Source organism: Culex quinquefasciatus, chromosome 1, assembly GCF_015732765.1.
Source record: "Culex quinquefasciatus strain JHB chromosome 1, VPISU_Cqui_1.0_pri_paternal, whole genome shotgun sequence".
Classification (NCBI taxonomy): domain Eukaryota; kingdom Metazoa; phylum Arthropoda; class Insecta; order Diptera; family Culicidae; genus Culex; species Culex quinquefasciatus.
Genome location: NC_051861.1, coordinates 61,852,568 through 61,924,656, shown reverse-complemented (window position 1 = coordinate 61,924,656; position 72,089 = coordinate 61,852,568). Strand labels below are relative to the sequence as shown.

At 39.9% G+C, this 72,089-nt stretch overlaps 3 long non-coding RNA genes and 1 pseudogene across 3 annotated transcripts; 2 read left to right on the top strand and 2 right to left on the bottom strand.

Annotated features, from left to right (window-relative positions):
* Window positions 1–7,217: 7,217 nt before the first annotated feature.
* LOC119765210 lies at window positions 7,218–8,056 on the bottom strand. The gene is made up of 3 exons (XR_005276570.1): window positions 7,637–8,056; window positions 7,496–7,567; window positions 7,218–7,435 (listed from the first exon to the last, which is right to left on the bottom strand). It is a non-coding gene; the product is annotated as an uncharacterized LOC119765210 (long non-coding RNA).
* Window positions 8,057–13,832: 5,776 nt separating this feature from the next.
* LOC119765209 lies at window positions 13,833–14,497 on the bottom strand. The gene is made up of 3 exons (XR_005276569.1): window positions 14,252–14,497; window positions 14,111–14,182; window positions 13,833–14,050 (listed from the first exon to the last, which is right to left on the bottom strand). It is a non-coding gene; the product is annotated as an uncharacterized LOC119765209 (long non-coding RNA).
* Window positions 14,498–44,789: 30,292 nt separating this feature from the next.
* On the top strand, window positions 44,790–45,536 carry LOC119765081. The gene is made up of 3 exons (XR_005276488.1): window positions 44,790–44,985; window positions 45,048–45,117; window positions 45,178–45,536. It is a non-coding gene; the product is annotated as an uncharacterized LOC119765081 (long non-coding RNA).
* Window positions 45,537–48,136: 2,600 nt separating this feature from the next.
* LOC119769925 lies at window positions 48,137–50,719 on the top strand (annotated as a pseudogene).
* The last annotated feature ends 21,370 nt before the right edge of the window (window positions 50,720–72,089 follow it).

Genomic DNA, 72,089 nt, shown 5'->3' with positions numbered 1-72,089 from the left:
AAATATTTTCTATGTCACAGATATCGAAAAGGGACCCCCTTAGCTACCTTTCCACGAAAAAGCATTTTAGGTACATTCAACGGGTCCGGTGGTTCAGTGGTTAACGTGGTAGCCTCTAAACCCCAGTATGGCCTGGGTTCAATCCCAGACGGACCCGGTGGCATTTTTCGAGACAAGATTTGCCTGACCACGCCTTCTATCGGATGGGGAAGTAAAAAGTCGGTCCATTTGCGTAAAAGAGGTTTTGGGTGACTCACCACACATAACCTTCGGACGCCTAGAAATGAGCAGAAACTTGCAACAGAGACCACAAAAGACCCGGGGGTCGTTAAAGTGGATTACTTTGCTTTTTTTTCAACTTCAATAATAATTGCCTTCCGCCATGGCTAGCGACGTGCCTCAACCGGATCAAGCAACTTTTGTACGTGAGCTCCCAGCCGGCATCATCAAAATCTGGCATCGGTAGCCACTTTTTTGACCGCAACCTGGTCGGCGATTCAATCGTTGTTTAACATTTGCCCAGGTGGAGGGCCGCCTGTTTTGTTTCTCGTGATCCTGAAGATCCTTCAACGACTGGATGTGGTTCGGATCGTCTGTTTGGCTGTTGAGGTTTTCTGTAAGAATAAAAAATATCGGTTATTTTTCGATTTTTTGAGCAACTTCATCCTTCAATTTCCTTCGGAATCTTCCAGGAGATGATCGTCACCTTCGGGGAATACCCGACGGTTTACTCAAAGACCAATCGACCAGTTTGACTTGGCGCGTTTCCGGCTCACTTTGCACCATCTGCCGGTTCCGGATCGGGCTAGACTTGGGCGAGTTGATCGTTCCCGAGCAGTCGCCATCACAACCGATTCCGAGTTGTTCGTCGTGCCGTTGAACGGCCCGAGCGGTTTAGGTTTTCAGGATTTTTGTGATATTTACTTGCAGAGTCAAAACAGATCAGTAAACTTCACTTATTTGTATATTACACTTTTTAAAGATTACATTTTTGCGGTAACACTCTCAACTTTTACGCGCACGATCACATCACTTTGCATTAAGATCTTCGTCGAACCAGTTCTCTACGGTGAAGCCAGACTTGTCCTCCAGACCTCTGCGCCGAGCCATGCCAGACCCCGAACTCCTAAGTCCCGGGTGGACTCTTCTCTGCGGCTAAGTCCCGACGGACTCTTCATGGCGGCTAAGTCCCGGCGGACTTCTCAATCGTCTAAGTCTCGGCTGACTTCTCAAACGGCTAAGTCCCGGGTGGACTCTTCACTGCGGCTAAGTCCCGACGGACTGCGGCCTCCACCGCTAAGTCCAACTGGACTGGGGCCTCTGCTACTGGTGGCTGCTGGCGGGTCTGGCTGGTCTGGGGCGTCTTCTGGAACTGGAACTGGACTGGAACAAGAACTGGAACTAACTGCCCTCCTCAAGAATTTTGGAGTTTTTATAGTCAGTCCCCGAAAACTCTACTAAATTTTGTTCTACTAAAAGTGGTCCGTTTCGATGAGAAGCATCGATGAACCTCATGAATTAAATTATGCAGACTCTGCATAGGAAAGAAAAGACTTTCCGTATGGTGTAGTGAGTACACCTCAAAATCGGAAGTCATGGGTTCGAACCATTGTCGTGAAACTTTAAATTATGTTATTGGAATATCAAAATTATGTTCCCAAAACATTCTCAAAAATGTTGGTCAATAATGAGAGTTGAGACAGTTGAATTGAATTGTTTATTAACCCATCGGACCTAAATGGTCTACATGGTTTGGTATTGCTCGATGCGTTTACAAATAAAATACAATTACAGGTAGCACAATACAAACATAATTTACAACGCGTTAAAAAATTGTCACTTTAGTTTCTACTTAAACGAATTCGTGTCCTCTCCTGGAACTCAGCGCGCAGCTTTTCGCGGAACTTGCTCACGGGTTCGTGGAATTCGAAAAACCTGTAGGCGTCGTTAAAAGCGTCAGAAATGGACCTCACGGGAGAGTTGCGCTGATAGTCTGTCCTTGCGAACGAGCGTGCGAGAAGCCCCTGGTCAGCTCGAGGACGCAGATTTCTGGAAGAAATATTTGTATTTAGTAGGGATAAAAGATGTGGGCAATCAATTTCAGCGGTCAGGATCTTAGCAGCGAAGACAGCTTTCGCAATGGTTCGTCGCGTCTCCAGTGTTTCGATGCCAAGCAGGTTGCAGCGTGCTTCGTAGCTCGGCAGTCGTGTAGGGTCGTTCCAGGGCATTTTTCTGCAGGCGTACCACACGAACTTCTTCTGGATTCTCTCGATACGGTCAATCCAGTTTTGATGGTAAGGAGACCAGATAACGGACGAATATTCCAGATGGGACCTGACCAAGGCAAAGTACAACGACCGAAGGCAGAGCGGGTCATCGAATTCACGCGCCATTCTGAACAGAAACCCGAGCTGTCTATAAGCCTTGTCCACTATTGCTGATAGATGCTGCCGGAAGGTAAGCTTTTCGTCAAGTAGGACCCCAAGGTCTTTAACGACTTCGAGCCGGTCAAGCACGTGCCCACCTAGGGAGTAATCAAACGAAAACACCTCGCGCCTTGTTTTCCGGTGAAAGGAAATAGTTGTGCACTTCTGCACGCTGAGTTCCAAACGGTTCACGTCACACCAGTTAGAGAACTTGTCGAGGCGAGACTGAAGACCGTAGCAATCAGCGAGGTTGTCGATGGCCAGGAAAATTTTGAAGTCGTCAGCATACAAGAGCTTGCATTTGTCGACAAAAAGGGTGTTGGAGTCGTTGAAGAACACAGTGAACACAAGTGGACCAAGGTTGCTTCGACGACACGACAAGCCACTTGCCTCCAAAAAGTGGGCACCAAATCGGCTTACCCCTCCGGTTCCTTTGGAACTGGAAACGTCAAACCGAATAACTCGAAAAAATTGATTGAATTTGGCAACCCTTCTGCTTTTGACGTTTAGAAATGTCATTTCTTAAATCAGATTAAATTTTGTGTAAATGTAAATCGTCGACGGCACCAGATGACTTCTGGAATACGGATCACTCCGTTCTTCTCCCCCAGCGCACCAAGAAACTTCTATGGGCGACAGGGTGTCCTTGTCGCCGATCCACCACAAGCAGACTGGCAAGCACAACCCCCACCAGGACTGGGAAAGTCGCGAGCGAAAACCGTGTGGTGTGCGCGACAACGGTGGTGTGGAACAGCGAAGGAAGAATCACGCTGCCGGTATTGACGCCCCTGAACCTATTCCTTTCTTTACAGTCTCAATCCCACGCGGAAGCTTCGACACGTCATTCAATTGCCGGAATTCACGCACTCCACGGCTCCGGCTTCCTTCTTGGTCAGAAACCCGGTTCCGGAATTTGCCAACGAAGCTCTCTCTGGCACCGCCGTATTCGACAGCGTGCCACGAGCCGCGGTCGTCTCCGGAAGACTTGGACCACCTCCCCTTCTCAGGCCTGTCCTTCGTTGCGTTGCGGATTGGGAAGCAGCGGAGGATGCGCCTGTGCAGTTATCAAGCTGGAATGGGTTCGGTCCGGATGCCAGCGTGGTTTGTGTTCTGTTTCATCCACTTGCCAACGAGCAGTGCAGTGCAGACGGCCCAATAGGTCCATGGGTCGATCGGGACCCGCCACTGGGCGGGCTCGGAGCGGCTGGTGGAAAGTTCGTTCCCGCAGTTTGAACGGATGACTCAAAATAAAAAGATTGGTTCCGGCGGGATGGGTCATCGTTATGGCCAGAAAGGGTCCCGAGCTTTTTAATGTTTACGAACCTTGGCGAGTCCTTCTAGCTATCGTTTCGCTCGAGCATGTCCGCTTCCCCAACCGCAATCATCAGGGATTGTGCCCGCGTAATGGACACATTCAGTCGCATAACGTTGCCGGAACGCTCCGTCGAGATGAACATGATGGCCTCTTCGCGGCTCGGTGGAGCCGATCCCGGTGTCATCGCGGTCACGTGGTTTGAGCTGGTCTTAGAGGTAACGAACCTGACAAGCATATGGGGAAACGATGCATATCGAGTTTTGGATGATTTTCTTGCCATTGATTCCGTTCAGATAATGTTCTCGAGGCGACGCGTTAGGCTTCCTGCATTTGGCCATTCTGGTGGAACTCTTGTCGCGATGACATCACCGGAGACGGAGTGAATTATCAAGGGAAAGAGGTATTTCGATAAACGACGCCAACGATCTGGTCGAAGCATCCGGTGAGTTTGTCATTGCGATCGTGATCAATTAGGCGTTCCAGCAGCGAAATTCCGTCAAGGAAACCCCACTGGATCACCGGTCCAAGCCGTTTCGGATCGCCAGAAAAAATGATGTTTTTTCGTTTCTCCACTTTCCCGGCCGCAATGCTTTCGAGGGGGAACATGTAGTAAAACTATTTTTTGCACTGCCACACTCGACGATGAAAATTTTAATGAAATGACCTGCTCAAACCTAGAACTTGACCAATCGAGTGGCCGCGTTGGAAGTGGCCATGGCGAGTATTTTCGAGTCTGGTATAAGCTTGCAGAATTTCCCTGTGGTTTCAACATTGCGTTAAATGGCTGAAATTACTCAAAACTTGTTTATCGGGTCCTCTCTTTTCCCCAGAACCTTCTTGAGTAGCCATCCATGAGCAGTTTCAACATAATAAAATCCAACCAAAGAACGACTTGAAATTAACTCGACCTTGTGTACCATCATTTCTAGAAACTTGTCTCTCTTTGTGTTCTGGCAATATCAACTCCAAATCCAACTAAACTTCCACAAATCTTCCCATCATACTCTCGTTCGTTCTGCTGCGCTCAATAGGGCAGTATTTCTGGGAATTATCTACGGCTTCTGTCAGCTGAACCCGGTATCACCGGTAGCACGCACCACAATCGTTCCCCATCTTCCAAGCAGCCGCAGCCGGTTCCGCCAGCCCCAACGGAACCGATCCGTTGTTGTGAGGTTCTAGTTCACGACAGCAGTTCGTTCACTTCCTAGTTCCACCATCCTAGAGACAATAATTGCTAGCGCTTCTGACCGGTTCCGGAACTTCGTAAAACCTGAGCTGCTTTGGATCCTTGGCATCCGGCATTACCAAGGATCTCCTCCTCGCTGGCCAAATGACGGCTGTTGAAAACGGGAATGTTCCGGAAAGGCCGTCATAGTCAACTTTGGGATGCTTCTTGCGCTGGGCTGTTATTTGCCCACAACAAAATTTCCGTATTGGGTGTCTTGGCCAGGAGACCGGCCACTGCCCAGACGAAAAGAACGATTTCAGCAATGTGTCCAAATTCCGGCGGTAAAGAAATTTAAACCTGTGAATTATCGAAAAAAAATATGATGACGGATTTCGACTAATGTAAATATTTACAATCAAGCAGTGTTGCGAGTTAATTTAAATTTAAGCGAAACACGAGGGGTCTCTCAATTCACCGTGACTTTTGTCAATCACGGTGATTTCACGGGATTCACGGTGGGACCATTTTTTAATCAGATTTTTGCACCGAGTGTCTTGTCGTGTCGTCGGTTGCTTCCTTGTGCGACACCCGATCCGTTAGAAAACTCGGCTGACAGCGATGTACCAATCTTTACTTGGATTATCCGTTCTTTGAGGAAAGATTCCAGCCAGCGACACATGCGAGATGAGAAGCCGAGCTTAGCAAGTTTCTGGAGCACGATGGTATGGTCCAAGCGGTCAAAAGCTGCCTTCAAATCAGTGTAAACTGCATCAACTTGTCGACCCGCCGCAATATTCTCGATGCAGAAGTTTGTAAATTCCATCAGGTTTGAAGTGACAGATCTTCCTGGCATAAACCCGTGTTGCTCGGGACAGGTGAAGCTGCGGCAACTGAAAGAGATGACTTCACCAACAACAATTTCTAAGAGCTTCGATCCAGCGCAGAGAGAAGTGATTCCTCTGTAATTCCCAATCAATCGTTTTGCGCCCTTTTTAAACACCATCACTGATTTCTTCCATTCAGTTGGAAACTTGGATTGTTGCAAGGACAGGTTCACAATTTTCAAAAGCGGCTCCGACAGTTGTTCGAAACAGCGCTTGAGCACTACCGATGGGATACCGTCAGGTCCCGGCGCGTTCGACGACTTTAGTTTCAGCGATGCACGTTTTAACATGTCCTTGGAAGCGACGAAAACATCGATGTCTACTACGTCGCGCGGTACCAGTTTGTAACCGACCTAAACGTACGATGAAAGTTTTGTTTGATTAAACGCAGTGGCTTATGCGCCACTCTTGCTGTTAACAAGAGACCACCCGTCGTGTTGTGATTTTGCCCGACTTTGCTCTCAGGGTCGATGGTCGGAGTCGAAACTTGGTGCTTAATACAAATGGCTTTAACGTGTCAGAAAGTTGGTTTGGTAAATGTATCTAAATAACTAAACTTTTCGAATAAAGTGGCTTTCGAACAGTTGGCTTTTTGGAACGGAAATTAACGGAAAAGGTAAATAAGGTAATAAAAAGAGAACTAGGTAAAACGTAAGGAAAAACGGTGATTTATTCAAGGCATTTCAATGGGAAATTTAATTTATCTTTAATACCAAAGAGGAATGGGTGAATTCATTTCACAGTGTATTTACATTATGCTAAAGAAAAGTCTCGTTCGGTTAAGCGGGGTGGCATAGGGGGAAAACTCGTATTGTACATGGCCATGACTAATACTAGCATACCTGCGCAGGGTTTATGATGCGTTGCGTACGTTGGTGGTGGTGACCGCGGCAACCACAGCAGCGGTGAAGGCGGCGGCGATGGCTGCGTCCTGGTAATGCTGGCAGCTTCGGCGAGGGGTTCTTCGATTCGCCGCGATGTTTATCCTCGGCGCGATGAGTTTGTTAAGGTGGAGCGGGACTCCAGGGCTGAACTTGGGCGACAGCCGGTGTGCTCGTGCGCGTATGGCCGTACTTAAAGTTGCGGAGGGAGGCTCGGCTGGACGGAAGACTTCCGATTTCTTCGGGTTGTTACTCGAGAGCTTTACACGAGCTAAGCTCGGCGCGTTCGGCACGGAGTGCCGCGCGGCGCGTTCGACACGAGGTCGGCGCAGGTCCGGACAGTGTCGTCGTCAAGTAAGAGCAAACGAACACCCCACCATTGGAGGCTTTAAGTTAAAACTCAAACGAATCCAGACACTTTATTGTACGCATTTGTCGGCGTACGCTCTCGGCGGATCCACGAGGGGGGTTGTAGCGGGTTGGGATCCTAACTTCCAATCGGCAATTGGCGACCGATGGGTATCTCGCAAACGATAGCTTTAGCGAATTACCTCGACCTCCGTTTGACTGCCCCGAAAGGCGGGCCTTAGCAGCACGCACGAGTGGAGCAGGGGACACGAGGGGTGCCCGGTTGCAGGATCGGTTCCGAATTGGAGGTTAGGTTTCGCAAAACCACGTGGAGAGTTCCACCGTCGGGATCGTTTCCGCAGAAACGGGTATGAGAAAAAACCAGCCTATACCAAGCGCCCGTTGAACGAGCGCTGTCCAACGCGAACGTAAATTAGTTTCACTATAGTTATTTAATTCAAAAAAAACCTTACCTTCTTGGTATGTAAAGAAAGGTCACACAGAAAGGTGACTCGATGAAAAAGAACGGTTCGCAAACCGTAGAACTATACACAAAAAATGCCAAAAGGGTTAATAAATTCACTACGTTTCGTTCTCTTTATATATCTTTTTACCTTAAATAGGTTTGAAGGAAAAAGTTAAATGAAAAGGAACTTGTCCAAAGAACTAAAGGAAAAAGTTCACACGCGAGCCACTACACTTCTGGATACCAGCCGAATCGTTTGCGAAATGGCCGAGTCGACGGAATTTCGTCACCTCGAAACCTCAAAAACTCCAAATTTACCTTATCATCATATCTGACATTTTACCATACCAACTTAAAGACCTTAAAGTTTATAAATCATTACCGCCATCTTTTATCCAATCCTAAAATGATTTCCTACAGATATTAATAACTGGCAACCCGGCATCTACGTATCTCAAGCGCGACAAATTATAGCTAAGTATATTATAGTAAACTAAATATGTAGGGTTGAATCTTTAAATACAAAATTTGAATTGGAAACGAACCTGGTCTTCCGAGAATGTTGTATGTGTATGATGAACACATTCGAAGGGGATAAGTAATAGGGTTTTGTCCTGAAGATTCTTTTCCATTTTTATTTACAACAAAATTAAAATTACCGAACAACGTTACATCACACCACCTCGTTTTATGAAAATTTGTTCAATTGAAAAATTGAACAAATTTTCATAACTTCAAAATAAACTGTACACGTGAAAAAAAATTATTCAGAGAAAAAAAAAAATAGTTAGTTCATCTCTCTCAGTTTCTTTTACTGCCTTCCTCTAATATTTTTTTCAATGCTGTCAGGTGATCGACCAAAGCTTCTCTCAAAAATAATGTGAAAGGACATATTTCAACATCATTCATACTGGCCTAAATTTTTTTCCCAATGGATTTAGTGTCCACTCGCAGGAAAATAATCGTCTAAATCCAAACAAACGTAAAGATTGAATGATCGTCTTTCATCGACTAATTCGTCGACACCAAATAACAATCAACCAGTCCCAAAACACGAACATAATCACCACAACTTGCTCACAAGTTCGAATGGTAATTATTGTTCTACTTCAATGTAAAACTCCAAACAAAAATTGCCATAAAATATTCTAATCATCAAACAAGTGTTTGACAGAAACATAGAATTATCTCGCTTAAAATTGTGACAGACAAAAGTCATCGAAAACTGACAGCATATCCTAACCAAATCCTAACCCAGCCCTGCATCGGAATGACACCGTCAAATCAGCTGTCAAAACAAACAAGGAAGCAGAGAAAACGTGTGCTGCAACTTTACCTACAGAAACCTTCGAAAATTCAAGAAAAATTTCACTAAGATCGTGAAAACTGGAGAGTATTCGGTACTAAGAATATTTTATCGTTAAACTAATTAGATTTTTATTTATTTACAGGTAAATTATCCTACTAAAACAACATCAATAATGCATGGTGTGCCAGAGGGACGTTCTACAGATTTCACCATTTCGGATGAACCAGAGAGACCAATTTTTGTAGCAGTGTGAAAACAGCTCAAAAACTGTAAATATATTTTTCAAATTAATTACTGTTTACATTTCCTTCAATCTCCATACTCACTTAAATAGTCTTCCTCTTTCCTACAAATCACGACTCCTTCCTCTCCTCATTCCTCCTTATCCTTCACCTTTCCGTTCACCTTTTCCTATATTTTTGTGTATTTTATTAATATTTGTTTGTGTTTCTTTTCAGGTAAACTTACAGGTTATCACCGCGGTACGATTTAGCACCAACTGACGGTACGGTAGTGGCGCAGTTTCCCGGACGTCTTTCGCAGCTGAGTAAGTATTTGAAGTTAATTTCACAATCAATCGCACTAAATTTCAACTTCTTCTTTACTTACAGGTGCGCCTGATGTGAGCAAGTTCAATAAAACTCAACTTCTACAGCGTCTACACAATTTTTCCCCTACTTATCCGAAAAGCTAAACTAAGCAAAAGTTCTTACTTTTCCTAATAATTCGCGATGGTGACTTGCCCAGCATGGTTTCTTGTGACTGGGTGTCACACACGCACTTTGTTTTTGTTTTCTCTCTTCTTCGCGCGCACGTTGACAGTTGAGGTGGAGTCGGGCGGTTACACCGCCAGCGCTGCACCGTTCGGCAGTGTGGCCATCTCAGCGGTCGTAACACCCCAGCCCGTAACATCCGTCGGGCCATCTGGTGCGTCGGATTTACCAAAAACTTCCAAACCGCTAAGTCAACTGCTCCTCGTTCATCCAGGTTCGTCGCTTTCCCGACGTTTCCAGCCGTCGTTTTCTGCGCGCCGTTCAGCACCTGCAGGTTCTCCTCGGAGATCGCGCAGACTTGATTCGCCCGGCCATGCGTTGCGTCCACGTGCGCATCCACATCGCCAGCATCGACGCTCGTTGGCCGATGCACCATCTTTTTCGCTAGAATCCTTGGAATCCACAGCGGGGTGCTGTTGCTTTGGGGCAGCTTGTTTCCTTTGCTGCCTATGTAGCGACCACCGTTCATCAGAACATGGTCCTTTGCTTCGTCCATCAAATCGCGTGCCATTTCCGCTTTCGTGTAGTCTCGGTCGACTTCTTGAAGCACCGCATCTGGTTCACTTCCGTGTTCTAATCCGCCGGCCATCGTCTCGGAGATCCAGGGTTCGCTCGTGCCACCAGCGATCAACTCCGCGTAAGTTCCCGCCGGCCGGTTCCTTCGGCCGATCATATCTTCCAGCCGACTGTCCTTAGCCGCAGCACGGCTGCTGTACAGCGCCGACAGTTCCTCAGCTTGCAACTTGTAGTGGCTCATCCACAGTTCCAGATGTTCCGTAGACAGAAACCAATTGTTGCCACCAGTTGAGCTCACCGTAGAAATCCACACTTGCATCCGCGTGAATCGTGGCCACGCGCGTCTTACCTCAGCCTTCTGCTGCAGGCCGTTTTTACCTTCTGCGTCTCGGAGTCTCGGTCGAAAAGCTGTCACGCCTACAACCAACGGGACGGTCGCCGCATTGTTCGCGTTCGTCGAAATTCCTCCATACCGCTGACCCGGACCCGTTCCAAATATGATCGCATAGACGTATCCCTCGGGCGCGCTGACGCTGACCGCGCTTACGACCGGAAGAGCTTCCGGAATGTGAAGCTTCCCGCGAACATTGCTTTGGCAGCGATACTCCAGCCGATCCTTCACGCCGTCACCGATCTCCCATCTTGCGACGATCTTGAAGTGCTCGTCGTCGAACAGCTTTCCGATTTCTCTGCAGAACCGCAACTGGTGATCGTAGCACTTTTGTTGTTGCGTGTTGGCCCTACTCGAACTCGAGCTGCCCTTCTTTCGACAGTAGAGTGTTGCTTCTTCTAACTGTCTTCTTCTTCTTCTTGTCCCGGCTTTTGTGTCCGGATTGATTCTTGACGGAAGGTTCGTTGCTTCCGTCTTCTTCTTTGCCCAGTGCCGTTCCTCCCCGTCCGGGAGTACGCTAGCTGGGTCTTCGTTCGCGAGCGGATTCACCAGAGTGAGATCCTTCGCCTCCATGTGCTCGCACAGTATGTTCCCTGCGTTCTCGAGCGATGTGAGCTTCGCAAGCCCGTCCGCTTTTGGATGTTGTAGCTCGTGCGCTCTCTCTGGGTGGCTTACTGGCAGCAGTTCCGGGCATTCCAACGTTGGCTGGAGCTTCTCGAAGACTGGCTCAGACCAATGATTCGGACAGTGTCCAGTATCCTGCGCCGCACCTTCAATCCCGTGGCGAAGCCCCACAAGGTTTCGTGCGTCCGTCATTCCATGGGCTTTCGAGGATCCTTCTCGCGTTCCAAGAGACTCTGGCCACTGTTCTGGGTCGTTCGGGTAACAAGGAGACTGTCTTGTGAGCCTCCCGCCCGCGGCCAGTTGTGCCTTATCAAGTCCGGAACACTGCTGCCCCAGCCCGTTTGGACCTTGGCTGACAAATTCTTGCGTTTTCAGCTTCGCCCCGTTCTCGTCGGCGTCTTTAGTGCGCCTTTCCAGACTTCCACCGCTCTCTGTCTCCGGCAAGTCGTCTTCGCGTTCGTTCTTCTTGCCGGTTTTTGCCGTCTCCTCCATCGCTGAATCAATGATATGACTGGATGGCAGGGGCTTCTCGCAGTTGAACTTGATCTGCTCCAGCTGCTTGTCGATCAGTGACGACCTTCTCTGGAACGATCTTTCTAGCTCTGCCATTCGCCTCTCGTGATCCGCCTTCTTCTTTAGGCCGACCTCCAAGGCAACTTCTTGCCGCCGCATTGCCTTCTGGAATGCTTCGGCCATCCTTTCTTCTCTCTTCCGCAGCTCGCGATCGATCTGCGCCTGCCGTGCTGCCAGCTCCATCTCGATCTCGAACTGCTTCTCCCGAATCCAAAGCTCAGCATCGAATTCTTCCGCGTGTTGTTCCAGCGCTGCTCGTGTGATCTCCGACATGTTCGCTTCGGCCACGACAGCTGGCTGTCCGCTTGCTTCTTGCGCTGAACTTGCTGAATCGGATCTGTCTTTGGCTCGGGCGTTTTCCACGTTCCGCTGCAAACAACCTTCCGGACAGTACCACTTTGTGTCCGCCGCCGTACTGTACACGCAGCAGGAGTGGTACATCTCGTTGCAATTACCGCAGGTGGTCCTCTCCTCCGCATCGGTGAGAATGCGCCCGCATGCGCCGCAGACTATCGTTGAATCGCTCATTGTGGTGAGGTTTCCGAACCCGTATTTAATTTTTGAGTTTGTTCGGATGAACCAGAGAGACCAATTTTTGTAGCAGTGTGAAAACAGCTCAAAAACTGTAAATATATTTTTCAAATTAATTACTGTTTACATTTCCTTCAATCTCCATACTCACTTAAATAGTCTTCCTCTTTCCTACAAATCACGACTCCTTCCTCTCCTCATTCCTCCTTATCCTTCACCTTTCCGTTCACCTTTTCCTATATTTTTGTGTATTTTATTAATATTTGTTTGTGTTTCTTTTCAGGTAAACTTACAGGTTATCACCGCGGTACGATTTAGCACCAACTGACGGTACGGTAGTGGCGCAGTTTCCCGGACGTCTTTCGCAGCTGAGTAAGTATTTGAAGTTAATTTCACAATCAATCGCACTAAATTTCAACTTCTTCTTTACTTACAGGTGCGCCTGATGTGAGCAAGTTCAATAAAAACTCAACTTCTACAGCGTCTACACAATTTTTCCCCTACTTATCCGAAAAGCTAAACTAAGCAAAAAGTTCTTACTTTTCCTAATAATTCGCGATGGTGACTTGCCCAGCATGGTTTCTTGTGACTGGGTGTCACACACGCACTTTGTTTTTGTTTTCTCTCTTCTTCGCGCGCACGTTGACAGTTGAGGTGGAGTCGGGCGGTTACACCGCCAGCGCTGCACCGTTCGGCAGTGTGGCCATCTCAGCGGTCGTAACAGTGTCAGAAAGTTGGTTTGGTAAATGTATCTAAATAACTAAACTTTTCGAATAAAGTGGCTTTCGAACAGTTGGCTTTTTGGAACGGAAATTAACGGAAAAGGTAAATAAGGTAATAAAAAGAGAACTAGGTAAAACGTAAGGAAAAACGGTGATTTATTCAAGGCATTTCAATGGGAAATTTAATTTATCTTTAATACCAAAGAGGAATGGGTGAATTCATTTCACAGTGTATTTACATTATGCTAAAGAAAAGTCTCGTTCGGTTAAGCGGGGTGGCATAGGGGGAAAACTCGTATTGTACATGGCCATGACTAATACTAGCATACCTGCGCAGGGTTTATGATGCGTTGCGTACGTTGGTGGTGGTGACCGCGGCAACCACAGCAGCGGTGACGGCGGCGGCGATGGCTGCGTCCTGGTAATGCTGGCAGCTTCGGCGAGGGTTCTTCGATTCGCCGCGATGTTTATCCTCGGCGCGATGAGTTTGTTAAGGTGGAGCGGGACTCCAGGGCTGAACTTGGGCGACAGCCGGTGTGCTCGTGCGCGTATGGCCGTACTTAAAGTTGCGGAGGAGGCTCGGCTGGACGGAAGACTTCCGATTTCTTCGGGTTGTTACTCGAGAGCTTTACACGAGCTAAGCTCGGCGCGTTCGGCACGGAGTGCCGCGCGGCGCGTTCGACACGAGGTCGGCGCAGGTCCGGACAGTGTCGTCGTCAAGTAAGAGCAAACGAACACCCCACCATTGGAGGCTTTAAGTTAAAACTCAAACGAATCCAGACACTTTATTGTACGCATTTGTCGGCGTACGCTCTCGGATCCACGAGGGGGTTGTAGCGGGTTGGGATCCTAACTTCCAATCGGCAATTGGCGACCGATGGGTATCTCGCAAACGATAGCTTTAGCGAATTACCTCGACCTCCGTTTGACTGCCCCGAAAGGCGGGCCTTAGCAGCACGCACGAGTGGAGCAGGGGACACGAGGGGTGCCCGGTTGCAGGATCGGTTCCGAATTGGAGGTTAGGTTTCGCAAAACCACGTGGAGAGTTCCACCGTCGGGATCGTTTCCGCAGAAACGGGTATGAGAAAAAACCAGCCTATACCAAGCGCCCGTTGAACGAGCGCTGTCCAACGCGAACGTAAATTAGTTTCACTATAGTTATTTAATTCAAAAAAAACCTTACCTTCTTGGTATGTAAAGAAAGGTCACACAGAAAGGTGACTCGATGAAAAAGAACGGTTCGCAAACCGTAGAACTATACACAAAAAATGCCAAAAGGGTTAATAAATTCACTACGTTTCGTTCTCTTTATATATCTTTTTACCTTAAATAGGTTTGAAGGAAAAAGTTAAATGAAAAGGAACTTGTCCAAAGAACTAAAGGAAAAAGTTCACACGCGAGCCACTACACTTCTGGATACCAGCCGAATCGTTTGCGAAATGGCCGAGTCGACGGAATTTCGTCACCTCGAAACCTCAAAAACTCCAAATTTACCTTATCATCATATCTGACATTTTACCATACCAACTTAAAGACCTTAAAGTTTATAAATCATTACCGCCATCTTTTATCCAATCCTTAAATGATTTCCTACAGATATTAATAACTGGCAACCCGGCATCTACGTATCTCAAGCGCGACAAATTATAGCTAAGTATATTATAGTAAACTAAATATGTAGGGTTGAATCTTTAAATACAAAATTTGAATTGGAAACGAACCTGGTCTTCCGAGAATGTTGTATGTGTATGACGAACACATTCGAAGGGGATAAGTAATAGGGTTTTGTCCTGAAGATTCTTTTCCATTTTTATTTACAACAAAATTAAAATTACCGAACAACGTTACAAGTTCCAGATGCTGTTCAGAGGCAGGTGCTGGACCAGGTTGTTGAAAAACAGATGCAAAGTGTTGGGCTAAAAGGGTGCACTTTTCGGCGTTCGTTTTGGCTACAGTCTCTCCTAAAACCATAGTAGAGGGCAGTCCATTTTCTTGATATTTAGATTTTGCAAAGGACCAGAACTGCGACGGGTTGCGACGAAGATTTTCTTGTGATTTTCGGATGTAGCTTTTGTAGCAGCGCTTGTTGTAGGATTTGTATCGGGAGCTGGCAGCTTTAAACACACCTTGTGTAATCGGTCCGCGGTGCTGGGTGTATCGCTCGAGGGCAGCAGCTCGTTGCTTTTTGAGTTTGCGCAAACTCGCGTTGCTCCAAGCCGGTTTTCGAGGAGGTCGCCGGCAGGGGGTGTGCCTCGCGAGAAGTACTCGTACGACAGATCCGAAGATATCAACTGCAGCATCAACATCTGAAGATCCCAAAACACTTGTCCAGTCAGTGTTTTCCAAGCTCCGAATCAGCTCGCTGAAGTCTGTTTTCCGGAAGTTCAGATCGAGGGGGTCGTGAATGTCTTCGAATCCTGCGTCCAAAACAGCAGAGAGATCGAAAACCAGAGCAGGGTGATACCTATCTAGAGGAACTAGAGAGTCGTTCGCTTCAGACACTGCAGTGCGTTCAGCGCCATCACTGATGAAGATAAGGTCAAGGATTCTGTTCTGATGATTGGGTACGAGATTGCATTGATGCAAGCTGTTTCTAGCGACACCATCGATTAGCACTTCATGTGTTGTTTTTTCCATCCGACAGCGCGTGTGCGTGTGCAGAGGGTCGGCGAACGAGCGATTGCCGGATAGCGCCTTCCAAACCAGATTGGACTGATTGTAATCTCCGGCGACGACAATGTAATCGCTTGGATCAGTGAGTCCAGCAACGGATTCAATGCAGGTTATGTGATCCTCTACCAATTGATGTTCGTAGCGTTTTTCAGAAGGTAGATAGAAACAGCCGGCAAAAACCTTCTGCGTCTTCAGCTGAATTTTGACGAAGATTTGTTCAAGATTTACAGCAGCAGCTTCAGCGCATACAGTCGAATCCAAGGACTTCCGGACAGCTATGAGTACACCGCCACCCACGGTACGACGGCTGTTTCCGGCGTTGCGATGAGTAGAAAACACTTCAAAAGCATTTCCAAACAGCTGCACAGCATTTATTGAGTCGTCCAGCCAGGTTTCGGTCAGCATAATGACGTCGTAGTCGCAATCAAGGCAATCCAGGAAAAACTCGTCCACTTTACTTTTTAATCCTCGTACGTTCTGGTAGTAGAACCGGATCTGCAGACACGCTCCACTAACATTGGTGTCTGTTGACGAAGGCGGGATGGGAGCCTGCGATTCCGTGAAAGGCTCACGCGCAGCTCGGTCATGCTGGTGACTTGTACTCGGCCGAGAACTGAAAGCTGAAGAATTTTCAGAGCAAGAAGTCACTTGATTTGAACGGTACTCGCCTGTGGGGGTGGCTTGGAAGACCCCCTCTCGATCTCCGAACACAGGACCGGGACGGCTGTGCTGGCCGCTGGCTGGGAACTCGACTGTGACGGAGTGATCGGGGGCTTCCATAGTGCCGTATACCGTGCGTCCCGGTGGTGGTCGTATCGTCAGGTGGCTGTCTTGGTTTGGGTCACGACCTGGTTCAGGACTTTGGCTGGAATCCGAGAAAATGTCAAGGTCGAAACAGTCATTCGAGCTGGTGATTGGATACTGGCCTGTGGAAGTAGGTTGGAAGACCCCCTCACGACATCTGAACGCAGGTCCGGGACGGCTGTGCTGGTCGCTGGCTGGGAACGCGACTGCGTCAGAGCGTTTGGGGTCTTCCTTACGACCATATAACATGCGTCCCGGTGATGACAAGGCAGCAATATGAGAAGTCGTTCCGTGTAAGGCAAAACAGTGGCATGGCTGCACGCTGGAAGTCGAAGGACTGTTAGGGCACGATAAATCTGATAACGGATGGTACTCGCCTGTGAATGTGGTCTGGAAGACCCCCTCTCGACACCCGAACACAGGCCCGGGACGGCTGTGCTGGTCGCTGGCTTGGAACTCGACTGTGACGGGGTGATTGGGGGCTTCCATAGGTCTTTCTAATAGGCGTCCCGGTGATGGCAGAGCGGCAAATGATGGCTGACTACGACGCACCATGGGGTATTTCCATATAAGCGAGCGGCCAAAAATATTTTTTTGCTTTTTTGTGACTTTTTTGTGTTGTTTGTACTTAGTATAATGAAAACAAATGAATTTTGATATTTTTCCAAAAAAAAAGTTTAATTTTCGATTTTTTCATATATTTGAGGCCACATGCATTAATGTGGTGAATTTTAATATTCTTGCTCTGTCTATTTGATGCACGGAATGGCGGTTTATGCTATGTTAAAGTTTCTGATTTACGTTCAATCTCCCTCCCCTTCTTCTTGAGTTAAAATCCACCTCTCTTTGAATGAATTTCTAATTTTAATAAACGTACCTAAGTACCGACAAAGTCATGAATATCAAATCAATTTCAAAACATGCATAGTAGGTACATTATTTCTTCCTCTGCAGGTAAAATAATATGCTTTTAACCAAGCGTATACGCGAAATCATTAATTTTCCTGCATGAATCAAAATATTCAAAATGGCATAACTCAAAAAGTGCACATAAGTGCACTTTAAAATTTAGAGACAAGTTAGGACATGGTTCAAATTTTAGGCTGCAAAATTTTCAGATCGCACAAATGCACACAAAAAAAGTACTCCATTAACAAAGTTGAAAAAAACTAAATTTTGAATAATAATCCATCTTTTTTGATTTTTATTATTTTTTTAGCGTGTAAAAGTGTGTTTTGAAAAATGTTATTGAAAAGTTGAATCAATTACCTTTCTGAATATATATAATGATGCAGGAAAAATACATAAACAGCTACACAGTACAACTATGAAAAATAATCATTTTTTGTCAAAAACATGTTTTTTCTTACCATTTTCGCCTTTGAAGGTCTGCAATTCAGTGAATTTTGATCCTACAACTTTCAAACTCCGGATTTTTCTTAGTTAGAATGTTTATTTTCGAAAAAAAATACCAAAAAAATAATTAGAGTATGTCGGTTTTTCGATTTATGGCCGCCTGAAACCCCATAGTGCGACGTTGCGAGATTATTCCAGGCGGCGCCTCGAAAACCCCGATGGCAAAACGGTAGGCGCTGGTCTACGGTCGATGTCCACGAACTCCCGGAAAGACAGTCCTTCCGGCCAGTTGGCTGCATCCATGGACGATTCACGGTAGTCCCGGCCGAGTTGAGCGTACAGGGCCTTCTTCAGCGGGCTGGTTGGACTGGGAGTCGTCGATTCATCGGCTGGAACGGTCGCCGGGTTGATCACCACTGGTTAGTGAGCTCCGTTGAGCGTTGCTAGCAAGTAGAGCCGGATGCGTTTCCGGTTGGCCTTGTCTGCGCTGTGCTTGAGTAGCCTGAGAGTTGCTTTTCACGTGTGAAACGAAACGAGAAACCCAATTAAAACCAATCCCGCTATTACACTCAACCCCCGGTGGTTAGTCACTTTTTCGTTTGACACTTTTTTAGTTTGTACCCCGTTGGTTGGTCAAAGTCAAACTAAATAGTGACGAACTGTCACTTTTTACACGGCGCTCACGCACACTATCAAAACAAACGTTTGGTAGTGCGCGTGAACTCCATATAAAAGGGGTGTCAAACTAAAAAGTGACCCCGTTCGTTTGACAACAGTTGGTGTCAAACCATCGGGGTTTGAGTGTACCTCATTCCCATCCCAAATACTAACTCGATAGGCTCCCGCTCCTTCTTGTTGATCTGCATGATGACCTGGCTCAGATGCAGGTAGATCGTGTTGGTTTTCTCCAGCTTCCGCTCGTAGATCATCCGGATGTCCTGTACGTACTTTCACTCATCCTCACGCTTCCGAATCAGCTCCTTTTCGTATTTTTTAATGCTCATCCCGTTGCTCGTTAGCTTTTGCATGTGGCCCGGATCTTCTCCCGTCACGTCTTTTGCGCCTCATGAAAGCCCTGCTTTTCGGCCCACGCCTGCAGCAGCGTCTGGCCGGCAATCTTCAGGTGCGTACTGCGTAGATGTATGGCACTTCACCAGTCAACAGTTCCCACAGGACCACCCGACCTTATCGTTGCATGGCTCGTTCCGGAATACCTCCAAGGCCATCCAGGCCACCGTTCCGGCGAAGCTCATCTTTGTACTGATCTCATTCCGCTTGCGTGACGTCCCAAAGTCGCAGATCTTGATCACCTCCTTGTCGTCGCAGCAACAACAGTTCGCACCGTAGCCGTCCGGAGCTGGAGCAAGTTATCTACCGAAGATCCTTGAATGAGTATGGAAACTTCGCGACTTGGAGTTCTCGGTCCGCTTCCTTAATCCGGATCCCCGTCGTTCCGGTCCAGAAACTGTAAATAAAATAACGGTAGGAATTAATTGCCAACTTAACCTAGCTTTATAAAACAAAAATCCCACATTCACACGTCCCGTTCCGTACCGCGGGACTCCACATTCCAAGGCAAGATTAGCCAGCCTTTCCAGCACAACTCATTTCAATCGCAAAGATTTTTTTTTACTTTCATGCTCCGTTGTCCGTCGAGGTCTGGCTCTGGCGAATCCAACCGAACTGTCCATGCAAAAAAGTGGGATTAACAACTTCCAAATAAGCCACCCAGATCGAAAGTCCGTAAACCCACGATGTTTTGTAAGGCAACGATGTTTTTCGAAAAATTCGATGAACTGTATGCTGCGCGTTAGAGTGAAAGAGAAAGCATGCTTTGTGTTTTCATCGAAGTTTCGCTAAGCATGCTATCTCGCTCATTCATGTTTGCGAATTTTTCGGCAGTTCTGTCAAACGAAAAAAAAACAACATGGCGAGCAACTTTGCTCCATCGCAAAAATTTGGTTGTCTGCTTTTCCGGGTTTGTTCCGGGTTGTAGGTGGAATCGGCAGGCCAAGTAACACCCGCAGATTCTCCCCTGGTTAGTAGGGAGTTGATTTTAAAGGTAATTTATAGTTTGTTTTTATTTGTTTGCTGTAAACTTTTACTCTACTTTTTTCAATTTCAGGGAAAAGGTATCAGCAAAAAGGTAAAGTCCACTGCCGGTCGCGAACCTCCGGCTATTCCGTTTTCCGGTTCATAAACCTGGACGTGCGCGAGAACATGACCGCCAGACGATGGACCACTGGCACGTTTGCAAGAAAAGTGCGTAAGTTCGGAAAAAACGGTAAGGTGCTCGAGTAGGTAGAATGTTCTGGAAATTTGATAGATTTCTTTTTCAGACCCCCGTTCCGGAAGCTGCCATCAGCGGTTCCGACCGTACATTCCTCACTAGTAAGCCGTGTCCTCTGACTTCTTAGCTGCACGGAGGACCGTGCCGTACCGATACACTGTACTGAAATTGTCCATCAACAAGAATCTGCCTGCTGCGAATTGTCCCAGTATGGCCAACCTGCAGAGTACGGCACAGATTCGTTTCGGGCGGTCACTGGGTCCAGGACCGAGAACGATGATTGGATTCGACGGCGGAGCAACAACGAACCGGGCACTATCGTGCGAATGACTTGGAGGTGGCACAGCCCAGGAGCAGTCGCTGGCGGCGGAAACGTTGCCGTTGAAGGAAATCAGTAGCGGCAACGACACCAACCGAGTGTTTACCGATGGCTGCTTGGGTGTGTACGGCGAGTTCGAGGGGAGTGCATTCGGTGCAACGTTTTAATTAACTTAAATCCGTCCACGAAGATAAAGCTGCTGCAGGAATTACAACACCTGACGCTGTTCAAATCGACGGTAGTCTATCGGAATGCGAATAGTTCAGTCATGGCCACGAACAACAATTCCAACCGGTGATTTGGTTTTTAAAGCAAAACATTACAATAGCTGATCTCAGTGTAATAATTTCTTTTTTTTTCTCTCTTTTTAGCCTTTTTAGCTGATACCGTCCGGAAATGGCACGCGGGACGATCAAGGCCCTGCAAATTCCATCAGAACGTCGCTGTACGGATCAGTCCCGACGGACGTTCGCCACCCTGCAAGTGCCCTTGGAAAAACGCTTTTCGGAACAGGTTCGAAGGACAGTTTCGGCACGGGTGAATTACTCGATCCTCGCACTTGTCCATAACAAACGTTCCAACACGGATCTTTCGCTAAACATCAGAACCACTTCAATGGAAACGACGGTTGAACCGACCTCCCGGAGAGTCTCCAACATGGTTCAGCTGCAGATTTTCAACCGGAAAATGCCGTGCTGTGTGCCATCTCTTTGAACGAGGAGAATGTGAAATGTTGTTGCCAAACGCCGCGGTGTCGTGTCACGCAGGATACTTTGTTTCGCCCAAGACGAAACCAGCCGCCACCCGGCATATTACTCGTCGTTACAAAGTAGCTTCTGATAATGGTTCCGTGACAGCAATCATCACATCAACTGAATCCCGACTTAACGTAAGTGAGGTACCGTCCGCGATAGTGACAAGATGGACATAAGCATTGCGTCAGCCGGAAAAATTCCGGAAGTTAATCTGGCTGACGTCGACATTCGCAAGCAGCACAATCGTTCTATGCGGCCGACTCCAGTGGCGTCCCACGAAAGCAGCAAATCTGTCGAGATAAGTCTAAACAAGCAGGCTGCGGCCAATACGAGCTAGCAGTAGCCAAGCGAGTCAGTGTCCGGTATGAAACAAACAACAATCAAACAAGGCCCGGGCCCAAACAGCAGCAAGCTTCGTTACCGCCGCTGTTACGTGCGCAGATGCCACCGTTTATGTATTGTGGCAGCGGAGGCCCAAGTGGAAGTTTCGGATCGCCACCGCCTCCTTCGAACGGTCCACCTCCGTCGGGACCGATGAACGACAACCGGGACAATCGTGGAGTACGTAACAACAGTGTTAGCGGAGGCAGATACAACAGTATGCTACCGAATGTCTCGGGCGGCAGCGACAACAGCACGAATCATCATCGATCACATGGACCAAACTATTCGCCGACGCAGTCGTGTGGTGAATATCGTGACGAGGCTGTCGCGGACATCGCGGACAAATGAGGCCACACGGCAGCAACGAGACCAGCACCAGGATCATGACGATCATCGGCAAGACTTTTCGTCGGCGGCGGCTTCTTTCATGGACCGCGGCCAGGAAGCTGCTGGAGTTGGAGCAGCAGCTGAACAGTAAGAAGGGTGAAGACGGAGGCCCGGGGTCTTCAAGGGTCTAGGACTGCAACTGCACAATCAGCATCCATCGGCAAGAACGACGCTACTCGGATACAGACTCGAAGGAAGGCCACGTCCTTGCGAGTACCCTCGGAAGGACGGCTGCACTATCACTCCCAAAAAAAAAGACCAAGCGGAACCGGTCCAGGTTCCTTGAACTTTGTCCCAGCTGATATCCGGAAATGCCACTCGGGACAGCCATGATCTTGCAAATGACGAAGAAAGCAACACTGCATAAACTTGCCCGGTCATGACCCTGAAATTGTCTTCGGAACAACGCTGCCCTTGGCACGGCTGGTAAAATGTTGCACGTTCCAGATTAGCCGGAATCGGTCCCGAATTGCCTGAGCATTTCTTATTTTCTTTACCGTTTAATTTAAACTGAGACGTGCTTAGACTGCCGGTACTCCAGAGCTGTGGATTCGAAGCCGGAGTCGGATCTTTTTAGCCTCACAACTGTTCCTCTTGGAGATGGCCCAGCTGGTGGCAGAGGACCCCTTTTGTGGGAATTTAGGTAACAAAAAAAGGTGCAGGTGGTTATGTTCTACATGACCAATATGACAAAGAACTTTGTACAAAACTCTAAAAAGTAAATCCATTTTTATTTATATTTTTAAATTCTTCGCCAATTTATTTAATCTTTAATAATTAATTCTAATTTAATATATTCAATAATTGGCACCTCTGTGGGAACAAATAGCCAAAAAACGAAAATATTGCAAAAACAAGCATGTTTCGGAAAACTCGGGAGAACCTTCCCTCAGGGCAATGGCCACTCCGGGTGTGGCCAATCCTGTCAAATGGCCATTTTCATTACCAGCAGGGGCGCCGACTCTGGGGGGCACGGTACTTTTTGCCCCCCTTAAAATTGGGCAGGGGGGGCAGACCATACATTGTGCCCCCCCCAGAAATTTTAGAAAAAAAATATTCTTATTTTAAATATTACAAAAAAAAAATCACAGAAATAATTGAAAATAATATTTGAAACTGAATTGGAATTGGATAGAATTCTTGTAAGCGAATCTGTAAAATAGCTCAAAAAATTTTTTTTTTAAATCGACAACGTTTCATCTATACTACTGCGCTCTCTTATGCTAACTAGGTAGGAAAACCAGCAAGCTTAGTATACAAGAGCAAACTTACGCAAACTTTGTCAAAACAATCATCAAGTTTTCAGACGCAACATTCTGCGATTTGCCATTGTAGATCAGGATTTAGCGAAAATGAACTGAAACACTTTTCAAAATGGTTATTTGATGACAGCTTTACATTTAAAAAAATGCTGATAAATTCGATATTTTTTTGAGTAATTTTAGGTATTTTTTTTTCTTGATATCTTTTTAAAAAATTGCAAATTTTTGGTCGTATCAAGTTGTCATAATGCTTTTTTGATTTTATTAAAAACCGTTTGTGTATCTTTTTGGTTATTCTTAAATTCTGAAATTCTTAAATTCTTAAATTCTTAAATTCTTAAATTCTTAAATTCTTAAATTCTTAAATTCTTAAATTCTTAAATTCTTAAATTCTTAAATTCTTAAATTCTTAAATTCTTAAATTCTTAAATTCTTAAATTCTTAAATTCTTAAATTCTTAAATTCTTAAATTCTTAAATTCTTAAATTCTTAAATTCTTAAATTCTTAAATTCTTAAATTCTTAAATTCTTAAATTCTTAAATTCTTAAATTCTTAAATTCTTAAATTCTTAAATTCTTAAATTCTTAAATTCTTAAATTCTTAAATTCTTAAATTCTTAAATTCTTAAATTCTTAAATTCTTAAATTCTTAAATTCTTAAATTCTTAAATTCTTAAATTCTTAAATTCTTAAATTCTTAAATTCTTAAATTCTTAAATTCTTAAATTCTTAAATTCTTAAATTCTTAAATTCTTAAATTCTTAAATTCTTAAATTCTTAAATTCTTAAATTCTTAAATTCTTAAATTCTTAAATTCTTAAATTCTTAAATTCTTAAATTCTTAAATTCTTAAATTCTTAAATTCTTAAATTCTTAAATTCTTAAATTCTTAAATTCTTAAATTCTTAAATTCTTAAATTCTTAAATTCTTAAATTCTTAAATTCTTAAATTCTTAAATTCTTAAATTCTTAAATTCTTAAATTCTTAAATTCTTAAATTCTTAAATTCTTAAATTCTTAAATTCTTAAATTCTTAAATTCTTAAATTCTTAAATTCTTAAATTCTTAAATTCTTAAATTCTTAAATTCTTAAATTCTTAAATTCTTAAATTCTTAAATTCTTAAATTCTTAAATTCTTAAATTCTTAAATTCTTAAATTCTTAAATTCTTAAATTCTTAAATTCTTAAATTCTTAAATTCTTAAATTCTTAAATTCTTAAATTCTTAAATTCTTAAATTCTTAAATTCTGAAATTCTGAAATTCTGAAATTCTGAAATTCTGAAATTCTGAAATTCTGAAATTCTGAAATTCTGAAATTCTGAAATTCTGAAATTCTTAAATTCTTAAATTCTTAAATTCTTAAATTCTTAAATTCTTAAATTCTTAAATTCTTAAATTCTTAAATTCTTAAATTCTTAAATTCTTAAATTCTTAAATTCTTAAATTCTTAAATTCTTAAATTCTTAAATTCTTAAATTCTTAAATTCTTAAATTCTTAAATTCTTAAATTCTTAAATTCTTAAATTCTTAAATTAAATTCTTAAATTCTTAAATTCTTAAATTCTTAAATTCTTAAATTCTTAAATTCTTAAATTCTTAAATTCTTAAATTCTTAAATTCTTAAATTCTTAAATTCTTAAATTCTTAAATTCTTAAATTCTTAAATTCTTAAATTCTTAAATTCTTAAATTCTTAAATTCTTAAATTCTTAAATTCTTAAATTCTTAAATTCTTAAATTCTTAAATTCTTAAATTCTTAAATTCTTAAATTCTTAAATTCTTAAATTCTTAAATTCTTAAATTCTTAAATTCTTAAATTCTTAAATTCTTAAATTCTTAAATTCTTAAATTCTTAAATTCTTAAATTCTTAAATTCTTAAATTCTTAAATTCTTAAATTCTTAAATTCTTAAATTCTTAAATTCTTAAATTCTTAAATTCTTAAATTCTTAAATTCTTAAATTCTTAAATTCTTAAATTCTTAAATTCTTAAATTCTTAAATTCTTAAATTCTTAAATTCTTAAATTCTTAAATTCTTAAATTCTTAAATTCTTAAATTCTTAAATTCTTAAATTCTTAAATTCTTAAATTCTTAAATTCTTAAATTCTTAAATTCTTAAATTCTTAAATTCTTAAATTCTTAAATTCTTAAATTCTTAAATTCTTAAATTCTTAAATTCTTAAATTCTTAAATTCTTAAATTCTTAAATTCTTAAATTCTTAAATTCTTAAATTCTTAAATTCTTAAATTCTTAAATTCTTAAATTCTTAAATTCTTAAATTCTTAAATTCTTAAATTCTTAAATTCTTAAATTCTTAAATTCTTAAATTCTTAAATTCTTAAATTCTTAAATTCTGAATTTCTTAAATTCTGAACAAATAAATTGATGTTAAATTTTCGATTTTTTTAAACATAGTTTTTTTTTGTAATTTCCAAATTTCTGATTTTTTAAATTTCTGAATTTCAACTTTTGATTTCTTAACATTTTTAAGCCATGAGTTTTTTTAACCTAGGGTTTTTAAACTTTTTAAATTTTGGAATATTTATTTTTTTTCTGTTATTTTTTTAAAATTGCAGATTTGAAAAAAATGTTGTTTTTTAATGTTTATTTTCCAATTTCTAAAGTTCTAAATTTTTGCTTTTTACTTTTGTTTTCATTTTTAGAATATTTGTGTTGTTGAATTTTAAATACCTGATAATTTTTATTATTGACTGTTACTTCTGGAAAATAAGTGAGAATATGCCAATTAGGAGGAATTCGCCTTCCAAACATATAAAAAAATCCCCCAATAAACATTCTCAATCACGTTTTAATAAATTATCTTTTTCAAAAAAAAAAAATGGATTCCGGATGAAAAAAACTTTTATCACATCGTAATATTCAAATTGGTAAAATTCGTGATATACAATAAACTTAAACATCAAATCGCCACTCTCACCTAACGATTTCGGAAAACAACCGTGCCCCCCCCCCCAACATTTTGGACTAGTCGGCGCCTCTGTACCAGTATCAAAAACCATGAATTTTGATACCCATATTGCCCAAATCTGTATGGTTCCGTAAATGTCCTTCCGGGAGAACCTTCCCTCAGAGCAATGGCCACTCCGGGTGTGGCCAATCCTGTCAAAATGGCCATTTTCATTACCAGTATCAAAAACCATGAATTTTGATACCCATATTGCCCAAATCTGTATGGTTCCGTAAATGTCCTCCCGGGAGAACCTTCCCTTAGGGCAATGGCCACTCCGGGTGTGGCCAATCCTGTCAAAATGGCCATTTTCATTACCAGTATAAAAAAACCATAAATTTTGATACCCATATTGCCCAAATCTGTATGGTTCCGTAAATGTCCTTCCGGGAGAACCTTCCCTCAGAGCAATGGCCACTCCGGGTGTGGCCAATCCTGTCAAAATGGCCATTTTCATTACCAGTATCAAAAACCATGAATTTTGATACCCATATTGCCCAAATCTGTATGGTTCCGTAAATGTCCTCCCGGGAGAACCTTCCCTCAGGGCAACGGCCACTCCGGGTGTGGCCAATCCTGTCAAAATGGCCATTTTCATTACCAGTATCAAAAACCATAAATTTTGATACCCATATTGCCCAAATCTGTATGGTTCCGTAAATTTCCTTCCGGGAGAACCTTTCCTCAGGGCAATGGCCACTCCGGGTGTGGCCAATCCTGTCAAAATGGCCATTTTCATTACCAGTATCAAAAACCATGAATTTTGATACCCATATTGCCCAAATCTGTATGGTTCCGTAAATGTCCTCCCGGGAGAACCTTCCCTCAGGGCAATGGCCACTTCGGGTGTGGCCAATCCTGTCAAAATGGCCATTTTCATTACCAGTATCAAAAACCATGAATTTTGATACCCATATTGCCCAAATCTGTATGGTTCCGTAAATGTCCTCCCGGGAGAACCTTCCCTCAGGGCAATGGCCACTTCGGGTGTGGCCAATCCTGTCAAAATGGCCATTTTCATTACCAGTATCAAAAACCATAAATTTTGATACCCATATTGCCCAAATCTGTATGGTTCCGTAAATGTCCCTTCCGGGAGAACCTTCCCTCAGGGCAATGGCCACTCCGGGTGTGGCCAATCCTGTCAAAATGATCATTTTCATTACCAGTTTAAAAAACCATGCATTTTGATACCCATATTGCCCAAATCTGTATGGTTCCGTAAAAGTCCTCCCGGGAGAACCTTCCCTCAGGCAATGGCCACTCCGGGTGTGGCCAATCCTGTCAAAATGGCCATTTTCATTACCAGTATCAAAAACCATAAATTTTGATACCCATATTGCCCAAATCTGTATGGTTCCGTAAAAGTCCTCCCGGGAGAACCTTCCCTCAGGGCCATGGCCACTCCGGGTGTGGCCAATATCCTAAAAGTTTAGTCCCAACACCATTGCCCCAAACCATTCTGGTTTCGGGTGACCGTTCTATCTTCATTAGAACAGAATTCCTCCCAAGTTGGTGCACAACCTGTGTCTATCAATGTGTGGATGTGTGTGTCTGAGCAATAAAATTACCACCGTGATTCGTCTTTGACGAAACCTCGTAAGGTACTGAAATTGGTCAGAGGCTATCTGTTAGCTTAAATAGTTCGCATGAAATGTGGCAACCATGGTGCAACATTCCCGCGTGACAGTTCCACGAAAGCAAGAGACAAGGCAAAATTTGCACCATGTTGCCACATTTCATGCGAACTATTTAAGCCTCAGAAAATTTCAGTACCTTACGAGGTTTCGTCAAAGACGGATCCACGGTGGTTATTTTATTGCTCAGACACACACATCCACACATTGATAGACACAGGTTGTGCACCAACTTGGGAGGAATTTTGTTCTAATGAAGATAAAACGGTCACCCGAAAACCAGAATGATTTGGGGCAATGGTGTTGGGACTAAACTTTTAGGATATTGGCCACACCCGGAGTGGCCATGGCCCAGGGAGGACTTTTAGGACCATACAAATTTGGGCAATATGGGTATCAAAATTCATGGTTTTTTATACTGGTAATGAAAATGGCCATTTTGGCATGATTGGCAACACCCGAAGTGGCCAGTGCCCTGGGAAAGGTTTTCCCGGGAGGACATTTATGGAACCATACAAATTGGGGCAATATGGGTATCAAAATTCATGGTTTTTGATACTGATAATGAAAATGGCCATTTTGGCATGATTGGCAACACCCGGAGTGGCCAGTGCCCTGGGAAAGGTTTTCCCGGGAGGACATTTATGGAACCATACAAATTGGGGCATTATGGGTATCAAAATTCATGGTTTTTGATACTGCTAATGAAAATGTTCATTTTGACACGATTAACCACCTACGAACCGAGGAATAAACATGTGTCTTTGGTGAGGTCACCGGATTAACACTTCTTCAATTGAAATGGCCAGATTCACCGCCTTCGGTAGAAGCAGTTGAAGTTCCACGAGCCGCAGTTGATGTTCCACATTTTCCGCAGGTGAAGAATCCAACCTGAGCGGTCCCAACAAATAGAATTCAACCTCGCTTATCTACCCGACAGCGACGAAAACAAGAAGCACTACATGGACGTTTGGCTTGGCGAGGATTTCAACGACTTGGCCAGGGCCACTGAAGACGAAGAGGCCGACGACCGGGTGTTGAACATCGTAGGGGGTTAGCCGGAGAAAACAAGCCAGCACTGCAATTCGATTACGCTGCCCTTGAGCTGAAACCTGAGCCACCACTGGGAGATTCACCAATGTCGCCAGTCGACGGTTAACACCGACAATCCCCCTAGTCTCCGTTACCGGATGAGGAATTCAGCAACGATACATCCATCTCTCTGCCATTGGAGATTCGTGTACTGCCTGGAACTGATGCAGATACCGGTGGAGAATTCGTTGGTCTACACGTCCCAGGAGTGCACCAATACGCCGATCAAGATTGCGCGGTATGGACGGTGGAGAATGAGCATCGGAAGCGGTGGCCCTGAAAAGGCAGCCCAACTTGCAGGTCGTGTCCTACTTCATGCAAACGTTCGGCAGCATTGTCCGGCTCGCGACCCTCATTCCCGTGGTTCCCCAGCTACGAAGTGAGCGACGAATACTTTGATCATTGAAGGATGACCTGTGTGAGCTGGGCCATTTAATCGGCTTTAAATTTAGCCAGCGTTCAATCTCTTGTATTAAAATGAAATGAAATAGCAACTTAATTTAGTTTTATGTTATAATTAAAATGTTATGAATTTGATGCCATTTGCAAAATGTCATGTCAGTATCAAAAACCATGAATTTTGATACCCATATTGCCTCAAGTCAAATGGTTCGTTAAAGTGGAACCTTCCCCAGTGTACTGGCCGCTCCAGGCTGTGGCAAATATACTTCCAGTATGGTCCCAACTCCATTGCCCCAAATCATTCTGGTTTCTCGGTGACCGTCCTAACAATCTTCATTTTAACAGAATTCCTCCCAAGTTGGTGCAAAACCTGTGACTTTCAATGTGTGGATGTGTGTGTCTGAGCAATACAATTACCACCGTGGATCCGTCTTTGAAGAAACCTCGGTAGGCACTGAAATTGGTCAGAGGCTATCTGTTAGCTTATATAGTTCGCATGAAATGCGGCAACATGGCGCAAATTTTGCCTCGTCTCCTGCTTTCATGAAACAGTCACGAGAGAATGTTGCACCACTGTTGCCACATTTCATGCAAACTATATAAGTTAACAGATAGTCTCTGACCAATTTCAGTGCCTATCGAGGTTTCGTCAAGACGGATCCACGGTAATTTTTGCTCAAAACACACATCCACAAAATGATAGACACAGGTTGTGCACCAACTTGGCAGGAATTCTGTTCTGATGAAGATTGTTAGGACAACCCCAGAATGATTTGGGGCAATGGAGTTTGGACCAAATTGTTAGGATATTGGCCACACCCGGAGTGGCCATGGCCCTGGGAAGGTTCTACCGAGACATTTATCGAACCAAACAAATTGGGGCAGTATGGGTATCAAAATTCATGGTTTTGATACTGGTAATGAAAATGGCCATTTCTGTCAGGCCACACCCGGAGTGGCCATTGCCCTGAGGAAGGTTCTCTCGGGAGGACATTTACGGAACCATACAAATTGAGGCAATATGGGCATCAAAATTCATGGTTTTGAAACAGGAATGAAATTTTGAAAATGGCCATTTTGACAGAATTGGCCACACCCAGAGTGGCCATTGCCCTGGGGGAAGGTTCTGAAGTAGTTCCTACCGTACAATCACTTCAGGTGTGGGCAATCCTGTCAAAATGGCCATTTTCATTACCAGTATCAAAACCCATGAATTTTGATACTTATATTGCCCAAATCTGTATGGTTCCGTAAATGTCCTTCCGGGAGAACCTTCCCTGGGGGTAATGGCCACTCCGGTTGTGGCCAATCCTGTCAAAATGGCCATTTTCATTACCAGTATCAAAAACCATGAATTTTGATACCGATATTGCCCAAATCTGTATGGTTCCGTAAATTTCCTCCCGGGAGAACCTTCCCTTAGGGCAATGGCCACTCCGGGTGTGGCCAATCCTGTCAAAATGGCCGTTTTCATTACCAGTATCAAAAACCATGAATTTTGATACCCATATTGCCCAAACCTTTTTGTTTCTGTAAATGTCCTTCCGGGAGAACCTTCCCTCAGGGCAATGGCCACTCCGGGTGTGGCCAATCCTGTCAAAATGGCCATTTTCATTACCAGTATCAAAAACCATGAATTTTGATACCCATATTACCCAAATCTGTATGGTTCCGTAAATTTCCTCTCGGGAGAACCTTCCATCAGGGCAATGGCCACTCCGGGTGTGGCCAATCCTGTCAAAATGGCCATTTTCATTACCAGTATCAAAAACCATGAATTTTGATACCCATATTGCCCAAATCTGTATGGTTCCGTAAATTTCCTCCCGGGAGAACTTTCCCTCATGGCAATGGCCACTCCGGGTGTGGCCAATCCTGTCAAAATGGCCATTTTCATTACCAGTATCAAAAACCATGAATTTTGATACCCATATTGCCCAAATCTGTATGGTTCCGTAAATGTCCTTCCGGGAGAACCTTCCCTCAGGGTAATGGCCAATCCGGTTGTGGCCAATCCTGTCAAAATGGCCATTTTCATTACCAGTATCAAAAACCATGAATTTTGATACCCATATTGCCCAAATCTGTATGGTTCCGTAAATGTCTTCCCGGGAGAACCTTCCCTCAGGGCAATGGCCACTTCGGGTGTGGCCAATCCTGTCAAAATGGCCATTTTCTTTACCAGTATCAAAAACCATGAATTTTGATACCCATATTGCCCAAATCTGTATGGTTCCGTAAATGTCTTCCCGGGAGAATCTTCCCTCAGGGCAATGGCCACTTCGGGTGTGGCCAATCCTGTCCCTGATACCCATATTGCTCAAATCTGTATGGTTCCGTAAATTTCCTCCCGGGAGAACCTTCCCTTAGGGCAATGGCCACTCCGGGTGTGGCCAATCCTGTCAAAATGGCCATTTTCATTACCAGTATCAAAAACCATAAATTTTGATACCCATATTGCCCAAATCTGTATGGTTCCGTAAATGTCCTCCCGGGAGAACCTTCCCTCAGGGCACTGGCCACTCCGGGTGTGGCCAATCCTGTCAAAATGGCCATTTTCATTACCAGTATCAAAAACCATGAATTTTGATACCCATATTGCCCAAATCTGTATGGTTCCGTAAATGTCCTCCCGGGAGAACCTTCCTTCAGGGCAATGGCCACTCCGGGTGTGGCCAATCCTGTCAAAATGGCCATTTTCATTACCAGTATCAAAAACCATGAATTTTGATACCCATATTGCCCAAATCTGTATGGTTCCGTAAATGTCCTCCCGGGAGAACCTTCCCTCAGGGCACTGGCCACTCCGGGTGTGGCCGATACTCTACCAATTTGTTCCCAATCATTTCGGTATTCCGGTGACCGCTCTGGCAACCGTCAATAACTTTTTGGACCTCCTCTCAAGTTCGTTCACCACCTGTTTCTTTCAACGTGTGCGTGTGTGTGTGAGCAATAAAAATCCCAACGTAAGGTCTGTCTTAGATGAAAGTCTGATGGACACTAAATCCTCCAGAGGCTAACTTTTAGCTTAAATAGTTGGCACGGCATCCACGCAACAGAAACAGAATGTCACGCCGAGGGCATGCGACGGTAACGCTACATTTTCGAAAAATTTTGCATTGACACCGCAGATAGAGCTTTAAGACAAAGTCCTTTGTCAAAATATCCTTTACATTTCTCAATCCGAACTAACTTTTTTTTTCTTTCAGGTCAAATAATTTTGAGCCACCTCCAGAAAGTGGGTTCTGGAGTTGCACCAGAATAAAAAAAACTATCTCCATCAGCTGAACAATTATCACCTTCCGATAAGGGCTTAAATCCGTCCCCGAAGATAAATCTGCTGCAGGAATGGCAACACATGGCGCTGTTCAAATCGCTGGTTTTCAACCGAAACGCGGCGGCAACGCTGACAACGCCACCGGACTGAACGGGCCAAACAGCATCAACAGCAACAAGCTCCATTACCGCTGCTGTTCCGTGCGCTGATGGTACCGTTTCTGCCACCGTCGGACGGCCCGTGTTTGTGGGACCGATGAACGACGACCGAGACAATCGTGGTGTTGGAATGCGAAACAACAGTGGCGGCAGAGGCGGATACAACAGTACAGCGTCTCGGGCGATAGCGGAAGCGGTACGAAAAATCATCACTCTCATGGATCAAACTATTCGCCAACGCAGCACTATGGGGTATTTCCATATAAGCGAGCGGCCAAAAATATTTTTTTGCTTTTTTGTGACTTTTTTGTGTTGTTTGTACTTAGTATAATGAAAACAAATAAATTTTGATATTTTTCCAAAAAAAAAGTTTAATTTTCGATTTTTTCATATATTTGAGGCCACATGCATTAAAGTGGTGAACTTTAATATTCTTGCTCTGTCTATTTAATGCACGGAATGGCGGTTTATGCTATGTTAAAGTTTCTGATTTACGTTCAATCTCCCTCCCCTTTTTCTTGAGTTAAAATCCATGGATTTTACCTCTCTTTGAAGACCCTCCCCCTTCCTCTCCAATTAAAATTTGATTTTTGCGGTATTTTAGAATTTTAGACGGTTTATTTTATGGAACATTGTATGGATTCTCGTCCACGTTTTTGGTTGATCCACTTGCAAAATTCACGTTTTCCACGATAAATTCTTCTGAATCAAAATCACTACGTAAGCGATTGTCGTTAGATTACTTAAAATATGAACTTCTGCAATGTTGTAATTCTTACAAATATACTCGAAAGCAGTTCTCACGTTTTCAGAATAGTGCTTCGTTATATCGTACAGGGACACTACGGTATTATTATCCATACTTTCAAAAGAACACAACAACGAACTGATATGAATATTCGACGAATCGTTACTGTAAAATACTTTGAATAGAAATTTCTAATTTTATTAAACGTACCTAAGTACCAACAAAGTCATGAATATCAAATCAATTTCAAAACATACATAGCAGGTACGTCATTTCTGCCTCCGCAGGTAAATAATGCGATTTTAACCAAGCGTATACGCGAAATCATTACTTTTCTTGCAAGAATCAAAATGTTCAAAATGGCATAACTCAAAAGTGCACATAAGTGCACTTTAAAATTGGAGACAAGTTAGGACATGGTTCAAATTTTAAGCTGCAAAATTTTCAGATCGCACAAATGCACACAAAAAAAGTACTCCATTAACAAAGTTGAAAAAAACTAAATTTTGAATAAAAATCCAACTTTTTTGATTTTTATTATTTTTTTTAGCCTGTAAAAGTGTGTTTTGTAAAATGTTATTGAAAAGTTGAATCAATTACCTTTCTGAATATATATACACGCAAAAAAATCAGGCCTGCTTGAATCAAAAAATATTTTTGTTGTTTTAACTTTATGATTTTTTGTTGGAATAACCCTAAAAAACAATTGAAACAACTCAAAATTTTGCGTTGAATCGACTCGTTGTTTTTTGTCAAACACTGTATGAATGAACAACAAAATTATTGCGTTGATTCTACAAATAACGGCATTGAATCGACTAAGCAGTGCTTTTGATTTAAGTTAAAGTAATTGTTGTTTGCACGTGCCTCCCACCTGTCAAAAAATATGTTTCGTTAGTTTGCCAGCCTTACTTTCCCGTAAAAAAAGTCTGTTTTTCGCGTTTTACGTCCGTTCTGATTGTGTGGTCTATCTGATCTATGGTTCGTCCGCTAGTCGATGGCAAAATTTCGGCAAATCAGAAGCGAATGCAGCAAGCGCCAGGAGTTACACTTGCACCGCCTGTTTCACCCGCGGTGGAGAATCATCCCGGTTTTGTCCCAACTCTCGACGAAAAAGGCTTGGTAAGAATCTTTGTACTCTATCTTAAATTGCGTAATTTCTAAACGCATTTCCGTACTCTTGTAGATCTCTGAGAAAAACAAACTTCAACAAATCCTGGACTCCAGTGGCAACATATTCCACTCAACCCGCGGCTACAGCCCATTGATACCATCCGGGGGCGGTGACGGCACCGGCACCAGGTGCGATACGAGGGCAGCCAAAATGCACACGAACTGATCGAGGCGCAGGTTGAGTTTTTTGTAAATAAATATAATTATAAATAAACAAATAAATTGCTAATTTTCAGCAAAAACGAGCATTATTCAATTCAATGTTTTTTTGATTCAAATAAATTACTGATTTTAATTTGAAAAAATTACTGTGTTGTTTCGACAAAAACTTTACGTTGTTTCAACAAAAATCCGATTTGAACGCACTTTCTGTCAAATTTTAATCAACAAAAATTAGGTTAGGTTGAACGAAAAACTGCTTTGAATTAACAAAATGACTTGATTTAAAACAACAAAACTTGAGTGTTGATTCAACGCAAAAATTTTGTTGATTATATTCAACAAAATATTTTGTTGATTCAACCCTCGTACAGGCTGATTCTACAAAATATTTTTCTGCGTGTAATGATGCAGGAAAAAATACAATAACAGCTACACAGTACAACTATGAAAAATAATCATTTTTTTGTCAAAAAACATGTTTTTTCTTACCATTTTTGCCTTTGAAGGTCTGCAATTCAGTGAATTTTGAACCTACAACTTTCAAACTCCGGATTTTTCTTAGTTAGAATGTTTATTTTCGAAAAAAAATACCAAAAAAATAATTAGAGTATGTCGGTTTTTCGATTTATGGCCGCCTGAAACCCCATAGTGCGCAGTCGGGTGGTAGAAATTGTGACTCGTACGGAGGAGGCGGAAGAGTAGGCGATCGCGGACTTCGCGGAATCTAGGCGATTCGCCAGCTTCATAAAACCAAAGACACCGGGTATTAGCACGCCAACCATCGTTAACCAAACGGAGGAACTCACCAAGAAGGAAGGTGCCTTCAAGGACAAGTCTGCCTAAACTGGCCAATCGAGCAGCAAAAAAGCGAATAGTGACCCATCCCGGCGAGGCGAGGGAACCTGTAGACAGCTTTTGTGTGGTGAGTTAACATCTCTTTATCTAAAACATAAATAAACTTGGTTATTCTCCACAGCGCATCAACACCGCCCGGCTTCCTGGCATCCCCGGCTGGGATCTCCCTAGCAGTCCAGCAGGTAGCACGGCGGAACCCCCGGCAGCCAAAGGACGGAAAACAAGCCAACCATCCTTGATCCGGTCTCTAACAGTCATGCCGTCACAGCCACAGTTAACGTCCTGTCCAAAATCACGCAGATTGGAACCGGCGGAAAAGAGGGCCAACCCCTCTGAGCAACCAGACACTCCAGAACATCAAGCACGACTACCGGGAGGAACCAGCTAGCCTCCAGAGTTTGCAAAGAACCATGGCACAAAGTCACTGCAGTTTAAGGTCCACCAAATCAATGTAAATTGGAGAAAAACGAAAAAAATTAATAAAAACATAAACAACAGCAACAAACTTTCAATCCGAACAAATAAAACAGATGACAGATGTGAGAAAAAGAAGAAGAAGAACCTAAAAAGAGAGGTTGATGCGCGTCCGATTTTCCACCTTTACGTCGTTCTTACATCGGCCCCGCATGTAGGCCTCTCGCGATGTTCGAACAACCTTGACAGGTTGACGTTTCGGGTGCAAAATACCTTGATTCGGGTCTGATGCGTGTCTCAAAATCAGACCCGCATCGGCCCCTGTAGGTCTGATCGTCGCTCTAACGATCAGACCCGATCGGCTCCGTATTTCTTACTGCACGCAAAAAAATCAGGACTGTTTGAATCAACAAAATATTTTTTTTGATTTAACTTATCGATTTTTTGTTGAAACAGATCTCAAATCCAATTGAAACAACTCAGAATTCAGCGTTGAATTAACACCCTCGATTTTGTCAACACTGTTTTGGAAAAACAACAGAATTTTTGGGTTGATTCTACACACGAATCAATTAAATCAACTCTACCATGTTTTTTGATTCAATTAAAAGTAATTGTTGATAACACGTGCTCTTTTTCTGTCAAAATAATCTGGTTTCGATAGTCGGCTAGTTGCAAATTCATTGGTTTCATCTTTAGGGTCCATTTGCTTCGGTCCATGCCTCGGTCCCGTTGACCGTCCACATGATTTGACCAATCTGTCTGCCAGCCGTGGAAGAAAGTTTGCGTAGTTCGAGAAGTTTGTGTTCAAGAATCGGGACCAACTCTCAAGCAACCCAAACTAGAAATGTACATCGAGGACGGGAGAAGCAGAAGCTCGATCCGGCTGTCTTCAACTTATTTTCAAACGGTGCCAGCAACAAGAAGGATCAACCTCCAACACCGTAGTATCAGATTCGTCCAAGTTCCGGCACATGAAATGTGGTAAGTAACTTGGTATTGGCGATACCTCAAGTGATCTTATTTAATTTTTTTTTAACTTTCAGGCGACCACTGTGGAACATGGCCGATTCAATGCGCGGTGGCAGCTTATCCAACTCGTTGTTGATGTCCTCATTGGGAAGCAGCGGCACACCAGGTGCCGTTCAAGGAAAGTGAAACTCTACAAGGGCACACACTGTAATGCAAAACCTGAAGAAGCTGTGTGAAATTATGTCTGTTTCATAAGTAACTCATCAAAAAATCTAATTTCAATAAATAATAAAAATAATTATTTCAATATATTTGTTTTTGCTGTTTCAACTAGATCTCTTGTCTTAAATTGAATAAAATCTGAATTATTTCAACAAAAAATCAAGGTTGTTTCTACAAAAATTGGGTTTGAACGCACTTTCTGTCAAAATTTAATCAACAATAATGAGGGTAGATTCAACAAAAATACCGCTTTAATACAACAAAATGTACCGATTTGAACCAACAAAATTCCAGGGTTGAATCAATTCATTTTTTTTGTTGATTATATTCAACAAAATATTTTGTTGAAACAACCCTTGTACAGGCTGATTCTACAAAACATTTTTCTGCGTGTGGGCATCGTCTTCTGCGGGGTCACAAGCGATTTAGTAATGTTCGCCGCCAGTGTACCTTAAATGGCCAACGTAATCGTCGACTCCCAGCAGGATTCTCTGTCCAATAACCGGTTCCCTACTTCTATGTTTTTCCTGAAGGGTACCTCATTTAATTCTAGAAGTTTTATTTCTGTTCTTTCATGAACTCGTCAACAACGACAGAAACGTGAAAAAATCCGGTCCTACGTCCTGGCGAAGACTTGAGGCTGTCTCTATGGTACAGGGACAACAATCCGAGGCGCAAACGGCGCCGCGCAGGGGAACCACACGGAGAAACCGGCCGGGGCATATCTAAGAAAATATTGGTTAATTTAACTAAAAGTATGGGTTAATTTTTTACACAGCTTTTTTTCAGCAATCGATTGTTGATTTTGTTAACCCAAAATTGCTGACCACCGCACTGCATAAAATTGTGTAAAAATCTTGGTAAAAATTGAAGCTTTAAAATTGAATGTTTAAAAAAGGAAGGTTGAAAATTACATCTGTTTTAGAAGATTTGTAACCGAAAATTGAGCCTGACACATTTTACCGGGGGGATGGCAACCCTATTCCGACCAAAGCAAACTGACAACAGTCGACATTAGCACGGTTGTCAAATGAGAGCCCACAACAAAAGCACTAGCTGTCAAATGGTAGCCCATAACAAATCATTGTTTGGGTTTTGATTTTAAAATTCCCGCAATTCAAACGATAAATACCTGAAAAACAGGTGAATTGTGTTGCTGATGCCAAATTCTATCATATCCTTGGAGATTCCATCCCAATATTGGCTGAAAATTCATATCGAAAAAGTGATTTTTCTGTTTACCTTTTTGCTTTTTTTTTGGTCGATCAAAGTAGCGCCCGTACACTCTGAATCGGCATTACCCATTTTTCAGTTTGGTTTTACACATTTGCATGGGACTTTTGAGTTTAACCAGGATAACACACTTCGTGTTACCAAAGTAATATGAATAATACTGATTCTGAGTGTTTGTTATCTGAACTTCCAAGATGGCGGCTTCTTCGCTACCCCCTGCATTTTACTCTACACGGAGAGACTGGCCGGGGCAAATCTAAGAAAATCTTGGTTAATTTAACTAAAAGTATGGGTAAATTTTTTACACAGCTTATTTTCAACAATCGATTGTTGATTTTGTTCACCCGAAATTGCTGACCACCAGTAACTAAAATTAACTAAAAAAAATAGTTGGAATTGCCATTTTTGTTGGTTAAATGGCCGAAAAAAATTCTAGCAGTCGACTGCTAGAATATTTTTTTCAGAAAATTAACTAAAATTTTATTGTTTTCAGCTGAAATATTGTGGAATATTCTGTTAAAAACTGGCTGGGACATATTTTTCAACTATTTTCCAACAATTTTTTTTCGTTGTATCAACCGAAATATTTTTGCATGCAGCAAATTATTAGTGGTTTATAACAAAACATTTCTTAATTAGACATAATTTATGTAAGTGTTGATATATATTTTCTTTAATTATCTAACGATATAGGCTGGGCCGAATTTCCAGCTATATTTTAACTAATGTCTTACTTGAATTCGGAAAAATATTCGTACATGTAGTCAATAATAAGCTGTTGTTAGCAATATTTTTATTGAGTTTGCAGTAAATTTTGCAATAATGCCTCACAAATTAATGCTGAGTGTTTTTATTTTCGCGTTTATTCTGCCTAAAAATTTAAAGTTTTGTACTAATTTGATTTTTTTTTGCAATAAGTTGTTAAAATACTGTTAAAAAGCATCAAAACAAAACTTTTTTTAACTGTTGTTATAAAACATGTAAAGTTTGACCAATGTTTTAAAAATTGCATTAATCTAAAAAAATAATAAAAAAAGCATATTTCAAATTTCTCGTGAATTCCTTAAAAATAGAAACCGAGCAAAATTTTCACCAAGAGTTAAGCTTATATTTTTATTATGTTGTAAAAAATTAAGTGTTGTATTCACTTACCATCACTATGAAATCATCCGATAAGTCATCATCATCTACAACAATCTCAGGTTTCGATATTTTTCTTGTGGTTGGGGCACAGAATTTTCACCAAAGTGAACTTTTGGCTGCAAATAGACATGTGAAATTTATTAGTAATTTACACGCAGAAAAATCCGATTGTAAACCTAGCAAAATGTTGGGTGTACTCCACAAACATGATAGTCATCTCAGGGCCTGCAAACACGTTTGTCCAAATCAAACCAACATTTTTTGTCGATCCAACAAACATGTTTGTTATGGACCAAAATGACATTTTCAATCTATCAACTACAGTCATCCCACATATTCGGAACACCCACAAATTCGGAACACTTTTGTGGTAATTTGTCAACAACATGCAAAATGCAGCTTTTCTGTCGACCCTCCTATTTTTAGGACCTTCATTTGGACATTCTCTTGCTATTTCAAGGGTAAAAGTAGCACTTTTTGAATAAAAAACTTCTTTTCAAGACTATTTTATCCAGAGCAGCAAAATACTGCCTCCAAATTGCTTGTTTCATAATTGTGGAATGTTATTGTGCCTTCCACAATTGTGGAACACCTGATTTTCACTGATATTTTTACAAATAAAGTTATCAGACCATTCATAAAACATAACTAAGCATGAGTTTCGTTCGTGTTAGTGCCTGAAGTCATTATTTTGTAAAAATTATGTACTCATGGAGAGAAGCAAAGTTTGTTTACATCCGTAAGAAAAAAGTGTTCCGAATTTGTGGATTTCAAGGGTCAAAGTTTTTCTTTGAAAACTTGGTATAAAAGTTAAAATTTGCAGTTGTTCGATACAGCATTCGAAAGATCGCAAGAAAAGCTTTCAAATGAAGGTAAAAGCGAATCATTAAGTTCAATCATTGATTTACTATGATTTTTTGAACATTGGCCGATCTGTAAACTGTTCCGAATATGAGGGATGGCTGTATCCAGTGTTGGTATTATCGCGCTCTCGCGAGAAAATTTTCTCTCTCTCGAGTTCTCGCCGCGAGTCTCGAGCTGCCGAGAGAAACTCACCGCTTGCCCGTGCTCTCCTCCGCTCGCGAACGGGCTTTCTCGCGAGCCAGAATTGCCCGTTCGCGAGAAGTTGAACGTGTTAGAAACGAACAAAAACAACACAGCGATTGAAGTTACACCTCTATACCATCGCCTGGTTCGTATTCATAAGCCTGATAAACAAATTGCTAGCTTGGGGCGAACGGCTAGCACGAGGCGCTCGCGAGCGCTCGCGGCGAGCGAGAACGCGAACGAAAATGCGAGCGCGAGCGAGAAGAGAAAAGTACTACAAGTTCTCTCCCTCATTCGCGAGCGAGAAATGCTTTCCTTCTTCTCGCTCGAATTCCAACAATGGCTGTATCATGAGGGATGGTTCAACAAACATGTTTATCGAATGAATAAACTATTTTATCAAACTGATAATCTGGTTTAACACGTTTTTCTTCTTCATGTCTTGTTCTTTATTTTAAAAACAGTGTTGTTTGTTTATGTTCTATTTATTTATTTTTCACAGTAAGCATTTTACGTTAAAATTTAACTAAAATAATCACTCAATATTCCACTAATAACACTATTGTCCAGCAACTGCAGCCAAGAAAATCCTCCACTGAAGTCATGGAGTGACGTCATCTAATGTGGAAAAATAATGAAAAAATATGCAAATATTTTAGAAAAAACATCCTTGAGCATAGTTCAATGTGGCATTATTTGATCAAAGTAACATTTTGTCAAAATAAAAAAGACCTCTAACCTGATAACAACAGGAAACCAGGAACCTTCGCCGGAACTGGACCAGTAATCCTTTATTTGATTCGTGACAATCACAAATTGGTTAAAGAAAAAAAACACATTAATTATCAATATTCAATTATCTACGTGCGCATGTATTGCGTGTACGTACACGAAAAAAAGTGAGGTTAAATTTTGTACCGAACAGCAAATCAAATGGTGTGCTAGTGTGCGTGAGAGCGGGCTTAGATAACTCTATGCTGAAGATGATAATTACTTACGACCTTCCCACATTCTTCGGCATTATTTTTTTAAAAGCCGTAGGGGAGATGGGGGTAAGACGGCCACCCTAAGGGAGAAGTCTAATAAAATTTACACAACAGATTATTTTGATCTCAAATTACGTACATATTGTTCTACTACTAGTCCATTATAGAAATGACATAAATTAGTTAGTCTAAAAACCAATTTTCAATACTTTTCAGGAATTTTAAAAATAATTGAAGTCGTATATATATGAAATACGCGGGGTAAGACGGCCACCCATGTGGGGTAAGACGGCCAGTGCTATAAATTAACTTAATAACTTTGCTAAATCCACCCAAATTCCTACAAGGTTGGTTGAACAGACTTCTCTGAACATCATAACTATTTTGGTTGAAAAATCAGGTTTCAAATGTGAAGAAAAATGCTGTTTAAAAATTTTCATATTTTGGCTCAGTGAATTTCATATTATTGCGACCACATTTTATGAAAAACTGTGAATTTTACTACAAAACAAACACAATTTGATGCAAAATAATTAGTTTGTGTATTTTGATTAGAATAAGTAAATCAAAATTATGTAAACAATATTAAATTAGCGATTTTTATGAAAAGTTTGATAGGATTTCATACTATTCAATGAGTTTTGCTATATCACAGTAAAGAATGTTGTCGAAACGGTAGTTAACAGCATTTTGATTAAAAATGGATAGTTTTATTGAAAATGCTTTTCCTTATCTACAAATATGTCATAATAGTCAAAACCGTCAAAAATATAACTTATATCAATCAAAATCTACAAATTACGGGTGGCCGTCTTACCCCGGAGGAGGTGGCCGTCTTGCCCCAAATAAATTATTTTTTAAACAATTTTTGTAAATAGCTCATCGCATTTTCTAAACTTTTTCGAGGGACATAATCTAGGGAAAACTTCAATTTAACATGAAAAAATATTTGAAGACAGGAAAACATATTGTTATCTAACAAAATGCCTAAGTTGTAATTCATGAAAATTACATCCAGTTTCAAGTTCAAAAATTATTTGTTTATTTTGAGCTATTTTTATACTATTTCAAACAATATTTTTGGCAAAGGTGACTCCATATGCATTATTTAGCATGAGGAACAGTATTGCTAAACATTTTAGTAATATTCATTAGTATACTTAGTAAAACAGTGGGGTGGCCGTCTTACCCCGCCTGGCCGTCTTACTCCCAGCTCCCCTACAAAGAAAACATTTCGTGTCCTTTTCACTTCGGCCATCTTATTGCCGTTCAAGAGCCAAACGACATGCGACACCTAGTGTTGAGTAGCAGAACAGAGCGAAGAATGTCGATTGAAATTTCCGCCCTTTGAGGTTATGTACGCGAATTCTGTTTTGTTAAATTCCAGCGTTCAAAACAACTTTTGAGCAAAAATTCGAGCTGATACTTTGTTAACTTTTGATGCTCTATCATTTTAAACAATTTTATTTTTTCAAAATTATTTTTTTTCAAAATTATTTTTATTGCGTTAATTGATAGAGGGCAAAAAGTTTACACTCGTACTGCTTGAATTTTTTCTCAAAAGTTGTTCTAAGAGCTGTAAAATCAATTTTAAGTTTGCATTCCTATGTAACCGAACAGCGAAAATTTGAATCGTCATTCTTCGATGCTTTGCGCTATCTGTCGGAATTTTTGAGCTTTTAATCGCGAATAATTCAGTGATGGCCTATCTACAATCACTTAGCTTAGAATAGTTAAGTAAAGTAAAACTTAGAAAATGTACACAACTTACGGCCGTCATCCACAATCAACTTAGAAAATTTGCTGGGCTGATATAGGTTGCTATGCAGTTGTTTGTTTACCTTTGATATGGAAACGTCAACTTACCGTAGATTTTGAAATTTTCCAAACCGTACGTCAAGTTTCTAATTTTATTCCTATTCATTGTAGAAGATCAGATTCATTTCCATTGATTCAAACTCCTAAGCTAAGTGAAATTTTCTAAGTTAAGTGATTGTAGATAGGCCATGAGGGTGAAAAATATACACTCAAAATTTTTAGTACACGTTGAGAAAAATCAAATCAAAGGCAACAAACATGTTTGCCAAACTGACAAAATGTTTGTGGAATCAATAATATGCGATTGTTAAATTGATTAAATTGGTTTGTTGTTTTCATAAACCAAGATATTTATTTCTAACAAACAGGTTTGTTGATTCAAAATAACATAATTTCCGTGCGTGTAATACAAAATTCTTAATTTTGGCTATAAACTGAAAAAAAGGAACGTAAATAAATGTAATTATAATGAGAATAGAAGAAATATCAATAATGCTACTTACCAAGCTTGCATTAATTTAACAATTACTGCATTTGATTCAATTTATTCAACGTACCTACTCCGATTCCTGAAAAAAATATTTTGAGTTTAACTTACCAGTTTATTGAGCAGTCGTGTTGCAAAAAAACTTTCATGATAATAATTAACTCCTTAAAAATATTTTTTTTATATTTTACTTCATCTCTATTTTTTATGTTGTCATTCATGTGTACGCACTTCTATGTATTTTATAATTGATGATTCTGAAAAAATAAAGGTTCATTAAGATTTTATCCGTCGTAAGCACGAGGCTTTATAATGATTCAGTTTTCTAATAAGAATCACATAACATAAATTATTGTGCAAAAATAAACCCATACTTACTTGCATTAACCAACATTTTGTTAAATTTGCCCGGGCTGCTTTATCCGTTTAAAGGTGGCCCCCATCTCCCTTTTACTGCCCTCTCTTTCCATCAAACATTCTTATAACGTGTTCAACTCACTCGCATTAGAGGTCCTCATGGCCTGACCTCAAATGACAGACGTAAACAAACCCAAGTTCATCTTTTAAATATTCAACCAACAAAATTTTTGATTTTCCTAAAACCAAAGCTAACAGTCGAGCACGTTCATTCGAGTTCGGGAAATCTGTTAGCTTTTTGCCTTTAGCATTTTCAGCAAACAGGTTATTAAATTAATACTGAATTTTGGTTAATTTAACTGAAAATTGGCAGTGACAAGTACGTTTTTTGTTAGAATTTACGAAAGTAAAATCAACAATTTCAATTGTTAAAATTTCTGGGCACAGTCTCTCCGTGTGCGTCGCAAAAGATTCTGATTGGTTGATTCAAGGTCAACTAGGTACAATTATCACGGCTCGAGGAACTCTATAAAGCTGAGTCGAAAAACCGACGCTTCACTTTAGTTGGAGTGCTTTTACGAAACGGTTTTGCCTTTTTCGAACAGTTTAATTTCGGTGAAAAGTTTAAAGTGGAATTAGTTCTGGTGATTGTGATACTTTTTCTGGAAAAGCAGTAAGTGCACAGGGCAACGGTTTTGTAAAGCTTCGCAAATTACAAAAGCACTTACTTTCTAGCGATCAAAGCTTTGAAGAATAGTTTCCCCCAGAACAAGCAAAGGTTATGCGAACCCTTTGCACGTGTCAGGTAAGATCTAACTACAGATCGTGAGATTAGGCAGAAATGCAACTTTTGGCCACGTTATAGGTTGCCCATTAACGTGGGTGCAAGTCTCGGGGCAGAAAAGCCGTACATTTCGTCGTTCGACGCTGGGAAAGCTTCGTTGGTCAGACTGGTGGATGAAAACCACGACGGGGTCGTGACGAACCGTTTCAACCGCCTTAGTCAACTCCAACGACTCGGAGACGCATCTACTCCGCCCACCCAGTTGACCCCACACGTCCTTTTCGAAGCAATCCCAGAGCTTGGAGGAAGTTCCGAGCTTTCGAGCACGCCAAAAGCTCGCCGGCTGCCCAGCCGATTCTAACCTCGCTTGCCCGACCGAAGGAAGTGCGAGGAACGAGACAAAAGCCTGACAGCAGCAGTACCATCCGTCTCCACGGATTCGAAACGACTTTGGAACGTCGCCGTGCGACGGCCACGTGTAAACATTGGTTCCGCTAGACGCCGCTTGGGGGCTGGAAGCCCAAAGCGCGGCGAAGAACGTGTCGACGCCGATCGCTGTGCCACGTGTCCACGGCGGAGTACTGCTAGCCACCGCTAGAGAGCGGTAGGGTTGTGTGAACGCACCGGAGCTGTTTGATCGCTGATCGTCGCAGTAGGTCCGGACCTAGGAGAATCTTCACGCCGTTCAAGAACACCTGCAAGCAGTTGCTGGTACCAGATTAGTAGGGTAAAGTACAGTGTACGACAATAGGGAATAGTTTTTGCTAGATTTAAGATCTAAACCCCCCCTTAGTATTAGTTTGAGCTCATTTACAACCACAAATAAAAACCCCGGGTCTTTTTCGGATTTTGCGTTGCAAAAACGAGGATTAATTCTGCACGCGTTTAACTTAAATATACCTTCTTTCGTTTCGTAATGAACTTTGTTTTTCTTAATAAATTTTGGATTAGAATGCACTCTAACTAATGCGTTCGTTTGTTTTAAAGACTGAGATGAAAGAGTTCGTAAATGTTGTTGACCTTGAGTAAATTTTTGGGATCTTTTGGTTCGACTTTTCGGTTTAGATTACACTAAAACTCGCCTTGAGATCAAGAGCTTCAGGTCGGGCTTCCCTGATTAAAATCCCCAAACAACCTCCAACTTTTGGAGTGGTGCTAAAGTTGTTTGCAGGCTAAGCATAAAAAGGTGTTTCCTAGGGGTTGGACAGAGTCGATAGTTTTATTATTCGTTAATCTATTGACGGCGGGTTTGATATTTTCGTCAATAGATCGACGAATAGTTGAGCTAGCGTTCCCACCGTGTATTATTAATCTCGGTTAAATTTGACATCTTTTAAACATCATCACAACATCATTTTCAAAAAAGTTTGCGCAAAACGTAGTTTAACACGGTTCATATCCAGAATCGACGATTCCTTCGTATGACCCTTCTGTCTGAGCCGCCCGACGAAGAACAACGGGGACGGAGACTTGGTGAAACCATCCGGAACGGTGTGGTGCCCGAGGACGTTCACGGAAATGTGCACGGAAGCCAAAAACCACTTTCTAGCTAGCTAGCATTCAGATGGTTTGTGTCCGTTTGCTCCTCTGAAGGAGGCCATCATTTGCCTTTGGAGCACAGGGTGTTTTTTCAGCATCTCAGGACTTATGCTGTGGCTTCTGCGGAACCGTCTACAGCACGCCGGTTGCACAGAACAACACATAAAAAAGGCTCACAATCTGTAGAAGGCCATCCCTCCTAAGTCAACAATTGAGAAGAATACCATCAAGAAGATCGTTTTAGAAAACAAAAACCCCGGGAGTTCATCCATCACGACTTCTTGCGTGACTACGGTGGACGAATTGAGGCCCTTCGTCGTAAGGGTGTCCAGGGCCTGCTACAGGACGAAACGAAACCCTCCTCTCCCTTTTTCGGTGGTTTATAAATAAAAAGCGGAAACACAACTATATTTCAAACAAAAAAATAGCAGATTAAAGAATTATACAAAAAAATTAAAACAGAGAGTTTGATTTCTTCGTCGGCATGTATCCCGTGAGGTTGAAGTTTGTAGAAGTGCAGCAACTGGGACGAAATGGATTTACCACCTCCGCGTTCCGCAACCACCGTACACGTGCCGCAAGAATGTAAATCTTGTTGTTGGTTCCCGGAATCTTCCAACCGCCGCCGCCCGTGGCTTCGTTGGTATTGAATCTGGTACTAGCGATCGTAGCGGATGCGCTTGAACGAGCGAAGCTCGCCGAGGTTGTTTAGAACCGGAAAGAATCTGAGGAGGAAGTCGATTGAATTTTTGATGTTAAACCATCCAGCTTACTAACCTCCTCAATCGCCTTAGTTCAACCCTTCCTCGCTCCTGTCCCGCTTCTTCAAAAGCACTCGATCCGACCGGACCGAAATCTGCACGTCCAACTTCCACAGGCCTCCGCTCACTCGAACCCGCTCAAACACGTCCATAATCTCGACTCCGCATCCGCATCCGGCAGTTGGTTGATCTGGTTCACCGTAACGAGACTATGTCCCTCGATTTGGAACCGATTTGGGGTGAAAGCCAGTCGTCACTTACTATGTAGAACAGCGCCGAAACGGCGCCCAGGCCACTTATTCCATGGAACGCCCTCCTGACTGTAACCGAAACCGTTAAAATTTGTTTTGTTTTGATTTGAATATGACATTTCAACTCACCAAGGTTCCTATAAGCATGGTGGGATTTCGTTAATATATTGACGAAATGTCGATATACTGACCAATTATTTTAATGCGTTGATAATGTATTGACCGATCTGTCCGACCCCTAGGGTGTTTCAAATCAATTGGATCGTCCAGGGATTGCGCAATGTAACGCTCCTGGTACGTTGTGAAAAGGTTAAGCGTTACAAGTGTTGCGAAGTGACCCAAGCGAATTTTCCGTACGAATTGTACCCGCGTGTACCAAGTGATTTGCGTTTGGAAGTGAGTGGGAGTCTACTCCTTGGTCATTAAATAGAATAACTAATTTAGATCGCTTTATCACATTTTGTATATTAGGCCAATTTTATACGCCGAATGCATTACCACCCTCCGCGGGCGTGCAGTGTTAAAGTAGACCAAAAGGTAATTAAATTCGCTGGTTTAGGCACAGTGTTCTAAGGTTTCTCGTTTTCACCTGTAGAACCTTCACAGGCGAAGGTTCTTTTGTTAGGTCTTTCTTCCCGTTGGCCCCCGCGACCGTTCCACAACGCGGTGCCGCACCGTGAAGCAAGCACCACGCCATCGCGTGCTTCACACCGGAGCAGCCCAAGCCAGCTAGCACAGCGAACGAACCGTGCCTATCCGCCAGGGTCCGCCGAGAGTCCGTAGGAGGCCATACCAACCCATCCGAGCCGCAGGACGCGATCGTCGACGAGAACCAGCCTCGCTGGTCCGCTGAGCCGTTTCCACGGCTACGTGGTGTCGTCCGTAGCGGTCCTCGTTTACGACCTTGAGCCACAGGACCACCATCGACGTTCGTCAGCATCCGACCCATCCGGCGTTCGACCCGTGACACGTGGTTTCCAACTCTAGCTCGAAGCACGAGTCTGTAGCGTGCCCGCCAAAGCACGTGAGCCATTGGATCCAGCCGTTTCAAGCCAGCTGCGCTGGTCAATAACCCGACATCGATCGGCAGGTGAGTGCTCCGTAGGGGACGAGCCAAAAACCCCGAGCCAGTGGACTTCACCGACGCCTGGAAGTGCTATCTCGAGTACCACGTGTCCCCACGAAGTCGCCACTCCGTGGCGAGTTATATCACCCGTGTAGGATACCCCTATACGCGCAGCGCCCGTGCCAGGCGACCCCAGAGCCCGCCCAGAAGCAGCAGCAACAGAGCAGCACCCGCGCAGCGCCCGTGCCAGGTGACCCCAGAGCCCGCCCAGAAGCAGCAGCAACAGAGCAGCACCCGCGCAGCGTTCGTACCAGGCGGCCCGAGAGCCCGCCCAGCAGCAGCAGCAGCAATAGAGCAACGTGTCCGTAGCGTGCCCGCCAACGCACGTGAGCCAGAGGACCCAGTCGTTCACGCCAGCCCAGCTGGCCAGCTTCCGATCGAGAAAAGGGACAGGCGTGCGAGTCCGTAGAGGACGCGCCAAATCCTCGAGCCAGTGGACCGCGCCGGCGACTGAGTGTGCAGCAACATAAAACAGCCTTAGGCTGTAGCAGGTCAGATTAGGTTTAAGAGAGCCATCTATCCCCCCACATGTGCACGTGCCCCAAAATTGTAAAACCTGCCCCCCAGAGAATAAACGAGTGGATGCGAAGTTTATTTCTCCGTGTGACTCTTTTGCGAAACGCACCTTCAAAGAACACTTGGTATTTGAGTCCCTTTTCGATTCCTAGTTCCGTTTCCGTTGATGCGCTTTTAATAAGTGGTTCCTACTTGACCCAAGGGCATTTCAGTGAGCAAAAGAGTTCCTCAATTTTGCCCAGAGTAACGAGAGTTTCTCAATGTTCCTCCGAGTCAAGGCTGTATATCATAGGTACTCGCGATCTTCCTTTGCATTAGTGTGAGTGCATGACTCCGTGCCACTAAAACCAAAACAATAACAAACGAACAATGGACCGTGCCAGGAAAACCAAAACATAAACAATGTCAGTGTCAGTGGAGTGAGAGAGTCAGAGATAACGATTTTGACAACCGCACTACTACACACTCAATCGCGAGTACCTTAGGTAGAAAGCCATGCCTCCGAGTTACTCTGGTTGCTTTTCACCAATCCCACCTACATAGATCAACCTTGTGTTTGAAAATGTCGAGTGTTGTTGCTAAGGTTTGTTTGTTTTGAAAAACAAAATCTTGCAGGCCGAAATGCCAACGGCAAGTGACCGGAGTTACGGGGACCAAGCCAGCAGGCGGACGCGTTTGTTCGGGAGCACGGCAGCGGAAGCGTTTTCGGGTCTGCTTCCGATAGCGGAAGTAACTCGTCGTCGGCGGGGGTCTATGTTCAATCCGTGTTTTGCCGATGGATTCGGTACGGGTTCTGGTTGACAATTACGAAGAGATCAACGCGGCTTGATCGAGGGGTTGAAGCGGGAGCTGGATGAGCTTCGGGGACAGGGAGAAGGGGAAGAAGCTGGATAGCGGCGTGAAGCCGGTGACGAAGCTGGAAAATTACGGCACTTATAACTTTCATCAGGACGAGGATGGTTTCGTGTACGTTTACACGGATGGTTCCTGCGAGGGGAATGGGACGGCGGCGGCCCGTGCCGGGATGGGGGTTTACTTTGACGAGGGACACGCGCTGAACGCGGTCAGTGAACGAGCGACCATCAATTGCGGATAGTTTCAGGCGGCTGCGCTGGCGATTCGATTGGCCAAGCAGCAGGGCATCAAAGACTGACCGTGAACACAGATTCCATGTTTTTGATCGATTCCATCACCAAATGACTGCCCGGCTGGAAGCGGAACGCGTGGAAGCTGTCGACGGGAAAGCTAGTCAAGAACCAGGTCGACTTTGAGAAGTTGGACCGGGAGTTGGCTGACAAGAGCATCGAGATCAAGTGAAACCACGTCGACGCTCATTGTGGCATTTTGGGGAACGAACGGGCGGACGCGCTCGCCCGGGAAAGTTCGGCAATATTCCGCAGACATAAAGCGAATCGTTGAACCGTTTGTTGATAAGTAGCTTTTTATTCTAGTTTACAATACACTATTTTTCAAGTTTATAATTAGTATTTAACTGTCCAGAATCTTTATTTTTTGAGAAATACAACTCAATCTCTCCGGATTCCAGATCCGACGAGAAAGAAGATTCCACCTTAAAAATCTGCACCGAGTTGGCGAAAGCCACCGGTTTGTCCACCTTTTCGATGGACTCGTCAGGTCGGTCGAAAGTTGCTTCTTCACAATCGCTGTTCCTCTGCCAAAATTCTCTTCCGATTACGAAATCGCCTCCAGTCCCATATCCGCCTCGTCCTCAGCATCTCGAACGACTCGATGTGGTGCCGATCGCCGAGCGGTTCCTGCTCCTGCAGTGGATGCGGCGGATAGTTAATCCATCTTGCTCAGACATTCGTCCTCCTGGAAGAGCGTGTACGTAAAGACTCGATGCCACCGTCTAGCAGGAGTGCGCCAATCAGAGCTTCAAAGCAGTTGGCCAAAGCGTGGCGAAGTTCCAGCTCGTGGCACAGGTCCGACTTATGCGCGTACAGCATAAATTCCTCCAGGTGCGAGTACGGCGAGATGTTCATTCAGGACGTTGCAAGGCCACCTGGGAGAAGATCGCGGGGTTAAGAAAGCTAAATAAGCACTTCGATCAACCTACCTTTCTCCAGATCCGCGAAGAAATCGCGCCGCTCGTTGTGCGTAATGTTGCTGTCCGTTTCGTACTCCTTGCCGAACCGGAACCAGGATGCCGCAGTTGGTCAGGCTGTTCTGGACGTGGTTCGGATTTGTGCCGAAATTTTCCTTCTAACTACCCAGGGCGATAATTTTCACATTGGCGAAAAAACATAAACAAACAACATTGTCATGGTTGCATATACCAAGGTATCGACAATCGGGTGGGAATTGAAAAACTCGGGAGGAAGCTGAGAAACTCAGAGTTACTCCGAGTTACTCCCAGAGTTTCTCACTGAATTGCCCTTGACTTGACCTGCCCTGAGAAGCTAAGCCGGGTTCTCAAAGCAACACGCCCTTTCACAGTGTGGCTCCCAGCCGCACTGGCGCTTAAGCGAGAGGGTTTCAAAAGGGTGGTCTTTTCCCAGGGCCGTGTACAAGGGGGGGGTTTTAGGGGTTTAACCTAGAGATCCTAAATAGGGAGACTGGACGAAGTGAATTTGACGTACCCAAACAGACGCGAGTTTGACGTATCCAAACGAGCATTTGCCTTTACGCCCAGCAAAACTTATCAGTGTTGCCAAGCTCAAAACATACGTTGCCAGATCGATTTAGCAAGCTTAGACCAGTCTCCCTATTTAGGGTCTCTAGTTTAACCTCCCCCTGGCAAATTAAGTTAGTTACACCCCATGCGCCCCTCGGGCCGAAGGGCCGATTTTTTTTTAGCTATGTTGCTAAAATGCCAAAGAGATTTTTTTTTCAAATCGATATGAAAAATTTGACTGGAGGCGCCCCTATGACTAAAACATTTTTATGAAAATTATGATAATTTAACTGGAGGCGCCCCTAAGACTTATTTTTTTCAATACGAATATGCAATATAAAAATTTGACTGGAGGCGCCTCTACGTCTTAAAAAAATCATGCAAATTCTCGAAATGAAATATTGAATGGAGGCGCCCCTACGACTTAAAACAAATCATATTAATTTTTTTATAAAAATTGACTGGAGGCTCCCTTATGACTTGAAAAAACATGAAAATTCTTGATATAAAAAAATTGACTGGAGGCGCCCCTATGACTACCACATTTTTATGAAAATTTAACTAGACGCGCCCCTTAGACTTAATTATTTTCAATACGAATATGCAATATAAAAATTTGACTGGAGGCGCCCCTACGTCTTAAAAAAATCATGCAAATTCTCGAAATGAAATATTGAATGGAGGCGCCCCTACGACTTAAAACAAATCATATTAATTTTTTTTATAAAAATTGACTGGAGGCGCCCTTATGACTTGAAAAAAACATGAAAATTCTCGATATAAAAAATTTTACTGGAGGCGTCCCTATGACTACCACATTTTTATGAAAGTTTAACTGGACGCGTCCCTTAGACTTAATTATTTTCAATACGAATATGCAATATAAAAATTTGACTGGATGCGCCTCTACGTCTTAAAAAAATCATGCAAATTCTCGAAATGAAATATTGAATGGAGGCGCCCCTACGACTTAAAAAAAATCATATTAATTTTATTATAATTGACTGGAGGCGCCCTTATGACTTATAAAAACCATGAAAATTCTCGATATAAAAAAATTGACTGGAGGCGCCTCTATGACTACCACATTTTTATGCAAATTTAACTGAACGCGCCCCTTAGACTTAATTTCTTTCAATACGAATATGCAATATAAAAATTTGACTGTAGGCGCCCCTACGACTGTAAAAAAAATCATACAAATTTTGTTATGAAAATTTGACTGGAGGCGCCCTTATTACTTAAAAAAATCATGCAAATTCTCGATATGTAAAAAATTTGACTGAAGGCGCCCCTATGACTAAAACATTTTTATGAAAATTATGAAAATTTAACTGGAGGCGACCCTAAGACTTATTTTTTTCAATACGAATATGCAATATAAAAATTGACTGGAAGCGCCCTTACGACTTAAAAAATCATGCAAATTCTCGATATGAAAAATTAAATATAGGCACCCATACGACTTTAAAAAATCATACAAATTTTGTTATGAAAATTTGACTGGAGGCACCCTTATGACTTAAAAAAATCTTGCAAATTATCGATATGAAAAATTTGACTGCAGGCGCCCCTATGACTAAAACCTTTTCATGAAAATTATGAAAATTTAATTGGAGGCGCCCCTAAGACTTAACTTTTTTCAGTACGAATATGCAATATAAAAAATTGACCGGAGGCGCCTCTACGTCTTAAAAAAATCATGCAAATTCTCGAAATGAAATATTGAATGGAGGCGCCCCTACGACTTAAAAAAAATCATATTAACTTTTTTATAAAAATTGACTGGAGGCGCCCTTATGACTTGAAAAAACATGAAAATTCTCGATATAAAAAATTTGACTGGAGGCGCCCCTATGACTACCACATTTTTATGAAAATTTAACTGAACGCGCCCCTTAGACTTAATTTCTTTCAATACGAATATGCAATATAAAAATTTGACTGGAGGCGCCCCTACGTCTTAAAAAAATCATGCAAATTCTCGAAATGAAATATTGAATGGAGGCGCCCCTACGACTTTAAAAAAATCATATTAATTTTATTATAATTGACTGGAGGCGCCCTTATGACTTGAAAAACCATGAAAATTCTCGATATAAAAAAATTGACTGGAGGCGCCCCTATGACTACCACATTTTTATGAAAATTTAACTGAACGCGCCCCTTAGACTTAATTTCTTTCAATACGAATATGCAATATAAAAATTTGACTGTAGGCGCCCCTACGACTGTAAAAAAAATCATACAAATTTTGTTATGAAAATTTGACTGGAGGCGCCCTTATTACTTAAAAAAATCATGCAAATTTTCGATATGTAAAAAATTGACTGAAGGCGCCCCTATGACTAAAACATTTTTATGAAAATTATGAAAATTTAACTGGAGGCGACCCTAAGACTTATTTTTTTTTCAATACGAATATGCAATATAAAAAATTGACTGGAAGCGCCCTTACGACTTAAAAAAATCATGCAAATTCTCGATATGAAAAATTAAATATAGGCGCCCATACGACTTTAAAAATCATACAAATTTTGTTATGAAAATTTGACTGGAGGCACCCTTATGACTTAAAAAAATCTTGCAAATTATCGATATGAAAAATTTGACTGCAGGCGCCCCTATGACTAAAACCTTTTCATGAAAATTATGAAAATTTAATTGGAGGCGCCCCTAAGACTTAATTTTTTTCAGTACGAATATGCCATATAAAAATTTGACTAGAGGCGCCCTACGACTTAAAAAAACATACAAATTTTATAATGAAAATTTGACTAGAGGCGCTCTTATGACTTAAAAAATCATACCAATTCTTATATTGAAAATTTGACCTATGACTATGAATGAAACATTTTTATGAAAATTCTCAATATGAAAATTCTCAATATGAAAATTTAACTGGAGGCGCCCCTACGACCTAATTTTTTTTAAACATATTCTCAACATTAAAGATTTGACTGGAGGCGCCCCTTAGAATTAAAAAAATCATGCGAATTCTTGATATGAAAAATTGACTGAAAGCGCCACTATGAATTATTTTTTTTTAAATACAAATTCCCAATGTAAAAATATGACTGAAGACGCCCCTACGACTTTAAAGGCATATGCTCGATATGGCAACTTGGATTGAGGCGCCCTTATGACTTAAAAAAATCATACAAATTCTTATTATGAAAATTTATTTGGTGCCGCCCCTACGACTTAATTTTTTTAAACAAATTCTCAATATTGAAAATTTGACAGGAGGCGACTTAAAAAATCATGAAAATTTTCGCTATGAAAAATTTAATGAATGCGTCCCTACGACTTTGAAAAAATCATACAATTTCTTATTATGAAAAAATGACTGGAGGCGCCCTATGACTTAAACATTTTTATGAAAATTCTCGATATGAAAATTGAATTGAAGGCGCCCTACGACCTAACAAAATCATGCAAATTCTCGATATGAAAAATTGATTGGAGGCTCCACTACGACTTTAAAAAAATCATACAAATTTTATTATGAAAATTTGACTGGAGGCGCCCTTATGACTTAAAAAATCATGCAAATTCTCGATATGAAAAATTTGACTGGAGGCGTCCCTTTGACTTAAACATTTTTATGAAAATCATGAAAATTTAACTGGAGGCCTACGACTTAATTTTTTAAATAAAAGTTCACAATATAGAAACTTGACTGGAGGTCCCTTTTAACTTAAAAATATCATGCAAATTCTCCATATGAAATATTGAATGGAGGCGCCCCTACGACATTAAAAAAATATATTAATTATATTTTAAAAAATGACTGGAGGCGCCCTTATGACTTGAAAAAAACATGAAAATTCTCGATATTAAAATTTGGTTGTAGGCGCCTCTATGACAAAAACATTTTTATGAAAATTCTTGATATGAAAATTGAATTGGAGGCGCCCCTACGACTTAAAAAAATCATGCAAATTCACGATATAAAAAATTGAATGGAGGCTCCCCTACGACTTCAAAAAATTCATACATTCTCGATATGAAAAATTTTACTGGAGACGCCCCTATGACTAAAATTTTTTTATGAAAATTATGAAAATTTTACTGGAGGCGCCCCTACGATTTATTTTTTTCCAATTCAAATTCTCAATATAAAATTTTGACTGGAGACGCCCTAACGACTTAAAAAAATCAGGCCAACTTTCGATATGAAAAAATGAATGGAGGCTCTCTTTTGACTCAAAAAAAAATCATACAAATTCTTTTTATGAAAATGTGACCTATGATAATTATGAATGAAACATTTTTATGAAAATTCTCAATACGAAAATTTAACTGGAGGCGCCACTACGACCTAATTTTTTTCAAACATATTCTCAACATTAAAAATTTGACTGGAGGCGCCCCTACGACTTAAAAATATCATGCAAATTTTGGATATGAAAAATTGACTGGAAGCACCCCTATGAATTATTTTTTTTAAATATGTATTTAAAAAAAATAATGTTAATGTAAAAAATATGACTGAAGACGCCTCTACGACTTTAAAGGCATATTCTCGATATGGCAACTTGGACTGAGGCGCCCTTATGACTTAAAAAAAATCATACAAATTCTTATTATGAAAATTCAACTTGTGACTTAAATTTTTTAGAACAAATCTTCAATACCAAAAATTTGACAGAAGGCGCCCTACGACTTCATCATGAATCATGATGATTTTCGCTATGAAAAATTTAATGGATGCGTGACTACGACTTTAAAAAATCATACAATTTCTTATTATGAAAATTGACTGGAGGCGCCCCTATGACTAAAACTTTTTATGAAAATTATGAAAATTTAATTGGAGGCGCCACTACGACTTTTAAAAATCATACAAATTTTTATGAAAATTTGACTGGAGGCGCCCTTATGACTAAAAAAAATCATGCAAATTCTCGATATGAACATTTTGATTTGAGGCGCCCCTACGACTTAAAAAAATCATGCAAATTCTCGATATGGAAAATGGAATGGGGGCGCCCCTATGACGTAAACATTTTTATGTAAATTCTCAATAGGTAAGTTTTACTGGAGGCGCCCTTATGAGTGGGGAAAAAATTGGTAAAAATATTGAAAAAAAAAGTTGAATAATCAGTGCCCAAATCAGCTTAAAAATGATAAAAATATTTTAAACATAAGATTTTACTGGAACCGCTATTATGACAAAATTAAAACATTCAACAAAAAAAAGTTTGACTATCGACGCCCCTCTAGCAACATAAAGACTGTTTAATAAGAGCAAAACAAAGTTTGGCGTACGGTAACATAAAAAATAAAAATTCTGTTTAGCGTTCTAGCTACAACAACTTTTGCGCCGGTTGGCAAACTTTGTTTGACTAATTTTGAATAGTCTTTATAGCTTGAGGAGCGCCGATAGTCAAATAATTTTATCAACAAAACGCCGCTGGTAAAATCCTATTTTTAAAATATTTATCTTTGATCTTTTTTATGTTGCTCTACTTTTTCATTTTTTTATTTTGTCATGAGGCCACCTCTAGTGAAATTTTATTTTCAAAAAGGTAGTCAAATTGTTTTATTTAAAAAAATTATTTCATCACAAGGCGCAACTTTTTATCATTTTTATGTTGCTTAAGCTAACTTTTTTTTGATTATTTTTTTTACGTGTTGTGAAACTTTCTTTGAAATCTAATTTTCAAAATATTTTCATCATTTCTATGGTGCTATTCAGGCGTTGATAGTATTTTTTTAATATGTTAATTATTTTATCATTTTTAAATTTTGTTTATGAGAGAGGTGCCTTTTCGGAACATTTTCTGGGGTAAATCGAAATATATCTTTGTTTCCTGTAGCAACTTTGTTACTTTTTCTCGATTTTCTAGGACGTTTCTTCAGAAAAGTCAAGGAATCGATAGAAATATATTCAAAATTATCTTTTTAATTTTTATACTCAAAAATCTGTTACAAATGTTTGACCCAAAAATGAAGTTTCTTATCTAATTTTTCAGATTTTCAGAAAATTCCGTCCAAAGATACAAAATTTCATACATTTACATACCCATTCCAGCCCTCAAAATTGTATGGAGACTTGCATGAAAAAACAAATGATGCAAAATTGCTTCTTTTGACATAGGGAATGCAAAGAAAAGTCGATTGAAAACCAGTAGTTTCCGAGTTATGATCAGTTGAACACAGTTTATCCAGCTACAACCCAACCCCACCTCTAGGCGGGGTTCGATCTAATAATTAGCCAAAAATCTTTTTTTTACCAATTTTCGACCTTTAAAAGCATTGGAAAGGTGAACTCTTAAAATTTGTTTTTTAGGGTTGAACGTGTGACTTGTTTTATTTGACTTTACCAATGTAAATTTTTCTTGGCTGTGTTTTTCACTAATATTTTCTGTACTTTTTTTCTATTGTTTCAGACTATACCTCTAAGCATTTTTAACAATTTAAATGATAATGGTTTGTTCTAGAGTAAAAATTAAAAACATACAAAAATAATGAAAAATTTGCTGTAAAAACATGACAAATTAGGTGCTAGAATAGGCCAAATACTACCAAAAACAAATATCAACTAAACAAGATAAATGCAAATATTAAAACTATAAATGAAACAAAAACAACAAAAACAAGAGACGTAAACTTTTTCGTAGAACAAAAGTTGCTCAAAATGTCAAGGGAAAAATTAAAAAAATCGAAAAAAATTGGGCAGCAAAGGGTTAACTCTTAGAAAAATCAAGTTCATCGATTTGATTTCTTTGAGATTGTGTATCTCAGAAACAAATTGCTCGATTTGAAAGTTTCAGAGAGAAAATTGTACAAAATTTTCTTGAAAAGAAACCAAAATAAATTGAAAATGCAGTCCTAAAATTAGCTTTAACCTGAAAACGGTACATTTTGTTAACAAAATTGCTTCAACAATTTTTGTCCACTTTTACGTTTTTTTTCTTCAAAAAAATCATATCTCCTAAACCAGATGAATAATATGACCGGCCCCAGAATTGTATGGACATTTGTATAGAAAAACGAATTATGCAATTGTGCTTCTTTTGACATATGGAATGCATGGTGCATGGCAAAGTTTCATCCAAATCAAAAAAATGAAAAGCTAAAAATCGTGAAAAAAATTTGCGAAATCGTTAAGAACTACTCTTAATATTTAAAAAAAAAACTTATGAAAACTTGTTTTGAGCAATTACCGCTACACTTCTTCACTAAAATCCCGTTTTACGCTCCACAAGTGAACGGCCCATGCCTCTTCCGATTTACGCCAAAACTTTCATTTGCGCAAAAATCTCAAATTCGCTCAAACTCCGAATTAACGCCCCCCCTTCATGGTGCTATTCAACACGATTTGCAGCACCAATTCAAAAAGTGTAGTCTCCTGTTGCACCAATGTAAAATATATAAAAACGAAGTTGACTTTATATCTGTCGGCCGGTACTAGACCAACCACTGCACTATGGGGTTTCAGGCGGCCATAAATCGAAAAACCGACATACTCTAATTATTTTTTTTTTTTTTGGTATTTTTTTTTTTTTTCGAAAATAAACATTCTAACAAAGAAAAATCCGGAGTTTGAAAGTTGTAGGTTCAATATTCACTGAATTGCAGACCTTCAAAGGCGAAAATGGTGGAATGTTCAATGAAATCTGACTATTGAGTGTTTTTAGTGTTTGATGTGATTGTGATTTAAAAAAAACTCTATTTTCCCCATGTCGATCGGGATAAACTTGCGTGTCACTGGACACACCTCGATTGGGGGCCGCAAGTATCAGGAAGACTACTTTTCCGTGGCGTATCAGCAAACGGAAAACGATCAAAGTTTAGAGTACGCCTTTTTTGGGATCTACGATGGCCATGGCGGAGCAGAAGCATCTTTCTTTGCGAAGGAGCATTTAATGAACACAATTGTGAGCCAGAAACTGTTCTGGTCGGATAATGATGATGATGTGCTGAAAGCAATTCGCGAGGGCTACATCCAGACGCATTATGCGATGTGGCGAGAGCAAGGTAAGCAATCATTTTTTTTTTTTTTTTTAAGCAAATGGAATTGAGAGGGGAAGACAGTTCGACATTTTCTTTTTTCTCGTATCTCACTTTACGTGCTTTAGTTCAAGAGTCTACATCGAAACAGCGTCAGTTTGCACCAATACAATCACAAAGCCCGTGTTATGACGCTATGGTTTGTTTATGTATTCACATTTTTTTTAATGAAACAAAACCAGTGCTTTTAACTATTTGAGCGCTTAAATGTTCTATTATTTATATTTTTCTTTCAAAACGAATCATTTAATGTTTTTTGTTATTTATCTGCAAATATTTATAACTACCAATTCAAATCTGTAGCAAAATTATGTGTTTATGCAAAAATCGTCAACTTTTTTGTCAGCGAATAAAACATCTGGAGTTTTTTTAAAAAAGGTCCAATAAACCAAATTTGTAAAGTAAATCTTTCCCTGTTCCTGAGGGAAACACCCTTGAAGAGTATCGGGGCCGGCATTTACAAAGCGGATTCAGTGGCAGTTTCATTCTCAACTTAATGTTAACATGTTAAGGTTAATGTTAACATTCCATAGGTCGCCTCCCTAAGGTGTCGTGATAAGGTCCAGTTTGTGACGATACACTACCTTCCCTTTACTAAGCAATCGATTCCAGAAGGGTAAAGATCACCAGTTGTGTTGGTCCGAGCCGGGATTTGAACCCCGATCTACCGCTTACGAGGCGGAAGCGTTATCACTGAGCTACATGGCTGTGATATAAAAGTTCATAAAATACGAACAAAGTACCAAGTTTTATACATCACATGCTGTACAGAGCACTCAAATATCAATCGCAAAACACTTGAAATTTCGGTGATTGGCCATGAAATTATGTCAATAGCCAAACACTTGAATTTTAAATGGTGTTGAAAAAAAAAGTACGTCAAGCGATTTACAGGTTCTCGCTTGCTAGTCGTGCACGCTACCACTGCGCCGGCCGGCCAGTTGAAGATGGGAGTGTTTTTTGTGCTATTGGTTCTTGCCTCGCTTCTAGCCTTCGATGAAAGTCGCGCAAAAATCAATCAGTGAAACACATTAAATTCATGTGGATAATCACGTTGACTTTGAATAGCGCCTGTTTTGGGTAGATCTTAAGATCATTTTCAAGTGAAGGATCGCAGCAATCCTTGGTCGCGAACGGTTGACACGAACTTGCGCTCCGCAATTTTTAGTTTTTCTTCGTTTCGATTTTCCCGTCGTGGCGCTTAACGTTTCACGATTTTCTTCCGGCGGGACATTTCCGTGGATAGTTCTTCCAGTAGTGTGGTGGTTTTTTGTGATACCAGAATTCTGACAGATTTTTGCAGGTTTTCGTGTGGTTTAGGCGTTCTGAAGATCTTACACATTGATGTGAAAGCTTAGTCACTAAGCGCAAACAGGAGGTTCACAGGGCCTACGAAAAAAAAAATGGTTTGATTTTCCGAGTTCATTGTAATGTTGTGAAAATTGTTTTTAAATTTCAAGATGATGAGGCCTGAAGCTAAGAAAAATTGTGAGAGGAAGAAGTGAGTGGAGGGGGCGGGGGCAATCGGATGTTGAGGATGGTAGCCTGAAAGCAGTGTTTGCTGAGATTGGCGGCTCGATTGCTGAGTGGCTTAAAATGCTGGCGGCTCGATAAAAATCGCCGGAGTCGTAACGTATTTTTTTTTTGAAAATAAGAAAATTGGAATGTGCTGAAAATAGTGGAAAAGCGAAAAAGTGGTTTGTTGCTTGGTTGTTTTGCTAAATTTGATAAAATAATTTTGCAAATGAAGTTTGGTTATGTTTCAATGAGAAGAGCTGAGGGTCATTTTAGAGTACTGATTAGTTCCGGCCGAATGGTGCGGCACAAAATCCCAGGCCGGGGCGTGAAACGGCTGGGATATGTCGTGAAGTTGAGGAATCGCTGGGTGAAGTAAAAGGAAGAGCATGAAGGTTTTGTGGGGCTCAAGAAGAAAAGAAGAAAGTGGCGGAAACGCGCCAAGAAGAGGAACAGGAGGAAAGAGAAGAGCTGTTTTCTGGTGACAAATTCTGCGTTGTTTTTTTTTTTTTGTACAAGAGATAGTTAACAAGAATCTTCATTGTTTCACTTCGAAGTGGACTGTCGTGGTGTTTCCTCCATAGATGTGTTTTTTTTATATGTTTTCCATCAACCGACAAAGAGGAAGGGGAGGAGGAGCTGGTTATGTTGGGGAACTACATCTTTAGAGGAAGTCAGCTGATATTTGGTGAGATCCATCCAAAAAAATAAAAATATAAATTAAAAAATCTGCAGACTAAATACGCGCTGGGTCTTTGTCTATTTGACAGAGATCCGGAAGTTCTAAATAACGTTTGAATCCGATTGATACAAACGTTCTTCAGGGCGGGGCTTGTCGATTCAAGCTGAGGTACCTCGCGCACGGCTAGCCTGCGTAGAAATGGGTCACCGAAGCTCGGCAGAGCTAACACCTACCAAATGCCTATGCGAGTTATTTGCATGTATAGAATGTAAAATCTAAAATACATGGAAACAACTCAATTTGTAAGATGCGACCGCGTGGTCCCGTTTGGTTGGTTGCACACACACACACACACAAAGGCGAAAATGGTAAGAAAAAACATGTTTTTTTGACAAAAAAATGATTATTTTTCATAGTTGTACTGTGTAGCTGTTTATGTATTTTTTCCTGCATCATTATAAATATTCAGAAAGGTAATTGATTCAACTTTTCAATAAAATTTTACAAAACACACTTTTATAGGCTAAAAAAAATAATAAAAATCAAAAAAGATGGATTTTTATTCAAAATTTAGTTTTTTTCAACTTTGTTAATGGAGTACTTTTTTTGTGTGCATTTGTGCGATCTGAAAATTTTGCAGTTTAAAATTTGAACCATGTCCTAACTTGTCTCCAAATTATGTGCACTTTTTGAGTTATGCCATTTTGAACATTTTGATTCATGCAAGAAAATTAATGATTTCGCGTATACGCTTGGTTAAAATCACATTATTTACCTGCGGAGGCAGAAATGACGTACCTGCTATGTATGTTTTGAAATTGATTTGATATTCATGACTTTGTTGGTACCGTAAACTGGGGTGACTTTGATAGGTTTTTCAAATGCCCGTCAAATTAATATTTAAACATTTTTGAGAATTTTGAGTATGTAAGCATTAAGGGAAAGCTTATTATCGAACATATATGCAAAAATGTGACTGTTACATTGGATGTATCAAAAATAGTGGCCAAATCAAATTTCTATCAATGTCACCCCGGGCTATCAAAGTCACCCCAGTTTACGGTACTTAGGAACGTTTAATAAAATTAGAAATTCCTATTCTAAGTATTTTACAGAAACGATTCGTCGAATATTCATATCAGTTCGTTGTTGTGTTCTTTTGAAAGTATGGATAATAATACCGTAGTGTCCCTGTACGATATAACGAAGCACTATTCTGAAAACGTGAGAACTGCTTTCGAGTATATTTGTAAGAATTACAACATTGCAGAACCATCACATGATCAACTCAGGAAAAACCCACAGAGGAAAAACTACGCATGCTGTTCTGTAGCTTCAAAACGAGGTATACAAAAGCCCATAGAAGAAGTTCATATTTTAAGTAATCTAAAGACAATCGGTTACATAGTGATTTTGATTTAGAAGAATTTATCGTGGAAAACGTGAATTTTGCAAGTGGATCAACCAAAAACGTGGACGAGAATCCATACAATGTTCCATAAAATAAACCGTCTAAAATTCTAAAACACCGCAAAAATCAAATTTTAATTGGAGGGGGATGGGGGGGGGGGTCTTCAAAGAGAGGTGGATTTAAACTCAAGAAAAAGAGGAGGGAGATTGAACGTAAATCAGAAACTTTAACATAGCATAAACCGCCATTCCGTGCATCAAATAGACAGAGCAAGAATATTAAAATTCACCACTTTAATGCATGTGGCCTCAAATATATGAAAAAATCGAAAATTAAACTTTTTTTTTGGAAAAATATCAAAATTCATTTGTTTTTATTATACTAAGTACAAACAACACAAAAAAGTCACAAAAAAGCAAAAAAATATTTTTGGCCGCTCGCTTATATGGAAATACCCCATAGTGCACTGTCTTCCTTTTAACTACAAGGACTTCGCCGCCCTATTTGAGTAAGGCACAGAGCGACGGCGCCGGATACCCATATTTACACTTAGAATTTTAGAGCGTCCGCCGCGGGATTCGAACCAGCAAAATATATGTAAAATATACCAAAGTATTATTTATTGAGTTTAAAGATTGACTGTTAGCGCCCTTTCGCAATCTAAACAAGCACCCCATGCGCCCCTTTCGAGAAAACCCTCCCCTTTCGAAAATCCTGTGCACGGCCCTGTCTTTTCCGGATCGTTGGTTGGCGGAAACAGTTGTGGTGGTGGGTCTTGAAAGAAAAAAAGACTGAAAAAAGTTTTTAATACGCCATAATACGACCTTTTCAAACGCCACGCGCTAAAAACTTGGTTCGATCTTGGTTCGATTTTGATTTCACTCGCTTTATATGTGGATGACAGTCGTGACGTATCCGTGGCAGGCAGGCGAGCAAGCTCGTGAGAGAGTTTGAACCTGAGAGAGAGCACGTGCGTGTACGAATTGGAATTAAACATCGTTGTTAGGTAGCCCCTTACAGCCAGCCGCGCAAAAATGGTCAGTTTTGGGCGCTAATAACTTCGCGGGAAAAAATCCTAAAAATATGGTGTATCCGGGAAAGTTGTTCTAAATTTAATGAAGGTTCTACATTTGAGAAAAGGTAAGAATCGGATAATTATGGCGCCTTCCACAGGTAAAAAAGTACCGTAATCTGGGGTGAATCGGGACTACAGTCTGAATAGGGCAGCAGTTTTTAGACCACTTAAAGCTTTTAAATTTGGAAATGGATGTACACATTTTGTTGGGCTGAGTCTGTTCTATCCGAAACCAACCAGAAAAATCAAAATATTTTGCTCCATCATGGTTAAAATTTCTGTCCCAATTCACCCCATGTGTCCCGATTGACCCCGATTACGGTAAAACAGTTGCTTTTCTCCATACATTTTGACGATTTTTCCCATACAAACTTTAAGCGATTGGAGGGAGGGGTTCCCGTGGTCAGAATGAGCTCAAATTTGGAATTTAGCCTAGTGATGGGTCAATCTTTGATTTCAGGGGGTATCCCCAAAAAAGTCTGGATTTGGACCACCCTAATACACACACACAGAGGCATTTGTTCAGTTTTCGATTCTGAGTCGATATGCATGAAGGTGGGTCTTTGAGCTTTTAATAAAAAGTTCATTTTTAGAGCAGGATTATAGCCTTACCTCAGTGAGGAAGGCAAAAAACGTCGACTTTTTACCTGATTCTTTCCGCCACCGACTTCCTCCTCCTGCGTCCAAAATCCGTCCCATCGCAAAAAGGAGTTCGCTATCATCAATTCAAAATTGAGAATGTAAACAAAACAAACTGATCTCAAAAATTGAGTTGCCATAATCGAACTCGTTTTTGCGACATTTTTCTCAATAATTGCGATCCCCTGGTTTGCGTGCATGCACTGAGAGCACTCCCACATAGAAAAATGGGCGGAAAACGGTCAAAAAGCGGGGACGTTTTGCCTGAAAGCGGGCCCGATTTTCAGCACGATTTTTCCCCTCGTTGTGGCCCATTGCGTGCCAGAATGCAACATTTAGGCGGGCGTTACGCATTATGGCCGCTGTGTTACGCCCGTCTGTGGCACGCTTTTGGGCCCGTTTTGACCACGATAACGGGTCTATAAACGGGGGACAGACGTGCCAGAAGCCGGGCGGTTTTCTTCTTCCTGTTTATTCTGGATTTCAGGTTGGTCGATTAAACAAAAATAAGGGAACAAATAAACACAACATATTATTTTTTTATTCAAAATTATCTTACTGTAACAACACAACTTAACCTAATGTTAACTAACTCAAATGAATATAAGTTGGGTATGTATGTTTACATAACTTTATATAAGTCTTATCGGTTAACTAAAATTTACTAAATTTAGTTAAATTTAGTAAAGTTTAGCATAGTTAAATTAAATTTAGTCAAATTAAGTAAAATTAGCCTATATATAGTCAAATAAAGGAAAATTAAGTTGAATTAAGTTAAATTACGTTAAATTAACTTAATATTAGTTGAATTTGATTAAATTGGCGAAATTAAGTTATATCGTGTTAAATTAAGTAATACTTAGAAAAATTACGTTAAATTGATTTAAATTTAGTTAAAATGAGTGAAACTTGATTAAAATTAGTTAAATTTAGTAGAGTTCAATAAAATTAAGTTTAATTAAGTTAAAATAAGGTAATTTAAGTTACATAAAGTTAAATTTTGAGATTATTATAGCTAAATTTAATAAAATTTTGTTAAATTTGGTTAAAATATTCTAAGTAAAGTAATATGTTGTAAATTAATTAAAATTTATTTAAGTTTAAATAAATTAAGTTTGATTTACCTACATTTATCTATAAACTGTTAAATTAAGTTAAAATAACTTAAATTCAGTTAAATTAAGTTTAACTAAGTTAGATTATGTAAAAATTAGTTAGCTTTAGTTAAAACAAGTTTGATTGGGTTAAATTAAGTTAAATTCAGTTGAATTAAGTTAAATTAGGTTAAATTAAGTTAAATTTAGTTACAATAAATAAAATTTAGTAAAATATGGCTAAATTCTGTTGGCTGAAGATTAGTTGAAATTAATGAAATTTAGCTAAATTATGTGTAATTTAGTTAAATTATCTAAAGTTGAGTCAAATTATCTAAAATCATATAATTTATTTTACTCAATTTAAGTCAAATTATCTAAAATCGAGTACAATTAGGTTTAAATTAATTGAAGTTAAACTTAGTTAAATTGAGTAAAATTAACATGATTTCTTAATGTACATTTAGTTGAAAAAGATTGATCAAATTTAATTGAATTAACTTAAATTAAGCTGAATTTTGAAAAAATAGGTAATTTGGATAAATTTACTTAAATTTTGACAAATTTGGTTTATTTTAGTTAAATTTAGTTAAGGTTACATTAAATTAATTCAAGTAGAATAAAGTTAAATTAAGATAAGTTGAATAAGGCTACATCAAATTAAATTGAGTTTAATTAGATTAAACGATGTTAAATTAAGTTTAACAACGTTTAATTAAGTTAAATTAAGTTGAAAAAAGTTAAATTAAATTAAGTAAAATTTATTTAAATTAAGTGAAATTCAGCTGAATTTTGTTATATTTTGTAAAATTTATTCAAATTTAGAAAAAATAAGTTTGATTGACTTAAAATTATTAGAAAAATTGTTAAATTAAGTAAAATTAAGATAAATACATTAGAATTAAGTAAAATTTTATGAAATTCAGAAAATTTAAGTGAAATTAAATTTCAATCAGTATAATTTAGTTAACTTTTGTTTATTTTACCTACCTCTTGTTAATTTTAATTACCTTTTGTTAATTTTAGTTAAATTTGGTTAAATTCAGTTAAATTCAGTTTAAGATAGATAAATTTAAACTAAGTTTAATTAAGTTAAATTAAGTTGAACTAAGTTGAAGTAAGTGAAATGAAGTTAAATATATTTAATAGTTGTAAGTTTTGTTTTAAGTTGGTAATTTTTTGTTTAATTTTATTTAATGTTCAATTAAGAATTAAGTTAAATTGAGCTAAATTTAAATAAGTTAAAATAATTTTGGGTTAATTTCACATTGTTTTTTTTTTTTAGTTAAATGTAGTCAAATATAGTGAATTATAGCTTTTTTTTCAAATATTTATCAATTTCATGAACATTTGTAAAATTTTGTTTATTTTAGTTGAATTTGGTTTAATTTAGTTAAATTTGGTTGAATTTAGTTAAATTTGGTTAAATTTAGTTAAATTTGGTTAAATTTAGTTAAATTTGGTTGAATTTAGTAAAATTATCTTTTATTAAGTTAAACTTAGTTAGATTTTGTAAAATGTAGTAAAATTTAGTTGAATTTGGTAAAACTTAGTTAAATTGAGTTGAACTAAGTTTAATTGCGAGTTTAATTGAGTTAAATAATGTAATTTAAGTTAATCTAAGTTTAATCAAGTTCAATTAAGTTGTCTTAAGTTTAAATTATTCAAAATTTGTAATTTTTTTAAATAATGTTTTTTCCAACTTTTGTTATATTTCGTTTACTTTCGTCAAATTTTGATAATTTTGGTTAAATAAAAGTAAATTTATTTCAATTTAATCAAAAATATTTAAATATTATTATTATAATTATTATAGTTTATTATTGACACTAAACCATAATTTGGCATTCGTGTCATTATTTAAATATGTTTGAATTTAGTAACATTTAATTTAATTGAATTCAGTTAAATTTAGTTCAATTTAGTGAATTTTAGCTAATTTTTTTTTTAAATTTGGTTTAATTTAATTTATTTAAATTAAGTTAAACCAACTTCAATTTTGTTCAATTTAATAAACTTTAGTGAAATTTTGATAATTAATAAAATTGGTTGAATTTAGGTAATGTTCGTTAAATTTGGTTGAATTTAGTAACATTAACTTTTGTTAAGTTAAATTTAGTTAGATTTTGAAAAATGTGGTAATATCTAGTTTAATTTGGTTAAACTTAATTAAATTTGGTCAAATTTAGTTAAATTAAGTTAAACTTAGTTTAATTGAGTTGAATAAAGAAGTTTAAGTTAGAAAATTTTAGTGAAATTTAATTTGATTCAGTATTATTTAGTTAACTTTTGTTAAATTTATTTAAATGCTGTTAATTTTGTTTTCATTTGGTCATTTTTTGTTTAATGTTATTTAATTATATTTAATGTTTAATCAAGAATTAAGTAAAATTAAGCTAAATAAGGTAATATTTAGTTAGATTTCGTAAATTTAAAATAAATTTAGTTTATTTTGCTTTGTTTTTTTTTCAGTTAAATGTAGTTAAATTAAGTGAATTATAGCTAAAGTTATGTAAATTTGGTTTAATTTAATTTATTTAGAAAAATCAGGTTAAACCAACTTTGATATTGTTAAATTTCATGAACTTTCGTAAAATTTTGTTTATTTTAGTTGCATTTGGTTGAATTTAGTTAAATTTGGTAAAACTTAGTTAAATTAAGTTGAACTAAGATTAATTGAGTTTAATAATGTAATTTAAGTTTATCTAAGTTTAATCAAGTTCAATTTAGTTGACTTAAGTTAACATTATTCAAAATTGGTAATTTTTTTAAATAATGTTTTTTTTTCATTTTTTGTTTAATTTTGTCAAATTTTGATTAGTTTAGTTAAACAAAAGTAAATTTAGTTCAATTTAATAAAAAAAATGCTTGAATTTAGTAACATTGAATTTAATTGAATTCAGTTAAATTTAGATAAAATTTAATGAATTTCAGCTAAATTTATTTAAATTTGGTTTAATTTAATAAAGTAAAATAAAGTTAAACCAACTTTAATTTTGTTCAATTTAATGAACTTTAGTAAAATTTTGATAATTAATAAAATTAATTGAATTTAGGTAATTTTAGTTAAATTTGGTTGAATTCAGTAAAATTAACTTTTATTAGGTTTTTTTTTTTTTTAGTTTTTCCTGGGCCCATAACCTATTGGTTTTGGGATATGGGCCAATTAAAAAGAATACGCATAAATAAGACTCACTTTAGCTTTAGGCATATGTTGCTTGTTAGGCGGTTAAACTTAGCTAGATTTTATTTTTTTTAGTAATTTCTGGTTTAATTTGGTTAAACTTTATTAAATTTGGTCAAATTTAGTTAAATTAAGTTAGCTTGATTATAATTTTAAATTTTAGATTTATTACAATCAATTGAAACCAATTTAACTAAATGTAACTTACATTTAGTTAAATTGATTTTAATTTTAAATTTTAGATAAATAGAAATCAATTAAAATCAATTTAGCTAAATGTGGCTTAATTTAAGTTAATTTCACTTAATATTTAATATATTAAACTAAATTTATCTAAATTTAACTTATTTCAATTTAAATTTACTAAATTTAACTTAAATTAACTTAGTTAAGCGCAGTTTAACTTAATTCAACTTGAACTTCAACTTAATTTAACAAAATGAAACTTAATTTATCATAATTTTACCAAATAAAACTTGATCCAACTTTATTCAACTTTAATTCAACTTAATTTATCGAAATATGTTATTCAATTTAACTTAATTTTATTTAATTTTATCTAAGTTAACATTATTGAACTAATTTTCATTTAATTTTATTAAGTCAAATGTAGGTTAATTAGGTATTTCTATTTTAAATTTTGTTACATTTAGTTGAATTTAGTTGATTTTAGTTGAATGCGGCTAAATTTAGTCAAATTAAATTAGATTCAGTTAAAATAAGTTTAATTTGGTAAATTTCAGTAAAATTTAGTAAACATTAGTTAACTAATTTTATTAACTTTTAAATTTACCTTTTTTGATTTGGTTAAATTTTATTAAATTTAGTTTTTTTTAACTTTGTAAAGTGTAATACAATATTTTCAAGTTATTTGAAATTTTATAAGAATTTTAAAGTATTTCAAAAAATCAATGAATTGTTCAGTCTTTTAAGTATTTTTTTAAATTCAAAGTATTTTCAAGTACTAACATGTATTTTTAAGAATTTAAAGATATTTGAAATTGTTTTAAAGTATATCGATGTTTTAAATAAGTATTTTGAAGCATTTTAGAGTATATTCAAGTATTTGGAATACTTTTAACGTATTTTAAAATATGTGAAAGTTTGAAAGTTTATTATGGTTTTTGCTTATTTTTGAAAAAACAAATTCAAGGTTTTAAAAAAAAAAATTGTTGTGTTTGTTGTTGTGGTACTTCTGAGTATTATGAGAATTTAAATTTTTGCCAAATTTGTTTGAAATTTGAAAATTTTGTGTTATTGACTAGTGGAGTGTAGTTGCACGGGACTTGTTTTTGTTCTGAGATTTGACCACTATATGACATATATTAAGCTGAGTCAGCTGCATGAGTGAGGCCATCTTCCAGTACTTTTCGGAGCCGCTTCAGTCGTTCAGAAAGCAACGTCAGTAACCGATCCGCGCCACGATTGAGACGCTCGTTCAATCGAGCAGCCCTGCACTTCAGAAGATAACTGATTCCAGCCACCCTTAGTGTTCATCCAAGTTCCCTGCTTCGACGCGAACCGGGCACTTCCATGCCTTGGCACGGCCATGGTGGTCGTTTGGCCGCTTCGATGAGGCGGCTGCAAAGTTGGTTGGTTGGGCAATCATCTAAACCTTGTGAAGGGAGAATAGAATTTATGTAACGTTTTCGGTAAAAAGTAAAAATAATCATGAATAACTACCTTTAATTTACGCACCACAGCGGAAACATTCACCGGCATTCTGTCAACTTCCGGTAGAGCGCAGATTCGGATCGATCCGCGCCGCAATGTTGCTCGTTCCTACCATCTGCTACGGCTGACGGACAAGATATACAGCACCGAAAACGGTGTGGTCGCCGGAGAAGCAAGTTGCTCGGAACGGGTGAGGAGCGGGAATGGAAGGAAACGGCCCGTTGGATCAAGTACGAGGAAGGTGCCGACCGGTGGGGTCATCCCCAAGTGCCCTCGCTGTCGTTCCACTCGCCTGCGCCGATGCCTCGAAACGCTCGTTGAAATGATTGACCTGGACGAGTAGGATGTGCTGTCGGTCGCGTACCGAAATATGGAACAGATTGTCACCGTCGTGCTAATCCACACAGACGACAAGCTGGTCATCATGAGGCGCTGCTGCTGAGGCATCGTCACGTCAACGGGAACTCCCACGGTGGGTTCCACTTTGGACCAAACCAGAAGTACAGCAGCTACAGCAGCATACAGAGCGTCGACGACGGCCATGGCGAGACCAAGATCGACGGTGCAAGGCGAGCAGTGGGCAATTCGTAGGACTGCAAATCGAAGATCGCCGCCTCCGCATCGAGCAAATTCGCCTCCACCGTCCGTGGCATCCGACAAACCTCATGCTGGAAAAAAACTTAATTAGAGCGGGTTCGTCTTTAAAAATGAAAAAGATCTTTAGAACTTACCTACTTTGATTAATCCAATAAATGAAAGAAAAAACTTTGCGGAAGCCCCAAACCACATTTTTTCAAGTTTGACTGAAAACTGTAAACAAAAATGTTTGACAGCTTACCGTTATGAAAACTGAGGTAGTGTGCGTGCTG